This window comes from Saccoglossus kowalevskii, chromosome 14, assembly GCF_978046115.1.
Source record: "Saccoglossus kowalevskii chromosome 14, keSacKowa6.1, whole genome shotgun sequence".
Classification (NCBI taxonomy): domain Eukaryota; kingdom Metazoa; phylum Hemichordata; class Enteropneusta; family Harrimaniidae; genus Saccoglossus; species Saccoglossus kowalevskii.
Window position 1 is genome coordinate 14607709 of NC_140654.1, and position 60948 is coordinate 14668656.

A 60948-nucleotide genomic window follows, 5' to 3' on the forward strand; every position below is an offset into this window, starting at 1 on the left:
ATAGTGTTCAGACCAAAATTTGCAATATATTTTGTTAAAAAACTGATATATATATATATATCATCATGCCGACACAGATCAAAAGCCTTATTATGTAACACTTAAACCTGTATGTTTAGTATATGTATGCTCGTTGGTGCAGTGAATTAAACATAAAGCTCTTGATGAGTGAGGTATGTGTACCTTACGAAACAGTGCTTTCGAGTTTCAATATTCATGTAGTTGTGTATTAATTACTCTATTACCGTATTTATTCGCTCTACATATACTTTGTATTGAGCACTTTTGTTTTGGAATAATCGACTCCCACATCTAGACTATATATATATATATATAAATACACATACATATACATGGACATATACACATACACATACATATATATCTATCTGTTCTATTTTTATAGAAGAACCTTCCCAAATAAAAAAAAATTCTAAAATTTAAAAATATAAGAGGTAGTCACTAAACCATGTACTTTCACACTCAAGCAAGAAAAATACACATAATATTTCTATTTAATTTATTTTATTTAAAAAAAAAAATTTAGAAGCATAACAATAAATCGACTAGATTTGGTGTCACAGTTTGCTCCCAATTCATACTGGAATATTGCCAGCAATAATTAATAAAGCTTGTTCAGAAAACCATTCATACCCGACATCATACTCAATGGCTAGTTATCAGGATCTACAACAGTAAATAATTAAACAGAAATCATTTGATGCGTAGTTTTTAGACGACACTGCCATATCGCACAGATATTCAACACCACCATATCGAATTTGGATTTGGCCATACCATTCCAAGCTGCAAAGTGTCTAAACAATGACTCAACAAACAATAAACACATCTTCCACCCACCACACAAATTTTAGCCACAATTGAACAACCAAGAAAGCAACAAATATCAGGCTGCATCATGAAAACAACGGGATACCGCATTACAACCAGTCATTACAAACATGAAATCCTCCACCCTCCCAGTACACCCTACAGCATTAATGGTTCCTATAGTCATTTGCATCTATGTACAACAAGCTTAGCCATTAGATGCACCTGATTCATCAAACGTTTGACCAACCACTCATTCTAAATATTGTTGAGTGAGGGCGCTATTTACTAATGAGAGGAATCTTTTAAACGAATTAAACAGATCTAATATTACAAGCAACGAGTATCTAGTTATGCTATAATTAAAGAAGGTATACAATTCACTCACCTGTAAACATACTATGGCATGACTTTTAACTTGTTCCTATAAATTTGGTAGCCTAGGCGCAGTGAATACATCTACGATATACGTCTCAGGTATTGAATTTGCTTTAGTTCTGAAATTAAAATAAAATATTAAAATTAATTCATTACAATTACAAGCAGTGACTATCTAGTTATGCTTTAATTAGAGAAGGTATACAATACACTCACCTGTAAACATACTATGGCATGACATATAACTTTTAGCCCTAGGGGGGGGTCAGTCTAGCCACAGTTGAAATCTTTTAAAATAGTATTTCTCAGGTATTCAATTTTGCTATAGTTCTGAAATTAAAATACAATATTAAAATTAATTCATTACATCTGTTCTATTTTTATAGAAGAACCTCCCAAAATAAAAAAATTCTAAAATTTAAAAATATAAAAGGTAGTCACTAAACCATGTACTTTCACCCTCAAGCAAGAGAATAGACATGTTAGTGAACTAGCCTTGCACTGTGAGTGTTTTATTGTTTACACTCTGTAAAATACCATTTTTTTTCACAAATAAAAAAAAAATTAAAAAAAAAGCTGCAGACCACACTTCTTTATATTTTTTAGTGGGCAAGCCATGTTTCCACATACAAAAATACACATAATATTTCTATTTAATTTATTTTATTTAAAAAAAAAAAACTTTTAGAAGCATAACAATAAATCGACTAGATTTGGTGTCACAGTTTGCTCCCAATTCATACTGGAATATTGCCAGCAATAATTAATAAAGCTTGTTCAGAAAACCATTCCTACACAACATCATATTCAATGGCTAGTTCTCAGGATCTACAACAGTAAATAATTAAACAGAAATCATTTTGATGCGTAGTTTTTAGACGACACTGCCATATCGCACAGATATTCAACACCATCATATCGAATTTGGATTTGGACCATACCATTCCAAGCTGCAGGGTGTCTAAACAATGACTCAACAAACAATAAACACATCTTCCACCCACCACACAAATTTTAGCCACAATTGAACAACCAAGAAAGCAACAAATATCAGGCTGCATCATGAAAACGACGGGAAACCACATTACAACCAGTCATTACAAACATGAAATCCTCCACCCTCCCAGTACACCCTACAGCATTAATGGTTCCTATACTCATTTGCATCTATGTACAACAAGCTTAGCCATTAGATGCACCTGCTTCATCAAACGTTTGACCAACCACTCATTCTAAATATTGTTGAGTGAGGGCGCTATTTACTAATGAGAGGAATCTTTTAAACGAATTAAACAGATCTAATATTACAAGCAGCGAGTATCTAGTTATGCTATAATTAAAGAAGGTATACAATTCACTCACCTGTAAACATACTATGGCATGACTTTTAACTTGTTCCTATAGATTTTGTAGCCTAGGCGCAGTGAATACATCTACGATATACGTCTCAGGTATTGAATTTGCTTAGTTCTGAAATTAAAATAAAATATTAAAATTAATTCATTACAATATTACAAGCAGTGAGTATCTAGTTATGCTTTAATTAGAGAAGGTATACAATTCACTCACCTGTAAACATACTATGGCATGACATATAACTTTTAACCCTAGGGGGGGTCAGTCTAGCCACAGTTGATATAATTTTGCCACAGTACAGATTTATGTGTGAAAATCCAATTCGTGAACTGACATTATCAGTAATTGTTACAACTCCTGCAAACATTGCTTTTGTTTTTATTCCATGTGAACCTTTTGTGTATCCATTTTCCTGTTCGATGGTTTATCAACTCAGTCGTGCAACACAATGAAATAATATAACAAATTAATAAAAGTTATACGTAAGCACAATCCTGGATCTACAATATAGTATTATTGCTGACATTCCCTATTTATGCATAGTTATGAAAAGTTATAGAAAATCAGGAACAGCTTTAAATTCAAGCTACACCTATGTAAGGGTTTACAATATTTGTAAAATATTTATAATTAGTCATATTATTTTTTACGCTGACATCAGCAGAGTGATATCAAGCTTAAAAACAAATGCTAAACGTATCAAATGCAGACAGTGATGCACAGTCTTTCTCCGATCTGTATCAGGTGAATAATCTGCGAACACGATGGTCAATTGAATGCAACGAACATATGATTAACAAGCAATATTAACATTTTGTTTTGTATCATTTAATTGTCATGGTTATACGTCGTTCGGCTGAAAGAGGCAATATAGCTGTGATCATATACTACCAGTAATATCTTAGCAGAGAGAAATTACCACTCGACTAGTCACTAATGGCAGTTAATTCTCAAGTGTGCACGACGACAGTTAAAATAAGGGTCAAGTGGTTGTTTTGCTGGGAGATCGGTAGAACGCACCAGCACCGCCTGTAAATTCAAGCCTTCTAGGTAAATAGTAAACACAATTTCGGCCTTTACATTTTTAAACGATGTATGTGAACCATTAAAAATAGGAACTGGCAATCTCATTCACTCTGAAAAATGTACTACGTGTATATTGACATGTGGTGGGTATTATAAACCACAGGGTGTGTATGACCAAATGCGTGCACTCCAACTTTTTAAGTGTATACCAAACCTCATACCAAACATGCATGGCCCGGGCTGGTTGACGCCATCTTTCCCAGCCAAAGTTCACTTATTCTGCTGTCGATTTACCGCTTCAGTGAAACCATTGAAATCGGACGGTGGGCTCACGTAAGACGACATGTCTAAATTCAAAATGCAAAAATTTGCACTAATCAATGCTAATGCCATGCCCATTTCATCTTTATTTTGGCGCGCCCTGTTTAATTTTCAAACCGTGGAGAACTCTGTATTGTAAACACCAGGCAGTGCTTATAGGAAATAATAATAATACTCTTACTTTCACTCAAGGTAACCACCCTTGGTTACTACGCTGAGCATGTGTACTATATGGCGTAGCCCAGGTATTGACGGTGTCTGGTCGAGAAGAACATCTATACTCATATACTCAAATCAAACCTGTATAGTTTGTCTATACTTTTGACAAAACACTAGTAATTTTTACTAAAGAACTATGTTTTGATATTTAATGTACGGTGGTGAATTCGATACTGATATTTGTCAATCAGGTTCTTTCAAAGGAAATACAGATCAATTATATAATTGAATAGAAACATTAAAAAAATTAATATCTTACAGAGGATTCGCTTTAAATAATGATAAGACATGTATTTCGCAGTAACATATTTTGCTGATGACATTGTATGTCAGTAAACAAAGTATGCGGCGTTCAAGGTGACCTTGTGAATCACTACAGATGAATACCTCCGAACAATAACCAAATAGTTGCCAAGATTCATATGGAAATATAGTTTGTTTGATTGTGTTAAATGTTTGTGGTACATGATAGCAAATAGCACTGTGTCTTTCATTGCAAGTTTTTTTTTAAAATGTCTTCAATGACTATTCATCCATAGTTTTATGCAAACTTTTTTATGAAATGTCCGATAACATTTGTTTAACACGCGCTAAATTGGTATCACGACTGTTTTCATCACCAGTATTATATGACACACTTGTGATATAAATTATAAAACCTTTGAAGATGTGAGCATAGAGGTCACAATATAGGAACAATAGTGTTCATAGATAACTGTATATCTTACTGTTATTAAATGTTTAAACTATTGAGACTGTGCTCACCATACCACCCATAAAGAAGGAATAGATGTAGTCAAATTCCTAAGAACTGTAAACACAACATACACGGTATTGTGATAGTTAAATAATAACACATGTTTTGATGATAATATCACGATGATAATATCAGGGATGGTGGTCATGACCATAATATATATGTGATTATCATTTATATTTTTTTTCATGACTAACAGCCCGAGGACAGGCAACACAACTTGATATTGCTTGAATGACTATGTCTTATTTATTTTATCACATCGAACAGATATCCAGCATATGGAATTACACTACCATATATATCTTACACCCACTCCCCCACAAAATAACAATACTTATTTTAGAAGTATGCAATATTGTATTTTATGTATTATAAAAAGGGACATTACTCAATAGCATACATACATTGTTTGCTGGAAAAATATACAGTAACTGCTACTTTCAGCCACGGATACTCTTTTTAGTAACGGTAACACTTTTTAGTGTTTCAAGCAGTGTGAATCACTCAATATATCGAGTATAATATTATTGAATTGAATTGAGAAATTCTCAAATGCAAGTTATTTCACCACTCGCCAGACAAAAATGTCAGAGTGCTGTGGAAATTACTGCAATAATTTTCTAACGAACGTACCACATACTCACAGCGTAGAACGCGCCTCAGCAGTGAGATGTGATAATGCAGAATAACATGATAACCTAGTTGGAGAAAGAATCGGAAATAAAAGCTTGATTGGTACACGCCCTCATATTTCATTAAATGTTTTTTTTATCATTTACAATTTTACATGTTTGCTGATTAAGACAGACTCGGAACTGCAAGGTCATGCAACTAATTATTAGTTTATTTCACAGATGTTAGCTTGAAGTTTGCCTTCCTTGTTCTTATTTTCACCTGCGAATTACGTTTTGGTGCAATATCGTCACTGAGTATTGTAATTTATTACATTCGTATGATTGGGCCAAGTCTATTAAAATCATTCTATTACAATTAAGTTTGATGAAATATGTAAACAAAGATATATTTTGATTATTTTAAATCAATACAAATGTAGGTATAAGAAAACTGGCATAACATACAATTGAGGGGGAATGCTTTTGTGTGGGAATCATGACAACAAATGTAAATACTGTGTAAGTTAATACTATGGCCCACGTGCTTTTGCAGCATTTCAATAATACATGCCAAATTATACAAGTGCCTATATAAAAACACAGTGATGGTACTACATTTTTTATTAAAAAATCTATTGATTATCCCACTCGACGAAAAATAGCACGTCCAAAATACTACCAACTAAAACAATTAAATTATATGTATAGAAATGATTTATATGTCTGACCAATATAGTGATTACACTTTTATGAACAAGATAATACGTCATTTAGATAATTTCGATGTTCATATATTTTAAAGACAATGCGAATAAGATTTACATGTGACACAGCCATCGGTAAAGTGAAGACGGTATTGTTGAGAGTAACGTTTTGTACGCTAGTCATTTCCATTGGTCACACCATAACGTTTTGATCAGCGTTCTCTGAACGTTCCAATCGTCCAATTTCCGAGCGTTCTGGAACGAGGTAGACACATCCAGCGTTTGATTAACGAGTGCTTTAACGTATGACTAGCGTGTTCCTAACGCACGAGGAGCGTGTCATGAGCGACCAAGTAAGATACCCCTGAAAATCATTTACGTGTTCTAACGTGTAACTGGCGCACGACGAACGACTTTTAAACGTTAAATGAGCGTGTTGAGCGGGTATCTAACGTGTGAATAACGAACGAATAGTTTAGGTTGTTAATTTGACGTTAGTCGCACGCTTTAGTGCGCTAGGGGTACGTTCACCGGTCGTTGACAGGTCGTTAGTGAATTGTTCACTGCAAAGCGAGCGATTGATAACAACTAAGTAACGCTAGAGCAACGACTGACTAACGATTGTCGAACGCGTCGAACGTTAGCAAAACGATCGAAGAACGTTATTTAACGTTTAACAGCGTTTAAAAATAAACGTTGAAGAACACTGGTCTCAAATGAGAACTTTTGTGCATGTTCAAAACTTTTTTTTTTGGATCAGTGTTCTCAGCAGATTCCCGACGATCAGCAACGATTACCGACGTTCACTAGCGTTCTCACGGCGCTCTTCTGGCGCTGTCCCAGCGACTTTGGGCGACTGCCAACGTTTCCTCAAACGCCAGAGAACGCTAGCCAGAACGTCATAGTGTGACTGCCCCTTAAGTGCCAATGTATTTGATTAGCGTGGGTGTCACTGTAACTACATAGTCCGCAATATTGTCTACTCACCAACCACACGACTAAACACTGCGTTTCTATATATGTATTATTGACATATTCGAAAATTTCTCACTAAATATTAGTATGTGGTCTAAGCGTGAAAATTGCACATGGTAATCACAATATCTGATATTATATCGTCAGGTCACCATACGCCTAAATTGTTACAACAATAATAAAATTGATCGATGACATTGACATGACACAAAACTAGATAGTGGAGTGTCAATATATAAACAAGAGTTTAACTTAGTAATGTTTGGTACAGTATTACTAACTATTGAAAATGTATCAGATGTGTGTTAAAAAACAAATAATAACAAATGTTTATAACAACAGACGCTTTCCTGACAAACATTGTTTATTATAAACATATTGTAATGGAATTTATTTGGGGATCCACTACAAAAAGAACGTTACCTGGCCCAGTAATTTAGGTGCGATAAACGAAGACACTTTCTACTGTGTCGTACGGTGATTTAGCGGACACACAGCACGCAGTTTCTTCTCAGGGGGATCCTGATACAGTCTCGGTTAAACCACTTCACCACTAAATAAAACGATTCACACACGGATTTTAGATGAAAACAGAGTAGGTATATTCTCCATGAATCATCACATCAACGCCATGCTGCTCGACCAGAATTACAGTGTACATGCTAATCAAAAATGGTCATGTGATATTATACACTCAATCCGATAGGCTAATATCTGTAATAGGCGTACACCTTATACACATATGGAGTGGAATATTCCACCACTACCTGGCGACCCGAAAGGTCTACCTAGGTTAACAAATATCGTAGTTTAATAATGCAATAAAGCACAGGTTTCCGTTACAATATAATCATTTCTCGTTAATTGATTTATAACAATCTTCTGACCTATAGTAGCATAATATCACGTGACAACAACATAATATACTTATGTATTAGGAGCTTTTCAAGTCAGATGAATGTATCAGTCTAGTCAACTGAGAAGCATTTATCTATTGGCCACGAGGATTTAACTAAGAAAACAAGTAAGAGTTGTATGTATTATTTACATGTGAATTGTTCAAATATTTATATTTACAATCTATGTTGTAGCGGACCATGCCATAGACTCATTCATACGACTGACAAACGGTGCATATATACTGGAATAACAACATAAAATTAGCATAAACACAATAAATTTATTTCATTTCCAGAGTTCCCCTCTCAGTGTTATTTTGAGTTTTTCTGTATTTATATGTTCTGGCGTTCTTGTTCTTTTTATTTCTGCAAAGAAACAAAAACAAATCAATATTTTTTTATAAAGTAGAATAATAATTATGTCAGGTCAAACACTTAAAATATTACGGCTATTTAAAATTTTGAAAACTCTTTCTAAAATAAAAAAAAGTCAATCACCTGTAGTAGCCAACACAACATATTATTCCAACTATTACACACATGATAACCAGTATAACATTATTACATACGATCACTATCCATCTATCTGTCTGACTTGGAGCCTCTGTCAGGAGGAAATTGAAACTTTCAATCACTGATTGTGTGACAGAAGAGATTGTTATTTAAAGCATTGTTTCTATAGATCAATACTACAACACATTTATTGTCTGGACAATAAGTTTGCAAAAGTACCACAACTTAACTTCACTAGTGAGATATTACATAGTATCTACTTCTACTATGTATATATGCCCACCAGGTCTAGACTGGCACACAATAATAAGTATATATGTTTAATCGTTTAAACAAAATGTGTCTACTACTTGTGCATATAAACAAATATTATACATGATTACAAACCCGTTGTGAGTTGACGTATGACGCCATCAATATTTAAGTACATCATGTCAGATAATGATGACATTCCACACTCGCCCTTTACCTCACATTGATATTTACCGACATTGTCCACAGTTATATTAAGAATTCTCAGATGCGGACCCTACAGAATTTAAATTTTTAAATTAATGAGTAAATCCATGTAAGATACATTCCAAGTAATGTTTGTTTTTAATAACAAATAATACTCACATCAGACAATACTTCATTACCTTCAAAATACCAACCATATTTGTAGTTTTTATTGATATCGGTGGTTTGGCACAATAATTCAACATCAGCCCCAACACTTGGTGTTGCCCCATTATTCAAAACACTTGGCGGATGCAAATCTAAGGACAAAATAATATATAGAATTATTGGAGTTGTTTATTGAATACAATAAATGAAATGTTAAACAACCAGGATTGCATAATAACGAATGACAAATTAAACTCCTTAATATGAACATGACATGTTAGTCTCTAATATCTAGTTATGTGAAATAACACTGCGTGAAACAGCTATAATACTACATTTATCAGCCTGTATTTTTGCACGTATTTGCATTAAATTCAGGGATATACATATAAATACAGCTGTGTATTCATAACATTTACAAAGAAATACATCATGTATTCACATGTATATGCACTGTAATACAAGCTAAATACATCTGTTGTATTTACGAGTATTCGTTACAAATACAGTACTGGATAATCCTGTATTTACCAGTATTTGTTACAAATAAAGTAAAGCATAATCCTGTATTTACCAGTATTTGTTACAAATAAAGTACTGGATAATTCTGTATTTACCAGTGTTTGTTACAAATAAAGTAAAGCATAATCCTGTATTTACCAGTATTTGTTACAAATAAATTACTGGATAATTTTGTATTTTCCAGTATTCATTATAAATATATTACTGGGTAGCTGTGTATTTACCTGGTATTTTCCCTGAATACAACTATGGTATCCCATGTATTTACTAGTATTCATTACAATATATTACAAGAGAAATCAGTAATCAAACTATACTTTTTTCTCTTAATACAGGTTAAACCAGTATTTTTTTATGCATTTTATATAAATATGGTGTAAAACAGCTTTTACATTTCATTTTTTGTGAGCTTATTTAATTTCTCCCATTACATTATAATTTCAAAGTGGATTAAATTTAACTGATAATAATAAGTATTTGCAGTATGAACATTTCCATTTATGGGGGCGTGTGGTAGGTGCATATATATAAAGGATGACGACGGGAGTAAACTAATAGCCATTTAGACATGTTGCAATGATGATGGACAGGGTGTATGTATCATGACCCATTTCTACTAATATTGACCAAATGCAGCATTATATAAATACAATTATTACAATGAAAATATAATGTTTACTTTAATTAAAAAAATAACAATATAAATTACAAATGCACAAAAACAAGTTGAAACATTATTTCAAACAACTAAATCTTCAGAATATTTTGTGACTGGTTTGGCCCTCTCTGACAATTCTCCCCTCAATCGTTTTTTTATGAAACGTTTAAAAACTCCTTTGTCTTTCAATCTTTCATCAAGCTGGCAAATTAGACTGTTGAGTCTTTGACTTCTACATGCTGGTGCGCTCAGTACAATTGTGGTGTCATCGTCACCTTCTTCCTCATCTGACATGAGTTCCGGAGTTACATTTCTCCACACTTCTCTTTCTTCATCACTACTAAGCACACGACTACGGCGTTTCATTGTCTGTAAAATAGCATAATTGCAAATGTTATATTAAAGTGTTTTCAGCGTAAATGTCTGTGCTGAAGTAAGTCAGTATAGAACGGGATAACTGCTACTAAAAATGATAAAAGAATGTTTACACATTAGTTTTTTTGATGTCTTCCACAATAGGAAGTTTTGCACAGAATATTTGCTTTGTTTACAATAATGCAATATTCAGTTTATGTGCACTTAAGGTAGAAAAAAGCTTTTTAATTTAATTTTGTAATGCTTTTTCTTCTTCACAAATTATAAACAAAGGTGGTAAGTTAAAGATCTGAGTAGAATTTGTATAGCCAGAAAACGATAATCGTCCTTTCAACCTATACCACGCTCCAGTAAAATACTTTTTTGTTGTTGGACAGTATAACCCCGATTTTGATTACTGTATAACCATTATTTGAATCTCTTTAATTTTGTGGTCATTTAAAAAATCATAAAAACCTGAAAATGTTTTTTTTTTTTTTTTGCTTATTTTGACTTTAATGTGAAACAGCAAAATTTAATAAACAATAAACAAATATTAGCCTGACATTTGAGGTTTAAATAATGTGTTAGCGATAAAATGATAGATAACTATTACTATATTCTACATATGAAATATACTTATATGACAGCGTGATGAGTTAGACTTTCTCCTCTTTGAATTTTTGTTTTTTATTTGAATGTTACCATTTTCACGTTCCTTAATTCTTTGACTTTCATAATTTCTCCTTACTGCGACTGTGAATGATAGAATAAATAATTAAAGTGCTCCTTGCCATAAACTGGTAATTTCTTACATGGATTAGACTATAAATTTATTCCACAATGGGCATCTCAAACTGTAAATCTACGAACACAAAAGTAACATTGCCTATAGTTTGTGTCAGATTAATGCAACAACTATACATGGGGTTAAATAGACTATGATGAAGAAAAATAATACTTACATGCATAATCTGCCTTGGTATATTTGCTCTCAAATTTTAACTTTAATTGTTCAACCAATTTTTCTTGAATTTCTCTATTATGTAGCATATTCCATCTGAAAATCATTGAAATAATAATTACATATCAGCCCCAAATTGTTTGTTTCTATGCACATTAAAGTTGAGTGTCAGTTGAGTTTCTTTTGTCTTGCACAACAGGAAGTGATGCACATAATGAGGAGTGTCACACTGGAATAGATATGGGACAATACATTAATAATGGTTTTACACAATATTTCTTGCAAGGTTGTTAGTTATACTATAGTCTATTTATTTTTACTTTTATTTTGATGCTTTTAAATTTGACTTTGTCGTCTTTGTTATGTAAATATATCAGTTGGTAATCTCCAAATAAACTATGGTACATTTAATTGTTGATTTGTAAACTTCTACCAGGAGAACCTTCTACAATAACAATGTGAGACAATAGTGGATAACATGACTGACATTGTGTGGTGCATAATATTTCTTTGGAAATGTCAAAATCCAACATGAATTATTCATGTAAATCATGGCGGTATAATAGAAATTATACATCCATGTGTGGATAAACCTAAAACCAAACACATCAATTGAATATTAAAAATCTACTTACTACTTCCTTTGCATTGAATGCCAAACTTTCATCAGCTGCAACAAGGTGTCTTAATGTTCGCTACAATAAAAGCACATTAAACAAAAAATAAGCCACCTTACATCTAGACTAGACTGGATAGCAAATTTTAATATCAGTATCTAAAATTATGAAGTTTAAATGAAATGCAGAAAACTTACTGAAAGTTCAGGTGGTGTTTCCCTGACTTTTCTAACATAATCAGTCTGATGTTGTTGCTGCTGTTCTTGTTGTTGAGAATTTCTTTCAACAGCTTCCTTTAACTCGTTCATTTTTTGGAGAACCAAATCTTTAAAATCAGTCTGCTGCATTGCAGTATTCTTGCAAATATCTTCCAGTGCATTAAAATTCTCCAACATGTGTTGGCATTCTGAAAAACAATAAGAAATCTCATTCAAGTGTTATGGTGCTATAGCCCACTCCCTCCAAAGTTAATTGTTTCAGTAGTCAGTCTCTCTCATCGAAGTCAACATAATAACCTCATTTACATAAACTCGGCCTGTCTAGGATAAACAGTGGACAGGAAATGGACCACTCGACTCAAATAGTTTATCAACATTTGCATACAAAATCGAACCTGTATTAATGCAACTAAACTAGTACATTGTATTATCATGTCTGTTAAAAAAAGAATAACAATACCTAATGATACGTCAATGGTATGTTGTTGTGAAACATTTGTATTGGTCTCAGTGTTCAGCTGGTGCAGTGGTGCTCTCGCTGGTGTAGAAAATCTCTGAGTCTGATGGTGATTTCTGTCACTGGTGTTAACGAAACCAGGCGGATAAAATGAGAAACTATTCTCCCCACCACTGGAACTAGCGTTACTGCCACTATGTGCGTTAAAATGTGAATTACTGATTGGAGAATGGCTACTGTATGGTGCTGAGTAATCACCAAAAATATCGTTGGATGCTTCTGTAGCAGACATCCCAAGACGGCGTCGACTGGTGAGACATGGTTACCAAATGTAAATAGTTTAAATAGTTCACGCGACGTCGATGTTTACAGCACGGTCACCAGTGGCATAATGAATGACAGGTCAACTATTGGTGGCGCCCAATAAAGAACCCCCTAGCTAACTGTACAATAGATTGCTGAAATGAATTTATTGTTTGAAGTAGCAAGAGAATATCTTCAAAATTGAAAATAACTGTTTATTATAGGTGTTAACATGTATATGAATATATATATTTAGAGAAAGAAGATTCAATTAAACATTTGTGAAAAAAAAAAATTACACTGTAGTAAAACGCGATGGCCTAGGTGGTCTGATCTGAAACAGCTTTTCCATTTCCTGGAATGTCCTCCACAAGGGAAGATCTGTGTCATATCAATACATGGTGACTGGTAAGAACAATAATAATAATAATAAACTTTATTGATATCGTATCCTTTATAGAATCTTGAATTAAATTACAATAAAGTGTGGATGAAATAAAAAAAAAACAATAAAATAAAATAATAACATAAAAATTATGATAATAACAGAAAAAACCTTGCAGATATGCCTTGATATTAATATTGTTGTTTATTTGGATGAGAATGAAGGCTTTTTCATGTTATGTTCACCTTTTTGAAACATTCATATATGTATTTAGCTAGTTTTATAATTGATTTATTTTCATTGTTGCTCACCATAGCTATCATTTTTTCTTAATCTGTTGTGTTTGGGAGTGAAATTTTTCGACTCAGCGTTTAGTTTTTTTTTTTTTTCATTTTCATAAAATTCGCAGTTAAGCAGAAAATGTTTTTCATCTTCAATTTCGTCTATATCACACACATTTCCTTTTGCATGCATCTATTTTATTGTAGCGACCCATTTCTATTTGTAGAACATGAGCACTAATTCTTAGTTTTGTTAGTGCTGATCTATGTTTAGTGTCTTTTATTACTGAAAGACACTCCTCATATGAGCAGTCGTTTTTTAACATTCTGTATGTGCGCAATTTTTTTTTGTTTTTTATTGTCATCTTGCATTTTTTCTTGACAGTTAATTTTGAATATTTTTTTAGATTGTCCTTTTTCGTTACAGAGGCAGCATTATGCAGACGTTGGTTCTCCCACACATTGTTTTCATTTACATATTTTAATATGCTTTTCACACCAGTTACCCAGTTATGTGTATTGTTTTTGTCAAGCTCCATTCCAAGTCGTTATGCTTCATGGACTAGAGTATTTTTATTTTTTTATTTTTAGCCACTAATTTATCAAGTGTTTTATGCTAGTTAGAAGTAGGGGATACCTACCAAGTTCTAACAGACATGTTAAATTATTAAATTATTAGCTTTAGAGTTAACTTGTAACACATATTTACAGAATTTGGTGTGTAGATTCTCCATATTATTATGAAAATCTTTGGATTGTAATATTTACTCAGTAACTGTTTAAGTACAAATATATGATCAGTTGTTCTGAATTTTGGCATGAAGCCAATCTGTTCTTTCATTATAATGTTATTTTTATTGATATGTTTAGTAAGTCTCTCTTTCAGTACAGAGGTGAAGAGTTTACTAAGACTATTTAGAAGAGTAATTCTTCGAAAAATTGTCTGGGTCAGCTCACTCCTCTTTTTTAAAGATTGGCGTGATAATTCCCATATTCCAGGCACTGGGAAAGTGCAGTTTTTGTAGATGCTTTATCATGACATTTCTACCAGTTTTAATCATTTCATTTGTTATGCTATCTTCACCGGGAGATTTTCTTTTCTTTAAAGTACTGATTGCAGTTTGAATTTCTAATTGAGAGATATTTTGGTAAACCAAATATCATAAATGTTAATTACATGTATGACGCAGCATATAAAAATTATTCCAACATGTGTTTACTTTCAATTGCAGATTTAATATCAGATACGCCGAATGAAATAAACACTTGTGTTTCTCAAGATGAATATAATCAAACAGCACATGAATCAGAAAGGTAAGCAAATATCCTGCACTTTTAAGCAGATGTACCCTAATGATGTATTAGTTACTTTATTGACGGTGTGCTGAAGAAGCATTGTTTGCAATAGAAGTGCACATAGTCCAAACAAAAATGTGTATACACTGCTGTATGCCAAATTGAATAAATAATGTGGAAAATTCTAAGAAAAAAAATATATGCAAATCAGCCCTAAATTGTTTGTTTCTATGCACATTAAAGTTGAGTGTCAGAGTTTCTTGTCTTGCACAACAGGAAGTGATGCACATAATGAGGAGTGTCACACTGGAATAGATATAGAACAATACATTAATACATGTAGTGGTTTTACACAATATTTCTTGCAAGGTTGTTAGTTATAGTCTATTTATTTTTACTTTTATTTTGCTGCTTTTAAATTTGACTTTGCAGTTTGTTCTGCATAAATTATATACTAGTAGATAGATTTGGAGTGGGTGTAATTAAGTATGTACATATCTCTGATAAATGCATAATTAAAAAAAGTCTGGATAACCATAATATTCATAATTTTCTTCATTTTCAACCAATGAACCCTGGATACATATAAAAATATGATGATCAGAATGATCTTGTACTTCATGTTGGCCCATCTGTACAGAATGCTCCGCCAAATAATCATTTTCAGAATGCAGAATATTTATTTTTTTAGTTGTTTACAATCATCAGTGTATTTTTGCACATTGTGACTTTTTAGTTTACTTATTGTATTTTTTTATCGATGTCTGGAAATCAAAGGGTTAATCCAAACTGTGACAATTAACATTTGCATGTCGTTCCAAAGCAGTCAGTTTTTGTTTGTATTATGTTAACTCTTTGCAAAAATTGTGTACATGTTTAGTTTCTTTCAAACTATTAAATTGAAATCTCTTTCTTGCCTAGCTGTCAGCAGTATTATGGTGAACTGTGCAGTGATACAAATGAAAGTGACTTGGAACAAGATCATGGACTAAATAGTGGAGAAGATGTAACTTGTATGTCAAATGATAGAGTAAGTTTTATTTTGTTAGTAGATGTATATATAAACAAGAGGATTTGCAGTGTTAGCTGCAAGATACTGTAAAGGAATACATATCTACTGGAAATTTCTTTCTCTATTTTACTGTGTTTGAAATAATGAGTTGCAGGCATCTGCCCACGCTGGTCAGCACTCAGAATTTCCGACCAGGACAAAAAGTTGGTGACCGGCACTATTCTATTTGTTTATGATACACACAGGATGTCGATAACTGGACCATCATTCACAATGCAAACAATTAACACACAACAAAACTTTAATGCAAGAAGACACCGCTGTTCAAAATCAATGTACACATATGTGACATTGGTCTAATGTGTTTTTGTTTGAACCTCCGATTGACATTCTGTTAGTTTTAACAAATGAACCAGATCGGAATAAGTCGTACATCAAGATAATGGAAGGGAAGTCAACGATAAATAAACAGAAGGAAGTATTACCATTTTAAGTTTAGTTGTGTGTAGGATTTGTCGAGTTGAACAATAACTTGCTCACTTCACCGGCAGCGATGCGTCAAGCTGTCGTTCGTTTAATCTGCACTTCATCAATGTTTTTGGCTTCATGACTCGTTCATAAAATTAAATTCATAAGCTATATTCAGTCAGCGATACAAGGAATACTTATTTCTCACTATTAATGTGATTTACCATCATTCCATTGAAAAAGAAATATTAAATTCTTCTTTCCACTTTGGCCATAACAAACAGACGACATACTTTGAAAAAAAAAATGGCTGCCAGGTCAGAGGTCAATGTCTCAAAATACGTATTTTAGACGTGATTAAGAAAATAAAGTGTATATATTTTTTCACTTTTATCAAAGCAGATAAGTTTTACATTGACATATTTAAAATGTTTAAAGTTAAAATAATTAAAGTAGTTAAATTGTAGCTAGTAAAATGGAAAAATGAATATTAATTATCTCATGAATATCAAATACTGTAAAGTGCAGAGGTTCGATCTGGAGTAATAACTAGAATTGTTAGAAGTGAGGTTATGCTTTGTGGTTTAGACAACAAGCGACAAAGGAAATCACATGTCTTTGCACATGTATCATGGTATAAGAAGCATCCTATGGTTGCAGAAGATGCTTCTTTTATTCCAATACAACGAATTATGGGTTATTGCATCTCTGTAACAGACAAAATCAAGTTTCCATACTGTAGATCAGTCGGTGAAACTGTTATTGTGATTGTTCCTTCTGCTCCGGTGTACCAGTGAGATGTAAATGTTTGTTTAGATATTGATCTCAAAAATGAGTTGACAAATGTTACCAACAAGTATTAATATTAAGGATGGACATATATATCCAACTTTATATTTTTATCAATAACTGTATATATAATTTATATTGTTTTATTTTTTAAATCTGTCTGTTCCACACCTGAACAGAAAAAAATTAATGAAAAGATATTATTGTGTGCAATTTGCTGAAGATTTCATTTTGTTTGTTAATAAATAAATAAATAAAAACATTGGTTCTGTATTGAATGGCAATTTATTATATTCTCCCTTAGTGTTTTCTGGTGTGCATGTGTGTATAATGCAACCAAATCTTATTAAAATAAGGCCTTTATGGGTTTTTATTCCATTTTAACTACATGAACACTGTTATTTCATTGTGATTTTAATTTAATATTTAATGAAGAATTAAATCACAGAAAATAAACTATTGAATCTATTCAAACTATTGAGAAATATTTAAATTGCATTGTTTGTTGTTCGGAATGAATTTACAGAAAAATAGAATAGTTTTGATAGTCACAGATGTCAATTTATTCCCGCAAAGATGCACATTTCAGTGACATGAAGCAAGTAGATCACACAGCAGGTTGTGTGGCTCAAACTTAAATAATAGTACAATATGTTCAGCAAAGGCATAAATTTTATGGATACAACAGCAGAAAATTGATATAAATTTTACAGATAGCATAGTATAGAATGTCATGCTAAAGGCACAACTGCAATGACACAAAAATAGGAAATGTATAAAGGACATTTCCTAAACAGAGATTTAAGGTTTGGCCATTTACCAGAAATTTTAGTTTCATTATCCAGGCATTTTCGCTCCAACTGTTATTATATGCCAGGAATCAACGTTCTGTGTACGGTTTCATTTAAATTCAAAATGGAGGACTATTTAAATAATGATTCTTGTATTTCTGTTTTTATTGCAATTTATGTTGATGTCTGGTGAAAATATGTCACAAATATTTATATTGAAACAGTACAGATATCAATTGTTAATAAATGTCTGACAATTACTGTAGTATTCATCATATTTCCTATAACAGAGGATGCTGGGTAATTTACAACTTTCAACCATATCGCGCGCATGTGTGTCGTGTTTCAGTCATGGTGACAAATGAATATCGCTGACATAAGTTACAATCGGGCTGCACTTTTACAGTATTTGTTAGGTACAATACATGAATATATGGGTTTTTTATTTTAAAAAGGCATAGACATAAATTTATGGTATAGAAATCATATTTCACATTTGTTTAACCTTCATGAGATTTAAATTAATCAGACAGTGAAGAACGGTTTTAACATAATCAAAACCCAATGTTTAAGGTTGGATACCTGAAAATTAAGGGAGAGGCCCTCTACGACAGCAATCTGTATAGGATTTATCAAATGAAAATGTATTTACATGTATTATGCAAATACATACTAATACATAAATACATGAGAAATACAGACGTTTATACACAGTGAATTCATGCACTCTAATTATCTACATTTACCTGTATTTGTGGAAAATACACAATAGTGCATATACAGCTAAATACAAGCATAAATACAGGAAATGTATTTGTACTTCCTGTATTCATGTGTATTGTTTTGTATTTGTCTGTATTAACGTTTCATGTGGGCATGCATGGCTGTATTTATGTGAATTATAGCCTTTTCGCGCAGTGTAAGAAAATAAGTTTATAGGTACCTGCATTATTTACATTACCTGCATTATTTGTGCACTCTTTACATGATGCTATGTTAACCACCGTGACCCAAACAATGTCTGAAATAGAGTATAATATTAATAACACACAATGAAAATTCAGTGTGTCAAAATAGTGCTTTATATTTTTTACTTACATGCATATAACATAATGTACATCTCCTACCAAAATGGCAGCTTGACTAATGCTGGGTTCTTTTTGTAAATATATTGCTGATTCCAGTAAAGGATATATGATTTCGTAGAATAAGTATGTCAGACGGTATATGTGTCACTTAGATACGCTACTATTTAGTTCCTTATTTACTGTTGGTCTGTTGTGATAAAGCGCGTACTCGGGGTCACTGCATAAACAACTGCCACATGTAATTATGCAGGATGCAACTATATGGTTCTTTCTAACTGTGATGATATATGAGTTGGAAATTATCTCATGCGGTAAGCATGTCATCATTAGTTTATATCACTGCACACATAATAAAATTATTCAGCAATAACACAACGTTAGCCTCTGTAAATCAAAAGTCATTTCAAGCAGCAAAATATACGAAGGCCTTTGCTATTTCGTATAGAGTGCATGATGTACTGTTGAGTGGTGAACTCGATGTACATGTTCCGCCAATGTGGCATCAAAATGATTTCTGTTTATTTATTACTGTTGTAGATCCCGAGAACTAGCAACTGAATATGATGTCGGGAATAAATAGTATTTTGAACAAGCTTTATTAATTATTATTGGCAATATTCCAATATAAATTGGGAGCAAACTGTGAAACCAAATCTAGTCGTTGTATTGTTATGCTTCTAAAAATAATTCAAATATAAGGATATGGATTGTAAAATATTTATATGAAATGGTGTCCAAAAAATTAATTTGTATATGATGAATTTATTTTAAAGAATTCAGTGAAAATATAAAATAAATGAAATAGAAATATTGTGTGTATTTTTGTATGTGTAATCTTGGCTGGCCCACTCAAAAATATAAAGATGTGAGGTCTGAAGTTCTTTGTTTTTTTGTGTTTTTTTTTATTTGTGATTTTTTTTTTACAGACTGCAAACAATAAAACACTCACAGTGCAAGACTAGTTCACCAACGTGTCTATTCTATTGCTTGAGTGTGGAAGTACATAGTTTAGTGACTACCTCTCATGTTTTTAAATATTAGAATTTCCTTTATTTGGGAAGGTTTTTCTATAAAAATAGAACAGATATAATGAAGTTATTTTAATATTTTATTTTAACACTAGACTTAATTCACCGCCTGAGAAATCATTTATCACAGACATTCAACTGCAGCTAGACTACAAGCGCTGTGGGTACAACTTATACGTCCTATCCCAATATGTTTTCAGGTAAGTGAATTGTATCCTTCATTAATTAAAGCATCACTTGATGTTCACGGCTTGTAATATATTATGTATTAGTAATACATTAATTTTAATATTTTAATTTATTTTCAACACTATATGTGTTTCACTGCCCGAGAAATCATATATTACGGAAATTCAACTGCATTTAGTCTAGCAGCTGTGTCATGCAGGCAACTCGGTAGATCATTAACATCCTCTGTTATTCAAATAGCAGCACACATGATACCAATTCTCCTTTCAAAGTTGTAAACAACCTTTGTTATGTAAATTACAAGCACACCTGGCAGATTCAACCGTCCTTCCGAAGTTGAAAACAAGTATGATCAGTCAATTACCTTTATAACAGTTATCACAAGGCAATGCACACAATTACTCACCATGATTCCATGCACACTTCTATTTGCAGGGTTTGAGGTAATATGGAAAAAAAAACATAAAATAAAGGATACTGACATTGCCCCCTTATTAGGACTGAACATGGCACATTTTCAGTCAAATAATCAGCATCAACTTCTAATAAATTTACATGTCTCTTCAAGCCGATTTCGCAAATTCAGGACATACTGGTATGAAGTTTTAACCTCTGGTGTAGTGGCCTCCTTTGTCAACAACTCTCTTAATATCACCTTTGGGCCCCTCACTGTTCTACCATAAATAAGATCAAAGGGTGAAAACCCTAAACTCTCCTGAGGAGCTTCTCCATAGGCAAACAGTACTGGGATACCTATCCCAATCCTTGGGCCGTTCTTGACACATATGTTTCAACATACTTTTCAAAGTAGCATTAAACCGCTCAACCAAACCATTACATGCCAGGTGATATGGAGTAGTTACTAATTGTTTAATAGACAACACTCAACTCACTTCCTTCATAATGTCAGATACAAATTGTGTCCCTACATCAGTTAAAACTTCTTTGGGTACACCAACCCTACTATATATACTGACTAATGCATCAGTAACCACTTCAGAAGAAATTTCCATTAATGCCACAGCCTCACTGTATTGTGAAGCATAGTCTACAACAGTTGAAATGTACATATGACCACTCTCAGTCACTGGACTGATCGGACCAATCAGATCCATAGCTATCATTTGGAATGGACCTTCAATCAAGGGCATATCACCTAATGGTACTTTGCTAACACGACCCCTAGGAGTGGTCTTCTGACATATATCACATGACCTGTAATCCTGCATACCAGGCCAATAAAACTGAGTTGCCATTCTACCTGTAGTCTTCTTAGCACCCAGGTGACCTGCCATAACTGACTCATAAGCAAATGATAGTATTTGATCATGGTAACACAATGGTACAACTAATTGGGAACACACAAGTCCTCTATGAACATGGGGTGACTGAAACTCTCTATACATCAGCCCCTTGTTCATCACAAACCTTGCCCGATTGTTACGACCTGTGATCAACTCCTCACGTGTACTCACTAACTTTGTACAAACTAACCACACCATGCCCTACCTCACGAGCTAAAGCTTGCTTCCAACCAATATCAAGATCCTTGAGTTCCTAGCTTCACTAATATTACCAACAATAACATCATACACTGGGTTCCTCATACACAGTGCCTCGACCTTACCAACATAGTAGGATGTATCTATATATAGTCTAGCTACTGGGGCTTTCTGACATGTACCATCTATAATCAAACAGGTATGTCTCTCCCCACTCAATTGACTATCCTCTACCAACTCCCTACGTACTACAACCGAATTACACCCACTATCACGCATGACCTCTACCTCAGTACTGCCAATAAAGCCTTGAACAACAGGCATACAACTCACCATCCTATTAGCTGGTGTGACATTTCAACTCAAACCTCTAATTTTTTTCTAAATAATAGAATTTCTTTTATTTGGGAAGGTTCTTCTATAAAAATAGAACAGATGTAATGAATTAATTTTAATATTTTATTGTAATTTCAGAACTAAAGCTCGACACTACCTAAGAAATCATATATCGCACAACTATTCACTGCGCCTAGGCTACACAATCTATAGCAACATGTTAACAGTCATGCCATAGAATGTTTTCAGGTGAGTGGATTGTATACCTTCATTAATTAAAGCATAACTAGATATTCACTGCTTGTATTACTATGTAATGAATTAATTTTAATATTTTATTTTAATTTCAGAACTCAAGCTCAATCACTACCTGAGACATATATCGTACATGTATTCACTGCGCCTAGGCTACAAAATATATAGGAACAAGTAAAAAGTCATCCCATAGTATGTTTTCAGATGAATGAATTGTATAACTTCATTAATTAAAGCATAACTAGATACTCACTGCTTGTAATATTAATGAATTAATTTTAATAATTTAATTTAATTTCAGAATTGGAGCTGAATCACTACCTGAGAAATCATATTTTAAAAGATTTCAACTGTGGCTAGAGTGACCCCCCCCCCCCATATGGCTACAAGTTATAAGTCATGCCATAGTATGTTTATAGGTGAGTGAATTGTGTACCTTCATTAATTAAAGCATAACTAGATAATCACTGCTTGTAATATTAATGAAATAATATTAATAATTTAATAAAATTTCAGAAATAAAGCTCAATCACTACCTGAGAAATCATATTTTAAAAGATTTCATCTGTGGCTAGACTGACCCCTCTATGGCTACAAGTTATAAGTCATGCCATAGTATGTTTATAGGTGAGTGAATTGTGTACATTCATTAATTAAAGCATAACTAGATATTCACTGTTTGTAATATTATGTAATGAATTATGTAATAAATTATTTTTAATAATTAAATTTAATTTCAGAATTAGAGCTCAATCACTACCTGAGAAATCATATTTTAAAAGATTTCAACTGTGGCTAGACTGACCCCCCCCTTTGACTACGAATTATAAGTCATGTCATAGTATGTTTACAGGTGAGTGAATTGTATACCTTCATTAATTAAAGCATAACTAGATACTCACTGCTTGTAATATTAATGAATTAATTTTAATAATTTAATTTAATTTCAGAATTAGAGCTGAACACTACATGAGAAATCATATTTTAAAAGATTGCAACTGTGGCTAGAGTGACCCCCCATATGGCTACAATTTATAAGTCATGCCATAGTATGTTTATAGGTGAGTGAATTGTGAACCTTCATTAATTAAAGCATAACTAGATACACACTGCTTGTAATATTATGAAATCATTTTAATAATTTAATTACATTTCAAAACTAAAGCTCAATCACTACCTGAGAAATCATATTTTCAAAAATTCTATCTGTGGCTAGACTGACCCCCTCTATGGCTACAAGTTATAAGTCATGCCATGGTATGTTTATAGGTGAGTGAATTGTGTACCTTCATTAATTAAAGCATAGCTAGATACTCACTGCTTGTAATATTAATGAAATAATTTTAATAATTTAATTAAATTTCAGAACTAAAGCTCAATCACTGTCTGAGAAATCATATTTTCAAAGATTTCAACTGTGGCTAGACTGACCCCCCCCCCCTGGCTACATGTTATAAGTCATGCAATAGTATGTTTACAGGTGAGTGAATTGTATAGCTTCATTAATCAAATCATAACTAGATATTCACTGCTTGTAATATTATGCAATGAATTCATTTGAATATTTTATTTTAATTTCAGAACTAAAGCAAATTCACTACCTGAGACATATATTGCACAACTATTCACTGCGCCTAGGCTACAAAATCTATAGGAACAAGTTAAAAGTCATCCCATAGTATGTTTACAGGTGGGTGAATTGTATACCTTCTCTAATTAAAGCATAACTAGATACTCACTGCTTGTAATATTGTAATGAATTAATTTTAATATTTGATTTTAATTTCCGAACTAAATCTCAATCACTACTTAAGAAATCATATATCGCACAACTATTCACTGCTTGTAATATTAGAATTGTAATGAATTAATTTTAATATTTAATTTTAATTTCAGAACTAAATCTCAATAACTACTTAAGAAATCATATATCGCACAACTATTCACTGCGCCTAGGCTACAAAATCTATAGGAACAAGTTAAAAGTCATCCCATAGTATGTTTACAGGTGAGTGAATTGTATACCTTCTCTAATTAATGCATAACTAGATACTCACTGCTGGTAATATTAGATCTGATTCCTCTCATTAATAAATAGCGCCCTCACTCAACAATATTTAGAATGAGTGGTTGGTCAACAATTTGATGAGTCAGGTGCATCTATTGGCTAAGCTTGTTGTACATAGATGCAAATGAGTATAGGAAACATTAATGCTGTAGGGTGTACTGGGAGGGTGGAGGATTTCATGTTTGTAATGACTGGTTGTAATGTGGTATCTCGTTGTTTTCAAAATGCAGTCTGATATTTGTTGCTTTCTTGGTTGTGGCTAAAATTGTGGCTAAAATTTGTGTGGTGGGGGGAAGATGTGTTTATTGTTTGTTGAGTCATTGTTTAGACACTTTGCAGCTTGAAATGGTATGGTCCAAATCCAAATTCGATATGGTGGTGTTGAATATCTGTGCGATATGGCAGTGTCGTCTAAAAACCACGCATCCAAATGATTTCAGTTTATTTATTTACTGTTGTAGATCCTGAGAACTAGCCATTGAATATGATGTCGGGAATAAATGGTTTTCTGAACAAGCTTTATTAATTATTGCTGGCAATATTCCAGTATGAATTGGGAGCAAACTGTGACACCAAATCTAGTCGTTGTATTGCTATGCTTCTAAAATATATTTTTTAAATAAAATAAATTAAATAGAAATATGATGTGCTTTTTTGTATGTGGAAACATGGCTGGCCCACTCAAAAATATAAGGAAGTGTAGTCTGCAGTTTTTTTTTTTTTTTTTTTTTTTTTATTTGTGAAAAAAACTGGTATTTTACAGAGTGTAAACAATAAAACACTCACAGTGCAAGGCTAGTTCACCAACATGTCTTTTCTCTTGCTTGAGTGCGAAAGTACATGGTTTAGTGACTACATCTTTATTTCTTTATATTTTTAAATATTAGGGTTTTTTTTTATTTTGGAAGGTTCTTCTATAAGTTATTTTGTGAGAAGTTATTTCGGAAAACCAAATCGAAGTCAACGTTTCATCAATACCATCTACAGGAAAAACTGTGAAAGACATCAGACTTTTTGCATTGAAAGTTGGTGATGAATTACCAAATGGTAATCGCCAACGTAATTACTAAACATAGCAATGCATAAACATTCCCAACAAATGCAAGTTTAACCTAACTCACATTATAACAAATTCTAAGATGTTGAGAATTATATTGTTGTCGTATAATCGATATATTGATTGGATAATATTTAACTGCTTTACAGGTGAACTGAAGCGACTGAAGACGGTGGTGTGTCTTTGACATCTTCCAGAACAAGTGCAATCAGAAATAAATGCGGGTGAAGACATTATTATAAAACACTATGAACGCGTGCAAATTAATCCTAAACATGATAAGTGTTGGTTCCTCACCATTAGTCTGATTGAGATAGGTAGAACCGACTTAGCCAATGAGATGAATTGTTTTATAGTTGAAGAACTGTATATTAGTGTTTACTAAAAATAAAGTCAATTTGTCAGTGGTGTTTTAAACTAATCTATCCCTCATTCCTTATATTTCTTTCTGTTTCCTTTTGTGAACCAGATGAGCACGCATTTAATTAACAAAGTCTTATTGATTGAAATTATATGGGCCAGAATAATGTTGTAAAGATTTGTTTACCTCTGTCCTCATTTCGATTTGCCTGCAGCACTATGTGGCCGGAGGTGATTGACCTCCGAGTCACGTGGTCAGGGAAATCCCCTCTTCGTGCACGTTCGGCGGCGTGCAGATCAGGTTGTTGTTGTTATACTATGGCCTATCAGCAACTGCTTTATATCTGTAATTGTGTATTTCAGTATTTGTATATTATGTTTTCATGAATGAATTGAATTGTAATTATCTCCTTTCAGTTTCCATTATTTAATTTTTATTCGTAAGTCATGTCGCCATCGCAGCTACATTATCATTTGAAATACCGAAATCATACTTTTATCGAGATTGATTGAATAGTACCAATTACTCGAAACAAGTTCACTTATCACAAACTCGTGATATAATTTTTGCCACAGTGCTGATTTCTGTGTGAAAATCCAATTCGTGAACTGACGTTTTCAGTAATTGTTATAAAAGCAAACATTGCTTTTGTTTTTATTTCATGTGAACCTCTTGTGTATCCATTTTCCTGTTCGATGGTTTATCAACTCAGTCGTGCAACACAATGAAATAATATAACAAATTAATAAAAGTTATACGAAAGCACAATCCTGGATCTACAATATAGTATTATTGGTGACATTCTCTATATATGCATATTTATGAATAGTTATAGAAAATTCAAGCTACACCTATGTAAGAGTATACAATACTTGTAAAATATTTATAATTAGTCATATTATTTTTTACGCTGACATCAGTAGAGTGATATCAATCATAAAAACAAATGCTAAACGTATCAAATGTAGACAGTGATGCACAGTCTTTCTCCGATCTGTATCAGGTGAATAATCTGCGAACACGATGGTCAATTGGATGCAATGAACATATGATTAATAAGCAATATTACAATTTTGTTTTGTATCATTTAATTGTCATGGTTATAAGTCGTTCGGTTGAAAGAGGCAATATAGCTGTGATCATATACTACCAGTAATATCTTAGCAGAGAGAAATTATTACTCGACTAGTCACTAATAGCAGTTAATTCTCAAGTTTGTACGACGACAGTGAAAATTAGGGTCAAGTGGTTGTTTTGCTGGGAGATCGGTAGAACGCACCAGCACCGCCTGTAAATTCAAGCCTTCTAGGTAGATAGTAAACACAATTTCGGCCTTTACATTTTAAAACGGTGTATGTGAAGCATTAAAAATAGGAACTGGCAATCTCATTCACTCTGAAAAATGTACTACGTGTATATTGACATGTGGTGGGTACTATAAACCACATGGTGTGTATAACCAAATGCGTGCACTCCAACTTTTTAAGTGTATACCAAACCTCATACCAAACATTCATGGCCCGGGCTGGTTGACGCCATCTTTCCCACCCAAAGTTCATTTATTCCGCTATCGATTTACCGCTTCAGTGAAACCATGGAAATCGGACGGTGGACTCACGTGGGACGACATGTCTAAATTCAATATGCAAACATTTGCACTAATCAATGCTAATGCCATGCCCATTTCATATTTATTTTGGCGCGCCCTGTTTAATTTTCAAACCGTGGAGAACCCTGTATTGTAAACATCAGGCAGTGCTTATTGAAAATAATAATAATACTCTTACTTTCACTCAAGGTAACTACCCTTGGTTACTACGCTGAGCAAGTGTACTATATGGAGTAGCACAGGTATTGGCGATGTTCTGGTCGAGAAGAACATCTATACTCATATACTCAAATCAAACCTGTATAGTTTTTCTATACTTTTGACAAAACACTAGTGATTTTTACTAAAGAACAATGTTTTGATATGTAATGTACGGTGGTGAATTCGATACTGATATTTGTCAATAAGGTTCTTTCAAATTAATATCTTACAGAGGATTTGCTTTAAATAATAATAAGACATGTATTTCTTAGTAACATATTTTGCTGATGACATTGTATGTCAGTAAACAAAGTATGCGGCGTTCAAGGTGACCTTGTGAATCACTACAGATGAATACCTCCGAACAATAACCAAATAGTTGCCAAGATTCATATGGAAATATATTTTGTTTGATTGTGTTAAATGTTTGTGGTACATGATAGCAAATAGCACTAGTACTGTATCTTTCATTGCAAGTTTTTTTTTTTTAAATGTCTTCAATGACTATTCATACATAGTTTTATGCAAACTTTTGTAAGAAATGTTTGATAACATTTGTTTAACACGCGCTAAAGTGGTATCACGACTGTTAATTCTTTGTTTCTGTTAAGATAATTTCGATGTTCGTATATTTTTAAGACAATGTGAATAAGATTTAACAGGTGGCATAGGCGTAGGTAAAGTGAAGATAGTATTGTTGACAGTAACGTTTTGTACGCTATCTAGTCATTTCCATTAGTAAGTGTCAATGTATTTGGTTAGCGTGGGTGCCACTGTAACTACATAGTCCCCCATATTGTCTACTTAACAGCCACACGACTAAACACTGTGTTTCTATATATGTATTATTGAAATACTCGAAAATTCTCACAAAATATTAGTATGTGGTATAAGCGTGAAAATTGCACATGGTAATCACAATATCTGATCAGTTCAGCATACGACTAAATTGTTAGAAAAATAATAAAATTGTGTTTTCTCCTGGATCGATGACTTTGACACGACACATTGTGTATCAACACACATCGTTGCGTGGTCATGCAATTTCTAATACAATACTACTTGATTAATGTGGTTAATTATTTGTTGACCAAATTGACCAGGGTAATCACACTTTAGGAGTATATATAGACTTTAACAAACCGTTCGATACCATCAATCATGACATTATGCTAAAAAACATTAAAAACATTATTGGTTTAGGGGGCTTTCCTTACAATTTGTTGAAACTCATAATTTTTCTTCTAAATGAGCTCAAATTTTCTGTACTCTGTTGCAACCTTTTCTTAATATATATTAACGATCTCCCCAATTCCACAAAGTTCTTCAATTTTTCTCTTCGCGGACGATTCTAATCTATTCCACACGTACTCTGGTGAGAGCACCAGTAACAATATTAATCTTTCAGAAGTGACCTCCCATCTAAGTGAAATTGTTCTATGGTGTGATACGAACAAACTAACCATAAATAGAAATAAGACACATTTTATAATTTTTAGGGGAAAACGTACGAACATAAGGAAGACTGGGCGTGTCTCAATAAGGGGTGACTGTATTGATGAGGTAGATGACTTCCCTTTTGTCGGAGTTGTGTTAGATAAACACTTCACATGGACCAGGCATATTGAAACAAATAATACATCTATTAGAAAAAAGTGTGGCATTTTATACAAACGTAGACATATTGTACCTCTAGACACCTTAATTTTGCTTCATAATTCATTAATTCTCCCCCACATTACGTATGGCCTCGAGGTATGGGGCAATACCTACCTTTCTCATCTAAATTGTATTTTAAAGGCCCAGACAATGATTGTCCGCATTATACTCTTAAGCCATTCACCACACACTCATCCCCTTTATTCTATCAACTTAATATTCTTCATATTTAGAAATTACACCGTCTCTCAATTACTACGTTCATACATGGTTTAATTCATCAGCATTCAGCTCATAGCATGTCAGATTATTTTACATCATTCTGTAGACCATGAGTATAATACAAGGCATCGTCTTCAAAAAAAGTTATATTCGATTCATGCAAACACAACATAAAGAGAATTTGCTCTAACGTATACAGGCCCCAATGTTTGGAATAACATCCCAATCGAATCAGTAAATCAGGTAAAAAATCACATTTTCGTCAAACATTTAAAAAAAACACTTAAGGGATGAATACGTATAAATGTATTTTTAGTTTTAATAAAAATGTCTCTGGTATTGTCTTCTCGCATTTTGGTTTTATATTCAGCATATTGCTTTAGTTGTTCTCTATGTACTCAAAAATTATAATTGACAGTTAATATGTGGAGTGTACATATTTATAGTATATATATAAATAGGTATATTGCGTATATATATATATTTCTATTATATATATTTATTCATTACAAATTAATAGGATGATGTACAGTTACTTTTCACCCTATAATTTATTTACTCAAATATTTTTTTGAACGGGGAACAGATTGGATTAGCTGGAGATATTTTCTTTCCCCTGTATCTATTTCAAATTATTCTATTTTGTACAATACTCTTAGGTTTATATGTGTAACATATGAAAAGGAAATGACCACATGTACAAATTTAAATATCAAATCAAAGTTTGATCATTGGCTAATACAAAAGCGTTCAAAATCTAGATAGTGGAGTGTCAATATATAAACAAGAGTTTAACTTAGTAATGTTTGTTACAGTATTATTAACTATTGAACATTTATCAGATATGTGTTAAAAGACACATAATAACAACAGACGCTGTCCTGACAAACAATGTAGATTATAAACATAAAATCATTTCTTGTTAATTGATTTATAGCAATTTTCTGACCTATAGTAGCATGAATATCACGTGACCATCAACATAATATACCTATGTATTAAGAGGTTTTCAGGTCAGATTACAAAATATTTGACTATCAGTCTAGTCAACTGAGAACCATTTATTCAAGTAAGAGCTGTATGTTTTATTTACAGGTGAATTGTTCAAATATTTATATTTACAATCTATGTTGTAACGGACCATGCTATAGACCCACTCATACGACTGACAAGCCATGCATATATACTGGAATAACAACATAAAATCAGCATAAACGCAATTAATTTATTTCATTTCTATAGTTCCCCTCTCAGTGTTATGTTGAGTTTTGCTGTATTGATATGTTCTGGCGTTCTTGTTCTGTTTATTTCTGAAATGGAACAAAAACAAATCAATATTTCTTTATAAAACAGAATAATAATTATGTCAGGTCAAACAATTAAAATATTACCGTACAGTAACGGCTATTTAGAATTTTAAAACTCTTTCTAAAATAAAAAAAGACAATCACCTGTAGTAGCCAACACAACATATTATTCCAACTATTACACACATGATAACCAGTATAACATTGTTACATACGATCACTATCCATCTATCTGTCTGACTTGGAGCCTCTGTCAGGAAGAAATTGAAACTTGCAATTGTTATTCAAAGCATTGTTTCTATAGATCAATACTGCAACACATTTAATGACTGGACAATAAGTTATAAAAAGTACCACAACTTAACTTCACTAGTGATGCATTACATAGTATCTAATTCCACTAAGTATATATGCCCACCTGGTCTATACTGGCACCCAATAGTAAGTATATTATGTTTAATAGTTTAAACAAAATGTGTCTAGAAAATACATCTACTACTTTGTCAGAAGGTGTATATAAAAAAATATTATACAGGATTACAAACCCGTTGTGTGTTGACTTATGACGCCATCAATATCCAAGTACAGTATGTCAGATAATGATGACATTCCACACTCGCACTTTACTTCACATTGATAATTACCGACATTGTTCATGGTTATTTTAAGAATTCGCAGTTGCGGACCCTACAGAATTTAAATATCAAAATGAATGACTAAATCCATGTAAGATACATTCGAAGTAATGTTTGTTTTTTATAACAAATAATACTCACATCAGACAATACGTCATTACCTTCGAAATACCAACCATATTTGTAGTTTTCATTGATAACGGTGGTTTGGCACAATAATTCAAAACATCAGTACCTATACAGGGTGTTGCCCCATTATTCAAAACACTTGTCGGATGCAAATCTAAAGATAAAGTGATATATAGGGTTATTGGAGTTGTTTATTGAACACAAAAAATGAAATGTCTAACAACCATGATTGCAAAATAACGAATGACAAATTAAACTCATTAATATGGATATGAAATGTAAGCCCCTAATATATAGTTATGTGAAATAAGTAAATACGCTCTCTGTTTCGAGCGAAACTTAACTTCTGAACATTGAGGGCGCCCTTGAGCGCCAAAGGAATCAAAACATAGATTCAAAATGGCAGCTCGCACTGATGTAGCGAACGGTGTCGCTTTGAAAGTCATAGAAATCACCAGTTTATAGAAACCTTTGCCATCTATACGATGCTTTATTGGGTGAGTTTTTTGGCATATACATTGTAGATGATTGTTGTTGTTTTTCTGATGTGGACATGCCATTTCCAATATTAGCGTGAAAATTTGAACGTTGAAAGACATGTGTTTATGATTTGCCGGACGGTTACTGAGACTGTATAATGAGTAATGATGATGTTATATTTGTTGATCAGTTGCGTTGTACATGTAATTTTCAGAGTTTTAAAGGATGATGTTTACTACAGAATACGCTTAGAAACGTTCGGTGTGATTTATTGTTGAAGCAACAAACTTTTGCATAGTTAATCCAGCAAGTTTACTAGTTTGTGATGCATAATTAGAAATGTTTATGTTGAAGTGTTGTAGTTGAGTTTCTGGTATTTAGAAAATAGTATTATATTATAGGATCAATAACCTGTCTATGCCGCTAACCTGTGACGATAGTCAACACTGCTAACCTGTGACAATAGTCAACACTGCTAACCTTTGATGACAGTCAACGCTGCTAACCTGTGACGATAGTCAACGCTGCTAACCTGTGATACTACTCAAATGCTAACCAGAGACGTCTAACCTGTAATTATATCCGGCCACAGTAGTGAGTTAAAATTTATTAGTAATTTTAATGTCATTAGTCATTTTGTTGAGACAAATTTAGACATGTGAATTGAGTTAATACAAATAATACTGAGTAAGGGAATGAGTTTGTTGTGATGTATTTTTTACTGAAAATAGTTTTTTGTTTATTGTTATTTACAGAATTGAATGGTTGATCAATAAAAGATCTCTCATACATTAAAACCGGGTGTAATTATATGCGTTCTTGTCCAGTCGGTCTCACCAAAATTCAATTTACTTGGGACATATGAGAAGCGATGGAGGACAAGAAATTAAAGAGACGAACCAGTAAGTCAAGATTCACCAGGCAGAAAAATGCTGTGGAGTACCTGCTAGCACAAAGTGAGTCATTAATCAGATTACAAGTGAATGAGATAACTGATGGCTTCCAGAAATTAGATATAGCCTATAATGAACTGCAGGACCGCCATGATGAATACTGTGAGACAATTGAGGATCCGGATGAGTACAACCAGGAAGAGGAATACCTCAAAAACTGCCTGGATGAATATTTAGCCACCAAAGCCAAATTTAAATCAGTCATCAATCAAGGCCAACCAACTGAACATGGTCCTGACACACAAAACCAAACACCGCCATCGAGTGGTTTGCCTTCGCCACAGTTATCGGATCAATACAACCAACCAGTAGTACCAGTTATACAACATAAGGCTAGATTAGAGCCCAAGATTCAAAAACCTAACCTGCCAGTGTTTGCTGGGGATGTACGTGAATACTGGACATTTCGTGAAGATTTCAGGCACATGGTTGACCCACTGTATGATGATAGGAATGCCATCTCAATACTGAGAACCAGTCTAACTGGTAAACCATTGGAAATGCTAAAAGGTATTGGTACAGACTATGATGCTTGCTGGGAATACCTTGACTTGTATTATGGGGACCCAAGAATAATTTCTGATGCAGTCACCCAGGATATAATGAAGTTTCGATCATTGAAGGAGGGTGAAGATAGCAGATTCTGTGATTTAGCTCATCTCGTCCGAAGATGTTACAATATATTAAAGCAAGTGGGGAAAGAGTCTGACCTCAATAATAATCATATGCTGGCTATTATTGAAATGAAACTCACAGCTGATGACCGAAAAGTGTGGGCGAGAAAACTGCAACATAATGGGGAAGAAGCCTCTCTTGAAAAACTACTTAGCTTCTTAACTGATGAAATGAAGACTAGAATGAGAGCCACTGCACCAGTCAGAAGTAGTCAGTCTCAAGGTAAAGTCAATCTGAGTCAACAACAAAGCAGTGACTCAAATGATAATTCAACACGCCAGAAGTCAGTTTCATGGAAGAAGTGTTGGGGTTGTGAATCAAACGACCATTGGCCAGATCAGTGTACCAAAATCCGAGCAATAACAGTGGATGAACGCCTGAAAATGGCTAGGGAAAATCATGTTTGCTTTAGCTGTTTGAAGAGAGCAGGGAAAAATCACACCATGAGAACTTGCAATCGAAGAAAACGGTGCTCTATAGAAAATTGTCAGTTCTTCCATCATTCACTTCTTAATCCAGTAACAGGTGGAAGTGTTGTATCAGTAGCGTCAAAAAAGAATGATGTGGCATTGCCAATTATAACAGCAAGAATAGGTACACGTGAACATGATGTTATAGGTAATATTATGCTGGACTCTGGTGCAAATGTAACATTGGTCAGAGGAGCTGTAGCAGAGAAACTTGGCCTTGAAGGAAAGCCTATCAGTATTGACATTGGCACATTGGGAGGAAATGTACAAGCTCACCAAACCAAAATCTACAAACTGAAGATATTTCCCAATCAGAAAGAGCACACAATATCAGCTGTTGGTGTACCCGAAATTACCACTGTTGCTAAGCCAAAGTGGCAAGTTATGAGAAAAATAGAAAGTGAATTGGGACATCCGCTAAGCAGGGGAGATGGTAGTGTTGACTTATTGATTGGAGTGGACTACCCAGGCATGCATGGAGGAGAGACAAAAGAAATTGATGGGTATATCCTGAGAAAGTCACCATTGGGTTGGTTAACATTCGGTACATCAAGCAGTTTACAACCAGAAACAACTGTGCTTCACATAAAAATGACTGAGATGACAGATCTGACCAAATTCTGGTCTACTGAAGAAATGGGAGTGAAGATACAAAGCTGTAAGTGTAAGTCATCAGATGAATTAAAGTTATCACCAATAGAAAAAGAACAATATAAAGAGATGTGGCAGTCCTGTGAAAAGATAGAAAATAGATGGATGGTACCTTATCCTTGGAAAAGAGACCCACAAGAGCTTCCTGACAATAAGAAACAGTGTATGGCGAAGTTGATATCCATTGAACAGAGACTAATGAAGAATGAGAAAAATGCAATGTTATATGACCATCAAATGAAAGAAATGGAAGAGAAAGGGTTTTCCAGAAAATTAAGCAAAGAAGAAATGGAGAAGTATAAAGGGCCAGTACATTACCTTTCCCATCACCCAGTTATACGTCCTGAAAAGAAAAGTACACCAGTCAGAATTGTGTTCAACTCATCAGCTGCATTCAATGGTCATCGCCTGAATGAGTATTGGGAGAAGGGTCCAGACCTTCTCAATGATTTGTTTGGTGTACTTCTCCGCTTTCGCCAGAATGCAGTTGCAGTATCAGGTGACATCGCAAAAATGTATCACCAAATCCTGATCCCTGAAAAGGATAAGCATGTTCACAGATTTCTTTGGAGAAATTATGATGTCACCAGACAACCTGATGTCTATGTTAAGGAAGTAGTGACATTTGGAGATAAACCAGCGCCAGCCATGGCCTTAACTGCTTTACGGAAAACTGCAAAAGAAGGTGAGAAAGAGCATCCCGAGGCAGCCAGGGTGTTAAACAAGGATACATATATGGATGATATATGTACATCAGTCCATACAGCAGATGAAGCCAGAAAGATTATGAAAGATATAGATGCAGTTTTAGAAACAGGAGGTTTTAGAGTAAAGGAGTGGGTGTCCAATGTTAAACTGAAAAGGGAAGACCCACATCCCAGTGACAGAACCGTATTAGGAGATCCAACAGAACAAAAGGTTTTAGGTGTAGTCTGGGATCCAGAATCAGATCTGATGAAATATCAAGTAAAGGCAATTTCAGTCAAGGGAAATGATATACTGACAAAAAGAATGGTGTTAAGTGAACTGGCTAAAGTTTTTGACCCAATTGGATTCACCGGTGCAATTCTGATAAAAGGAAAAATTCTTATGCAGAAACTTTGGCTGAGTGGCACTGGGTGGGATGATGACCTGTGTGAAGAAGAAAAAACTGAATGGAGAAGATTCTTCACTGAAATTGAGAGCCTTGATGGTGTGTCTTTTGCCAGATGTCTAATGCCCAAGTTACATAATAAGTTAGCTGAACTTGTGATATTCTGTGATGCATCAGAAGATGCATTTGGTGCAGTTGCCTACACTAGGTGGGAGACAAATAATGGAACTGTTGGAGTAAGGTTTATTGCTGCAAAGTCTCGTGTAGCGCCACTAAAGAATTTGTCAATACCTCGTCTAGAACTGCAAGCAGCCGTCATTGCATCTAGACTATGTGCTACTGTTAAGGAAGAAATGACAGTGAAGTTTGATCGAGTTGTATTCCTGTCTGATAGTGTTATCGCCTTGTGCTGGATTCGAGGTCAGTCAAGGCAATACAAGTCATTTGTGGCCAACAGAGTTTCTGAGATTCAAAGTCAAACCGATCCATCAGATTGGCACCACATACCAGGAGAATTCAATATAGCAGACAAAATATCCAGAGGCATTAATGTCAACAGTCTGGCAGGTGACTGGAAGAATGGACCAGCTTTCTTACTGTTGCCAGAAGCAGAGTGGCCAAAATCTGTTCCTAAAGCAGAAGTCAGTGAAATTGACAGAGAAAAGAAAAGAATGAAAACTGTGCTAATGGTTAAAGAATCAGAGGGTATTGATTACAAGAAATTCTCTAAATGGAGAAAGTTGATCCGAGTGACAGCATATATATTAAGATTCATTACAAACTTGAAAGCCAAGAATGTAATCAAAGGTGGCCCGCTATCTGCAGAAGAGTTGGCGGTGGCAGAAAGTTACTGGATCTTTGAAGCACAAAAATCACTTCATGAGAGAATAAAAGAAGGAGAGTTCAAGTCACTAAGCATCTTTGAGAAGGATAAGATTATTCATGTCGGAGGAAGAGCTTGTAACGGAAAGCTATCATATGAACGTAGGCATCCAGTTCTGTTGCCCAATGACCACTACATATCGTATTTGATAACCCAGCATGTACATGAGCAAGGGCATTATGGGGTAGCAACAACTGCTGCCAAAGTCAGAAGTGAATATTGGGTTGTAGGCGTGACAAGATTGGCAAAGACTATCAAATACAGATGCGTGACTTGCAGAATCCTCAAGCGCCAGACTGAAACTCAATTCATGGCTGATCTCCCAGTTGAAAGAATGGCTCCATTTACGCCACCTTTCTATTTCACTGCATGTGATTACTTCGGCCCATATGTTGTTAAAATTGGAAGAAACAAAACGACAAAACACTATGGCGTCATCTTTACTTGTATGAACACCAGAGCAGTACACTTAGAAGTAGCAGTTGACTGCTCTACAATGGAGTTTTTACAAGTCCTACGTAGATTCTTTGCAATTAGAGGAAGGCCCAAGTCTATTCAGAGTGACAACGGTACTCAGTTTGTAGGAGCCGAAAGACAACTTCGAGAGATGGTGAAAGGCTGGAGTGAAACAAAACTTAAAGAATTCTGTGCAGAGCAACAGGTGACATGGAGGTTCACCACACCACTAGCTCCTCATCAGAATGGATGTGCTGAAGCTCTGGTTAAAAGTTGCAAAGTGGCCTTGAGGAAAGCTATTGGTGAGCAAAGACTCACTCCGTTTGAGTTGCACACCTGCCTTCAAGAAGTTGCTAACTTAGTAAATGAGCGACCAATCGGAAGAGTACCAAATGATCCTGATGATGGCAACTATCTCTGTCCAAATGATGTTTTGCTTGGAAGGGCTTCCAGCAGAGTGCCACAAGGTCCATTTCGTGAGACAAAGAATCCAAGAGAGAGACATGAATTTGTTCAATACATAGTCAATGCATTTTGGAAATGCTGGATGAGAGATGTGTTTCCTTTGTTGGTTCCTCGACAGAAGTGGAATGTAGACAAAAGGAATGTGCAGGTGAATGATATTGTTGTAGTAGCTGATCCAAATGCAGTACGTGGAAAATGGAATCTCGGAAGAATTACAGAAATCTATCCTGGAAGAGATGGACGGGTGCGAAATGTTAAAGTAAAAACTGCAAATGGACATTATAGTAGACCAGTAACGAAAATTGTTGTTATTTGCCCTGTTGAGGGATATAATTAGTAATGTATTTGGTTTGAGATGCGATTGTATCGCATCGTGGTGGGAGAGTGTTTCGAGCGAAACTTAACTTCTGAACATTGAGGGCGCCCTTGAGCGCCAAAGGAATCAAAACATAGATTCAAAATGGCAGCTCGCACTGATGTAGCGAACGGTGTCGCTTTGAAAGTCATAGAAATCACCAGTTTATAGAAACCTTTGCCATCTATACGATGCTGTATTGGGTGAGTTTTTTGGCTTATACATTGTAGATGATTGTTGTTGTTTTTCTGATGTGGACATGCCATTTCCAATATTAGCGTGAAAATTTGAACGTTGAAAGACATGTGTTTATGATTTGCCGGACGGTTACTGAGACTGTATAATGAGTAATGATGATGTTATATTTGTTGATCAGTTGCGTTGTGCATGTAATTTTCAGAGTTTTAAAGGATGATGTTTACTACAGAATACGCTTAGAAACGTTCGGTGTGATTTATTGTTGAAGCAACAAACTTTTGCATAGTTAATCCAGCAAGTTTACTAGTTTGTGATGCATAATTAGAAATGTTTATGTTGAGGTGTTGTAGTTGAGTTTCTGGTATTTAGAAAATAGTATTATGTTATAGGATCAATAACCTGTCTATGCCGCTGACCTGTGACGATAGTCAACACTGCTAACCTGTGACAATAGTCAACACTGCTAACCTTTGATGACAGTCAACGCTGCTAACCTGTGACGATAGTCAACGCTGCTAACCTGTGATACTACTCAAATGCTAACCAGAGACGTCTAACCTGTAATTATATCCGGCCACAGTAGTGAGTTAAAATTTATTAGTAATTTTAATGTCATTAGTCATTTTGTTGAGACAAATTTAGACATGTGAATTGAGTTAATACAAATAATACTGAGTAAGGGAATGAGTTTGTTGTGATGTATTTTTTACTGAAAATAGTTTTTTGTTTATTGTTATTTACAGAATTGAATGGTTGATCAATAAAAGATCTCTCATACATTAAAACCGGGTGTAATTATATGCGTTCTTGTCCAGTCGGTCTCACCACTCTCCCATTATATAACTACATGTAAATTATGATTTTATTTGGATCTTTGAAAAACAGTAGAAGATCCATTGAATAGTCACACATCTTCACTGATATATACACATATGACGACAGGTATAAAATAAATGACACATAACATTACCTGCATTATGTGTACACTCTTTACATGTTGATATGTTAACCACCGTGAACCAAACAAAGTCTGAAATAGAGAAAACTATACTATAACATACAATAAACAGCCAGTGTGTCAAAATATTGCTTCTTTTTATATTTACTTACATGCATATACAATAATGTACATCTCCTACCAAAATGTCCTCTCGACTGCTGTTGGGTTTCTTTTTGTAAATATATCTCTAGTTCCAGTAAAGGATATATTATTTCGTAGAATATGTATGTCACACGGTCTATGTGTCACTTATATACGCTACTATTTAGTTCCTTATTTACTGTTGGTCATTTGTGATATAGCGCGTACTCGGGGTCACTGCATGTAAATATGCAGGATGCAACTGTATGGTTCTTTCCAAATGTGATGATATATAAAGTGGAAATTATCACATGCGGTAAGCATGACGTCGTTAGTTTATATCAGTGCAAACATAATTAAATTATTCATCGATAACACAACGTTAGCCTCTGTAAATCAAAGGTCATTTCAAGCTGCCCAATATAGTGAATTATTTGTTGAAAATAGCGGACAAAAACTGATACACACGTATAGAGTGCATTTGTACTGTTGAGTGGGGAACTCGATGTACACGTTCCGCCAACGTCCATAAACATCAAAATAACTAATGGATCCGACAAATACCATACAAAAAGTGTTAAATACCGCTATTGCTATTTAGCTATTTTAGTTTTATTATTCCGTTTTCGTGTTTTTTCTATAAAATGAGTAAGCATTATTTGTACCTATATATATTACATAACGCATTGACTTTTGTCATTCGAATACATTAGAGCAACCACACGCATTCCCTTCAAAAGGTAGCACGCAAAGGCTCATGGGAGATTATACTAGTCTAGATCACGCTCAGTTATAGTATTCATTATCATCTGAATTGGGAAGTCGCCAATGTATCCATGAGCACCTTGGTAAACTAACATGAAGTACGTTATCAAGATCAACAATTTTAAATAACATACACAGCTTTTTTTTCATTACTAAAATTGTTTCAACCTCTATAAAGTACCTGATTGGAAAGAATGATTACATTTGTTCTTTGGCAGTGAATGGCTTATTTGTATTTGACTGTGCCCCACCCACCTATCGATTGTAATTTGGCCAGTTGCTATTAGACATCACTAGCATGACTAGTTGGAAGACAACCATGTAAAAATAGTGTGAATAAAATAATTTCCTGTAATGAACAAGGAAATAATAAAGTTTTTATTTAAACCAACAATAAACAACAAGTTTAAAAAAAAAACATTCGAGTAAGAATAAAGTAAAAATAATTGTCAAGTTTAACCAGCAGGAGGTACAGGTGCCGGTTGAATTATCTTGCCTCGAAGAAAATAAAAAAACAAGTAAGTGGTAAGGATTATATAAAGGTAATGAATGGTTTGAGTAAGGTGTTGAGTAGAGGAATGTTCAATAGGATGAACATTGTTGAAATAGATAATGCTTTGGAAATGATTGGACTTTAATCTTGAGGCACATTGTAAATAACTGGCGAGAGGATGTTGAAAGCACTGCCGTGCATTCAAGCATCTTCTCATTGAAAATAGACACAGGTTATGCACATTAACATTGTAATGAGGTAAATTAGTGTTGTCAACAGAGTGTCATGATTAAATCTGGTATGATGTGCATGAAACGACTCATGGTGAAAAAGCACACAAGTGTTGACGGAAGACCAAAATGATAGGTATCACCACCAACAACCAATTTGGTAGTGGTCAGATTGCCGAAAATATTATATATTGTTGTTTGTATATATGCAGCAAAAATAAACTGTACAAAACCAGTAGTTAACTGTTTTCAACATTGTAAAAGACAGTATTATAGACCCACATCATGCAAAATTACAGGGTGTCGTACAAATATATCCCCTTACTTTTAGGGTATTGTATGTTCATGCAACTGTACATTTAGAATGAATCGAAAACAAAGTAGGTGCAAAGAGACTATATCAAATGTAATTGTACTTCATAGGAATATCATTGATGATATCAATCCCATCAGACTGATATAACTCGTAAAAGTAATGAATTTAACGCATGGCAATGGCAATGTGCCATCTGACATATAACCCAAGTGAATTGACCATGTGCAAAGACAGCATTGTTGGTTTGCATAAGACAGTCCACACACATGCTATAAGGAGTAAAATCCTGGTATCACTAATGACAGAGCTGTAAATGAGTTAACATCAAACCAGAAAAATAGAATGTAAATGCATAGACCTGTTTGTACAGAATACCAGTTTACCCCTCATTATTTATGTGGACCATGTTGAAAAGATCTCAAACCATTATAAGGACAATGAAAAACAAATTTGGTGTTTCCAGTATTAGGGTAAAAAATATTGGGTAGTTAGGCAGGGATTTTATTATTTTAGATTTAGTTTTTCCCCAACATGTTCAGTCTACATCAAATACAATCATTTTAAACAATTGTTTGATGATGATATTAATATCAACTTTTGTTTATTTTAGAAAAAGGTAACTCATTTCCATAAAAATAAAACTTGGCCTTATTAACAAATGACAACACATGTTTAAGGTTGAGGTGAGTGGCATGAACTGTTGATCGATGGCACCATTTCAAGAATGGAAGCTGGTGACATCAAAACTTTCACTGATGTACATGTGTATGTAGACATCAGCACAAGGAATTGGCTCCTATCAGTTACTGCCTGATAAATGACAGTTATGTACATTCCTGCTGTGGCCATTTATCTACAATAGCAACATCACAATCATGATAAGAGCATTTTTGATGTACACATTGCAGCTCTTGCTGTTTCTTGCATGTGACAAAAATCCGTCTAAATCACAAGAAAATTGTAGTGGGCCAAACAATGGTCATGAAACAGTAAGAATGAGTACAGCCAGCCATGCCAATGTGGTGAATGAAATGCAGTCTTTTGCATGGCTTTCTGCTCAATATTATACAGTGTGTGGTAGCCTGTATAATCAATGGCGTGGTCACAAATGATTAATCATGATCACATACTTCATAGACACTATAACATTACATCAGTGGGCGACGACTATAAATCATATCCATGCCCTAGACATGGTTACATCCGAGGTCATCATTTTGCCAATGCCATTCTTGCAATTTCATTATTGCTGGCTGCATAGACCAGACTAATGTACAAGTATTTACACATATCGGCCTTATTTTGGTTTTAGATGCTATTTTATTGAGATGCATCGTGACAACTGTGGCGTGAATGACCCCTAGGTTAGGTAATTGTTGCTAGTCGCACCGTGCATGTGCACATCACACAAATCATACGAGTTCACAGGCCATAGGCCTAGTAAATGGCTGTCACCATTTATGTACGATGCAATATTTGGCGATTTATTTTTGACCATTAGATTCCCTGATTCATGACTTATGTGCCAATAAATCCTGAAAATCGGCTTTGCTAAGCGATGAGTCATTTAGTTCAAAACACTGAATGAACATAGCATGGTGTGCAGAGTTTTATAGGTAAAGCAATTGTTAAGAATATATTAAAATTTGTGAAAAAGGGCAAGAGCTCTTACCTTCTATTAGTACAATGTTTGTACGGCGTCCTGGGCTGGCTAGAAAAATAACCTATGTCATCGAAAGATGCGTGTACGTGTGCTGTAGACAATTTCCATGACGCTGCATTGCATGCGTAGAGTCGACGTCACGATTTGTGTGTATCAGTTTTTGTCCGCTATTTTCAACAAATAATTCACTTTTTTCTCCTGGGAAAACGTCGTCAATCTTATTTTATTAACCTGAACTTTGTCTTGACAGCGCAAATTATACCCAAATAAGCGTCTTTGGTTGATTTCTGGCACCCAAAATTGATTCTCGTCTCAGTCTTAATTACGCGTTTAGGAATGACCTGGTGATCCAAAATTGACCTCGCATGAAAATACTGCCACCTACGACGGGTCCCGGGATCATTGCGTCAAGTACTAAAATAGCGCTCAGAATTTGCGTTAGTGAAGGGCACAAGTGATGTGGTAGATTATGAAAACTCCACTTACATTATCTGGTGGCAGACTATCTCTGAAAGTGAGCAAATGTACAATATTTATGTTTATTAACAAAATACCGTTATTTATGTCCTCGTACATCGTTCACATTAGGATATATCAAAATGTCATTGTAATGTTCAGCACTATGGACGCCAGAGATATAATATTGAATGATATAATAGTGTATAATATAATAAGGAATCTTATAAAAGTGTAGGGCAAAGCAATATATTTAATTTGTATGGTTATCATTTATTGAATTCTCCGCGCCGTGTATTCTACACAAAAGTTACCAGACTCAATGGAATAGCAACATTACTTTGCCCTGTATGGGAAGTCCCTGAGAAGTACAGTCTTGAAGTCGTACAATGGAGCAGAGAAGGAGCGCTCGATTTCGTTGGTGGGAGACATTTCTTTAAAAATGGTGAAAAGTATGACAAAGATATAAAGTTTTTCATCAATTCAACGCACTTAGTTATTAAAGATGTAAGCAATTCGGTTTCTACATTTGTACAGCTTTCGTGCTAATAACAGCGTGAACATTGGACAAGTATCAAAAAAAAGGAAAGTGGATTTCGGGCATGAATATATTAGTTTTTGTCATCTTTTTTATTTCATATGATAATCACACATAATGATGACATTTTTTTTCTCTGGTGATGGTGATAATGTTTACTGTCAATCATTAAATTCTGTCTATATTGCTATAGGACGTATGTATATATATATGTAATGCCTTTGTGGGTTCAATGGAAATAGGATTGTCGTTGTTAAACTGACCCACCCAAAAATATGTGTATCAATCAGTGCCATTTTTTTTCATGTACATTGTATCATTTCAGAAACAGAACTATTCGACGACAAAGGTAAAGGTATGTAAGTTGTACTACTCACTTGCCAAAATGTAACATACGTTCTGTAAGGTGGGTGAAAAGTAAAACCAAAGAGTCTTCAGTAAAAAATAACAATGGGTAAACACAAAGTAGTGGATGAAACAAAATATAACGTAAATGGCACTTCCCTATTTATCAAAAACATTGATAAATCTGATGCTGGAGAATACTTGTATTTATTAACTTTCAAAGACAAAACCGAAGCAGACAGAGAGAGTAAAGTTATTGAGTGAATGTAATATATAGTGACTAAATTGGCTAATCAAACAATTTCACCAATAAAAACTGTTTGTGTTTAACGTAATGTTCCTTGTATCATTAATGTACACAATTTAATCATTTGTCAATAGGACCAGCATCTATCTCATGTACTAATATGACACCGAATTCTACCGAATATTATGATTCATTAACTGGCATACCGCTTATACTAGGCAGTATATTCGGGATTGTTGCAGTGGTCGTTTTGTTGGTTGTCATTCTACTATTATTCTTCTTTTGAAAAAGGGTAATTAGTTCTTTTCTAAAAAATATGACTTAATCAAATACGAATAAAATTTATTATTTTATATATCTTTCGTCATTAATTTGGATGTAGATTTTCCTAATAAGAATTTTTTGTTTCATTTACAGATCCAGCCTGATTCATTAGAAGGAAATTTCAGTAATGTGGATGCACGTCTGGTATTTATTGGTGTATATGTCATATACTGTCAAACTTACGTTTTAAATCCTTGTATAACGATGAAATAAACTATTGAAATACAGCTGACGTACATATGAACAAAACCTGAATAGTTATATGTGTAATGGCATAGTACTTTGTCAAACTATTTGTACATTCATGTCCTTGAGAATGAAACTCGTGTCATGTGAATATATATATATAAGTAATTTTAATGAAAAAAGTACATTTTTCTTAGTAATAGTGACACCTGTTGTTTAGTGTGATGGACTCCCACGGTTGGGTACAGGAACATAGAAGTTTATAATTAAAATTGTTTTCCATAAGAAACATGAAACATACATGGCCTTATAAACAGCCTTTTACTTCATAGTGGGGTGGGTGGAGTAAAGCTGTGATTATTTGTATTACTTTCTGACCATCTAGTTTGCCATTTACCATGTCCATATGAACTAAAGCTCCATCCAATATCAGATTTGACTACTTGTTTCAAGCTATGGCACTTGGAAATGAGTGTTGTGACATGTGGCAAATGTCCAACTGTCTTGGTTAATAAGAGTGGCTAAATTTCAACTAGAAACAGGTAAACCAGTATACCTGTATGTACGAAGCCAGTGAATGTTATTCAAGCCATAAAAACTGCATCTATTTATATAAATACACATGGACAGAGAATATTTTCTTGGAGCACTAAATGTGACAATTGCCCTACTGCCTGTGATAAATATACCACACCAGCTACAGAGTGCCTGACGAGGAGTTGGGTAGGTAGTGAAGACAAACATTGACTGAAGCCTGGCAGAGGACTGAATTGTTGTCAACAGCAACAAACACACTGGGAAAGTCAAAGATAGTGAAAAAACAAACAAAAAAAACACACAGGCATATAAATACTAACTTCCTAGGATCTTTATTGACTCCAAGTAATCCAGAGTAGAACGAGATGAATCAACGCTATACTCCGCCATCTTTATTTTAATATTAGATGCAACCATTATTCTGTAGGGGACAACGGGTCATAACTTGAGGGGAGTTAACACCCATGATTTTTAAAATGCCTTGATCAATAAGAGTCTAAGTTACAGGGAACATTATTTTGATTTTTCAGTGGACCAATAAATGCATTTGACAGGAAAATAGAAAAACTCTACCACAACAGCAATTAGAACAGCTTGCTGCATTATAAGTATCACTTCCCTGTCAAATTAGTGGTTCATGCTTATTTGAATCTGAACATAACAGGCCAATTCTATCACACCTTGCTAGGCTTGAACGTCCATCCAATCAGAGCATTCCAAATGAACATGATTCTCCACAAATGCTAGAGGGCGCTCTGACCAAAAAACTGCCATTATCTAAATAAAAAGAACTAAATGTCCACAGTTATGTCTGTAGGTGTACCATACCTGCATGCAAAATGAAAGTCCAAGATTGGTCGGATATGTACATACTTATCCAAAGTGAATTCAGACCCATTTTAACACGTAGCCAGGGTAGTGAAATTAAACGGTACCCACCAAAAAATACACAGGGTCATAACCCTGACCAACATATTGAAATAAAGTCCAAGATTGGTCGGTTATGTACATACTTATACAAAGTGAATTCAGACCCATTTTAACACGTAGCCAGGGTAGTGAAATTAAACGGTACCCACCAAAAAATACACAGGGTCAGAACCCTGACCAACATATTGAAATAATATCCAAGATTGGTTGGTTATGTACGTACTTATCCAAAGTGAATTCAGACCCATTTTAACACATAGCCAGGGTAGTGAAATTAAACGGTACCCACCAAAAAATACACAGGGTCAGAACCCTGACCAACATATTGAAATAAAGTCCAAGATTGGTCGGTTTTCAGGTAAGTTAGGTGTATACCTTCATTATTTAAAGCATCACTTGATGTTCACAACTTGTAATATTATATCTGTTTATTTCTTTTAAAAGATTCCTCTCATTAGTAAATAGCGCCTTCAATCAACAATATTTAAAATGAGTGGTTGGTCAAAAGTTTGATGAGTCAGTTGCATCTAGGCTAAGCTTGTTGTACATAGATGCAAATGAGTATAGGAACCATTAATGCTGTAGGGTGTACTGGGAGGGGTAGAGGATTTCATGTTCGTAATGACTGGTTGTAATGTGCTATCTCGTTGTTTTAAGGATGCAGTCTGATATTTGCTGCTTTCTTGGTTGTTTAATTATGGCTAAAATTTGTGTGGTGGGTGGAAGATGTGCTTATTGTTTGTTTAGGTATGTTTACACCCTGCAGCTTTAAATGGTTTTGTCCAAATCAAAATTCGATATGGCGGTGTCTTCTAAAGACATGGCATCAAAATGATTTTGTGTTCATTTATTTACTGCTGTAGATCCTGTGAACTAGCCACCGAATAAATGGTATTCTGAACAAGCTTTACTTATTATTTCTGGCAATATTCCAATATGAATTGGGAGCAAACTATGACACCAAATCTAGTCGTTGTATTGTTATGCTTCTAAAATAATTGTTTTCAAATGTCTTGAAACAGATATGGATTGTAAAATATTATGATTATATAGTGTCGAACACATTAATTTTAAATGGTAAATTTATTTTAAAGACTTCATACTATGTGTATTTTTGTATGTGGAAAGTTGTCTGGCCCACTCAAAAATTTTAATATTTTATTTAATTTTAACACTAGAGCTGAATCACTGCTTGAGAAATCATATTTTAAAGGATTTCAACTGTGGATAGATTGACCCCCTATGTTTCCTAGATATAAGTCCTCCCACATTATATTTTCAGGTAAGTGATCTGTATACCTTCATTAATTAAAGCACCACTTGATATTCACTGCTTGTAATATTGTAATGAATTAATTTTAATATTTATTTCAATTTCAGCACCAGATCTAAATCACTGTCTGAGAAATCATATATCGCACAAGTATTTCACTGTGCCTAGGCTACAAGAACTAACATATTGTATGTGCTGTGAAAAACCCTAAATATCGAGTATAAAACGAGCTGTGTTGTAGGCGACAAACGTCTTCTTTGCAGGGTGTCATTTCATCGCTAGGGAACGTTATTTAATGACGTCAGTAATGAACATGGTGTCTCAGCCATATCACTATAGTTTACACGTCCCTATTTCATTCTGCTGTATATTAAATATTCAAATATGTTTTGTTTTTAACTATCTATGATTATATGAACGCAATCTGACCTCTTGACCTAGGACTGTGATGGAGTATTTTATTTTAAACAATATTCGGACTAGACGTACTGCCGCAAAAATGTATCAACACAAGTACGATTTGCATAGTACATCGGTGTAATTTCAGGGTTTCTCTTTCTCATTGTTGACTCTTGTTGTTTTCACCAAGGAGAAAATATCAAGTCAAGTCAAGGAATTAAACAAAGAACCCATGCCTGGACAGTGTAAATATTTCTAAGCCAAACATTACACCTCGTGCATTTGTTAATTTTGTGTATGTTTGGAATTATAGTATATCTCGTCTTTCGATAATGATTTATTTTTTTCAAATGGCTATCGACCGTGTTCCGTTAATTATTTGTTTGAACTGTTGATCGTCGTTTCTTTCTCCATGCTGAGTTTTGGAAGGCGTCGGTGCCGACGTCTGTCATTCAACACAATCAGCCAAGACTGGACAAACATAGACCGTAATCGATGGGGGTCGTATTCAGATTGAATATTATGAATTTCAAACTGTTCATCGACCGATCACAAAATACATCTAAATATAACACATGTTCAGCGTACGAGGCCCGTTTTTAATATCACAGAAGGACTGGTTTGTGAGAAAACTTACAGGGCATATAGATCGAGTTCAGCCACTGACCGTGACTCATAGTGACTTGCTGAATATGATGTACCAGGAATATCAACAGCAGTGTGGGGGGATTTTAAAATTTAAGAAACTTATATTATTTGCATACAAGTAGGAATTCAGTTGTCATTAACTCTCATTCGGACACGCTGTAATTTTATATCACCAAATTTGAATTCAAAACAGTTTCACCTGTATATAGTCCAACTGTACTTGAACTACCAGAGTTGACTGTGCTTAAGTCACCACTAGAGTAGACAAAACCACTCTCTGGAAATGGGCCATTCCATGCATCATTCAAATTTGGTTTTATATACAACTGGTTATCAGTGCCAATGCCATACTAAAATAGTATGCAACATTACAAAATAGTATGTAACAACGCTACAACCAAACTATTTGATGATGTATGTTGCAATATGGCTGGTTACACATGTGAGGCAGGATGTACTTGCAGTTGCTGAACACAAGTACCTGATCATCTTATCCAAAGTACATTCCCACAAAGACCAGTGTGTTAGTGAATAAATCCCAATAAAGTCTTTTTGTTTGTGTAACCCTTGATGAAAATGTAAGTAATGTTGTGTGCATGTAATATTTAGACAGTAATGTGTTAATGTCGTGTTGTATTTTATAATTGCATGCAATAAATCGCTTTAAGTTGAAGGCTAGCCAATCACACGATGCCAACTATTTGTATCTGACTATTTGTATTCAAGGGCTTGTTCAGCGACTTTTAGTTTCTGGGTTCGGGTTTGCTGTACTGCTGTGGTAGCAATTTAATTTAACGCAAACTTGTCCTTATTTCTGAACTCCAGTCTGCTTTTGTTAAAGGTAGATATATAGGTGACTGTGCACGTCTGATAGATGACCTTATGAACTACACAAAAGACAGGAATATACCTGGAATTTTATTTTGCATTGATTTTGAAAAGGCATTTGACTCTTTGGAATGGCAATACATGTTTGCTGTTCTAAAGAAATATAATTTTGGGGAGTCATTTATTAACTGGATTCATTGTTTCTACTCTGATATCTCAAGTTGTGTAATGAACAAAGGCTTTTCAACTGGGTATTTTAACATGAATCGAGGTGTAAGACAAGGTGACCCTTTATCTCCTGCTTTGTTTATTTTAAGTTTGGAACCTTTACTAAATGCTATATCTGAAAATAATAAAATAAATGGTATTCAGATTGGTCCAAATCAAGTGAAATACACTGCTTATGCAGATGATCTCACCACTTTTGTTAGAGACTTGGCTTCTGCTACGGAACTATTTAGCAAATTGGACTGTTTTAGTACTGTATCTGGGCTGAGGGTAAATGCGGATAAAACGGAAGCAATGTGGATAGGTAGCTGGAGACACCGAAAAGACGAACCTTTAAAATTAAAATGGTGTTCAGATTGTGTTAAAATTGTCGGTATATATTTTTCATATAACGATGATCTTGCGACTTCAATGAATTGTGAAAAATATCTTGTGTCAGTTGGAAAGCTTTTAAAATTTTGGGCTTGTCGTAATTTATCTTTACTCGGTAAAATACAAGTTATTAGATCCTTAGCTATTTCCAAATTACTGTATACGTTTAACCTTATTTCCGTTCCTAAATCAGTATTAGTTAAACTCAACTCGATGTTTTATAATTTCCTCTGGAACGGTCCTGATAAGATCGCCAGAAACACTGTGATTGGTAATATGTTAAAGGGGGGTTTGGCTATGCCGGATTTATTGAGCATGTGTGTTGGAGCAAAAGCAAATTGGGTTAAAAAGTTTTTTGATAAAAATTACCATCCATGGAAACAAGTTTTTTATTGGTATCTTAATTCGGTAGGTGGAGCAAATTTGTTGTTCCAGTGTAATTTTAATAGGGAAATGTTACCGATAAACTTGCCACCCTTTTATGAGTCTGTTCTTCATGCATGGTCGTCAGTAAATTTACATAAACCCCCGGAAAATCTTCAAGAAATCGCAAGTGAGATTATTTGGAACAATCAAAATATTATTATTCAAGGAAAATCTATCTTTTATAGGGAATTGTATAACATAGGTATAGTTTATATTACGGATTTATATGATAAGAATGGTAAAATTCTGTCTTGGGATCTATTGGTTAATCGTTTGGAAGGCACGACAATTTTTTTAAAATGGTTTGGTCTTGTGGATGCAATTCCGAAAACTTGGCATATTAAACGTTCTTATGTTGTTAGACCCACTCTCCCGGTAAGTGTTCCTAGTGATGGTAAAATTATAGTTATTAGCAAAATGTCTACGAGAATATTTTCCCAAATACTAGTTAAAAGGAAATTTTCCCCCCCGAAAAGCGAAATATACTACCAAAATTTGTTTCCTACTATAACTTTAGACTGGAAAAAATTGTATGCACTTCCGTACAAGGTTACAATAGAATCTAAGTCACGTGCATTTTATTGTAAAATTTTGAGAAATATTCTATATATTAATTTTATTTTATTTAAAATGTCCCCAGCTTATGCATCATCTCCCCTGTGTACTTTTTGTAAAAAAACAGATGAAACTTTACTACATTTATTTGTAGACTGCCAATATTCAAAGGAGCTTTGGGGTAAAGTATTTCATAACTGGGGCAAATTTTTAAATCTAAACAGTCTGCCAGATAAACATCAATTACTACTTGGGGATGGAAATTTTAGTACTATTACAAATCAGGTTATATTACTTGCTAAACGGGCTATATACACTGCTAGGTGTCAAGATACCTTACCCAGTTTCATAGTATTAAAACATTTAGTATTGAATATTTATAAAATTGAAAAATATATTGCAACTCGTAAAAATATTATGGAGCATCATGTTAATAAATGGAGTGATTTTCCAGTCGAATAGGTCAAATTTTATGTACCTTACTCTGATAATTTGTTGTATTTGTGATTGTGTTGTACTTTTTGTTCTGTTTCCTTTTCATGTATTGTTAATTGTATAAGAATAAAAAAAAAAAAAAACCATAAATTAAAAAAAAAAAAAAAAAAAAAAAAAAAAAAAGTTGTGATAAGACTACAAGAGATTCCAGAAAAAAACAGAACACATTTGCTACCATGCTCAAATTCCAATGTGTATCTGTATATATTGATCAGACAGCTAAGTAATAATATCTGGGCATGTATTTTGATGACCATTTCAATTCAATACTAAATCTGAATATGTTTTAAAATTGATGGGTTGTATTACTTTGAAACGCAAATTGTACAAGATGTCATATCAAATGTACATATACATATACTAAACAAGCCTGACGGCTGAGATAGCTCAGCTGTTAGCAATGCACATTACAATTAAAGAACTGAAGATATCATTAGAAAATGAACAATATATATATAAAAAGCAACAAGACAAATCTGAGAGAAGTCCACATCTAGTACCTATATATGTAATTTAAAAGCGATTGGACTTGCGGTTTTCAACAAGAAGTCAAAAATATCACTTTTTACCAAAAATGACAAAAATATTCACCAAAATTAGGGAATTGAAGATATCATCATGAAATGAACAAATGTAAGAGAGGTCTACCCAAGGTACATATACACCAAGTATCAAAGCATTCAGGCTTGTAGTTTTCAAGAAGAAGTCGGAAAACTAAAACATTGACACGGACGACGACGGATGCTGACGACAGAGGACAACACTCATATGATAAGCTCCGCTCGACAGTGGAACTAAAAATATACATGTATATGAGGAAATGATCAAAAGCATTGGAAGTTTTGTAAACAAGTGCTTCACAACATGAAATGAAATTGCATAATTTTCTTTTGATATTACTTTTACATGTATTATATTTTAGTTTTTATTACCCATATATTTATTGCTAACAACTGATAGAAATGTTCTTTTTCTAAAAGATACAATAAAATATTACTATACTAAAAAAAAAAAAAAAAACTTGTCCTTCTCTAAGCGCCACTGCCTCCATAAGACTTCATTGATATCACAATAATTCTCTTCGTGTAATAATTTGAGTGTTGAGACACCATAGCGGACTATGTGAGCGGTGAGTGTCACGTGCATTTTTCAGTTTGATAGGGGAGTCGTCAGAATTAATACCTGTTTCATTAATAGCGGAAACGATTTTTGTGGCAAGGTTCTTTGAAATGTAAATACGATCAATACGAGCACCCTTGTTATTGTTTTCACACGTGTATTTTTTGTGGGTTGTATCGTCGGCAAGTCACCTCCCAGAGTGAATGTATCTGAAGATTTCAGAAAGTGTTTCAACACTTTGAAGTTTTCTATTCATTCATTAGGAATAAAAGATGTAATGCTTTGAGATGTAATGCGCGACCGGGTATAATAAGACTGACCTATAGGATGTTAACACGGCTTTTTTTTAAATAATATAGCAACTCCGCCAGTTCTGTTCCAAATGCGAGAACACTATTTCACACTACTAAGTAATTCGCAACTTGTGCTCATCTATGTTGGGTGTATGTGTTCCCTGCAGAAAATTAATGTACTAAAATAAAATCGAAAATTTCATACCGTCTATATTTCTACCATTAATAGTATTAGTAATGGCTGCCATCACACCAATGAGTAGCACAAAAACAGGTTGTTATCCATTACTTATCAGAATTAAATACTAAGTGTTTAAACAGTTTCGTTGTCAGTTTTGATACACGGTTTTCTCTTTAGCGGAAAGGTCCTCCGATTTGCGTAGATGCCATAACGCCTTTATGAGTGACAGACAGAAATGTGCACATTTTTCGATTATTAATTAGAATATTTCAACTTCTCATGCAAAAAGAAACGGACTTTTTTGGACAGTTGTTCACTGAGCTGCGACATTTTAGAGACACAAGACCTCATCGACTGAGTATCATTATCGTCGTAATCGCCAACATCATTCTCATCAGCTAGACTATTATCCAGAACTTCAAAGCTGTTACTTTTGGGTAGACCATCGAGTAGCGTAGTAGAAGATCATCTTGTGCTCGGTTGATTTTGTGCTGATGACTGCCCGGTATCCAACTCGAAGGAAGCTTGTGTTAAAGGTTGTTGGTGAAGAAATGGGTCTTACCCTGCCTTCAACAATTGAAGCAGTATTCATTGATAGGTTAGACGGTGTTTTTGTGCTCTGTGGGTCTTGTGTGGATTGTAAAGAGACTACAACTGTGTTTGGAGTGCTATCAATTAAATTATTTATTAGACCAGTACTCGGAACTATTGCCGATTGGTTGGTTTCAATGGAATTCGGTGATATATGTTGCTACATACGTATTACCTTTGTTTATATGATCATTACAATAGTGCCAATGGCATCCGGGGTTTCAGACGCAGTTACCGCTGTGTTGTTTTGGGGTTGACCATTAATCTGTAGAGCAGAATAATTTCACCCAACGTGGACTGTACTTTTGCAATTAAAGCATTAAATGTCGTTAGCTGAAATATAAATCGGGTAGACATGGCTCTCGTAAGACATATGAATCACGCCATTAAAGCATTTCTGAGACAAAACCCTGATTTAACATGCTTTAAACTTTCTTTCTTGCAGCCAAAATGTATGAAGCGGAATGTAGAAGCAAGAACTTTTCCATATGCATGCAAGTATGAGTGTGGTATGAAAGTTGGTATATTGGATAAGACAACTTTTGAAGCAGGTTTGATCAACATCCCGGGTTAAATGAAGGCAGTGTTTATATTAACACCTGTAACACATAGCTTATTCACAGGATTCGGATTTGTCAACCACCGACCTGTTCATTCTTAATGCTGCTTCAATGTTTTCCAAGCCAACTGATTCAGTAATACGTTCAACGTAATCATTCACTGTAGCGCCTTCAATACCTGTAAACCTAAAGACATTTTTCATTGACATCTTGGAAATGGCACCATCAACGTCTGCCGCCACATTGGATTGCAGTAGCGAACGCCAGGGACCAAACCACAGTCACCACCAAGCTTTTCAAATCCTACAGTGGATACAGTACAAGTTCGTTATCTGTGATAGGGTTTCTTCATAAGTATCAATGTACAACAAGAATAAATGAACCCCAATCATATACTGTAGTATTGCTATTTTGCGGGAGCCAAAAAATAGACGTCCTCTCCTTTCAAGAAAAAGTAGAAGATTTGATTTTTAACATAAACTGTAATGCATCTTGTAGACAGTTTACATGTGAAATATTACATTACACAATTTAATACTAACAAGTATAGACCAGCTCTTTATATTAAATACTGTAACTGACTAGTGTCATTTACTTTCCATGAAACTTCGTTATGACATCAAAATTTCTGAAATAGATTCAATTTATTTAAAAACTTGGAATACTGAAATTCAATTAAAATACGTTTTTTGATCCTACTATGGAATATGTCAAATAGTTCGGCACGAGTAAGGCTATTAAAACTGTCAAAATGTGTTGTGTGGATAACAATTTTAGCAGTTGTCGAAATATAATTAATTAACTGCTGAAATACTTTATAACCCATTTTAGGGGGTGGTCCAAAATTAAACCACAATAAAGGAATACTGTCACCCTCAGACAAGCGTTGGAAAGATCAATCACAATCTTTAAAACCGAGTCAAGACGCGAACATTAAAGAAATAAGTGCATAAGTTCGTCTGGAATGTGTCGACATAAAGGACATTCATTACTGTCGTTACTGGTGTACCCTGCTGCATGCATGAACTGAACTGTCGAAATCTTCCCTTTATGTAGGCGCCATTGAATGTCACCTTCTTTTTTGTAAATGGGAGGATCGTAAATACAATTAAAATCCGGCTTGATGTCAGCGGGTATATCTAAATAGTCTCTCCACACTGTGTCAAACCTCGCATTATTCAAAGCTATTGTCTTAATCAATAACTTATATATAGCGCCATTCTCAAATTTGTAAAGACAAATATATTCGTCATTCTCTACCTCTATTTTACAGAGCAAAATGAAATTATATATTATATCTCGGCCTGCACCCGTGTTTTAAAAAAGTTTCTTTTTTTCCTTGATGCGAGTTTCTACATTTGTGTCAGTGGATCGGCTGTTCTCGAGATTACACAGTTCGTTTTCTAGAATATTTTTAGTTTCTTCAATAGTCTAGTAGCCAAGGCCAGTATTTTTTGAGTTCGTGGTCCTCTCCTCTCCTCTCTCTATTACCTTCATCATTTTTGGTGGATGCCAAACAAATTGTCGCATATTTAATTAGTTATAACACTTTGAGCCCCCCCCCCCCCTTTACATCCAAAGGCCACTTTTTAGTCTATGCCTGTGACTGTGTATATCTACCGTCATTATTTTTTATGATGCATCTGGACAAGTTTTTAGCAAAATCCTTTAAAACTTAAAAGGTATAGAGGGAAATTAATTTATAAGTACTTAACTCCTAAACTCAAGTCAAATTCAAATTGAAATGGCTTTGGCAAGGTTGGAACATACACATTAAATACACATAGCCCTACATACCGTGGGTTGTATTTCCAGCTGCTAACCAAGGTAACAAAGAAAATTCCATATTGGATGAACATACTTCCCTGAAGCTGTGTGTTCAGATTGTTAACTTCATATTGCATATACAATATGATATACATAATTATGGTATTCTTTGATAGCATTCAATGTGGTGATATATAACAGAAAATATGGCAAAAACATACGTTCATGTTTAATGGTTTACTAAACACAAATTAACACATTATTCAAACAAAACAAAACAGTATTCAAATAGTAAATAGCATACCAATTATTCTATAGTTTATTCAAGAAGAGAATGTTCATCTTCGTCATTGTCCTCAATGTTGGTACACTCAGAGAAACAGCATCATGCTGGCGTACATGCCATTTTAACTTTACGACAGCCACAACGTCCTGTACAATCTTTTTTGCATTTACATGTTGTCAATTCCTGTAAAACAGTTGGAGCTGCCGATTGCTTCATCAACACTGGTTCACAATTTTCATTCCATCCATGACCACATGGTGAAGGTAATTCAGAGTTTCCATCCAGACAGCGAATCCATATTGCTGCTTGATAGTTTGCCCTACAAACATGCTGTTGAAGGGTATCCTGACATGGTGGTAAATATGTATTTCGCTTTTGAGTTTTACAGAACAAACTGTATCGTAATGAATTAATTAGAATGTCGTCACAGCGAATCTTCTTATACAAAAACACAATAAAACTTTCAGCGAATTGCAACGTCTCTTCTGAACAATCAAATGATTTTCCAAGATTCTGTAGAAGATCGGCGCATGAAGTAGCTATGGTTAGAGCAGTTTTCTTTCCAATTCTAGCAAATCCAGATGTTGTGTCCGCTCCTGTTAATGCATGTAAAGCTGGAAGGATTCTAGCTAATCCTCCAAGTGCTCTGCTTATTTCTGAAATGTTAATATACATAAAGTTGGCTTTCTCGCCTGTTGCAAAATACACTGTTCCTGCCAATCTTGAGGCACTGGCAATGCATAAAACAGCCACATCTGTGTCTGGACTATGCATAATCACAGTTTCATAACCTGTATCGAAAGCATGGTTAGCATGAAAGACAAGTCTTGTGTCTGCCTCTTCATGTGAACAAGACAGACTAGGAATAATAGTTGCAACAGAGTTACTTCTCAGGGCAGTGCAAGTCCATTAGCTTTCTTCATTCCAGCCAAAAAGACTATTTGGTCAATTTCTAGTAAATGAGCAGAATGCTCTAGCCAATATTTATGAAGAAAATCAACTAAATTGATCTTATACACAGTGAGTGAAATAAATTTGCTCCATTGTTTCGGGATCAATGTCTGGTTCATAAATGTAAATTGTAATTCCACCAGATTTAGTTCGGCGAGACCTCTCGCCCATTTTAATTGATTTCTCAAAATACTGATCACTCACAATATCAATTCTTGCCACGGACTTTGATGTTACCAGAATATAATCAAATAATTTATCCCCATATTCTCCGAATGATTGGCAAGAATGTGCAAGTTGTCCTGTGCCTTGAATGACGGCCATAAGGTCGAAGGAAACACACCACTTACATTCGTCAGAGATAGAAATTGTGTTGCTAGCATGTACATTTGCTAATTGTTCAATCTCATGTAAAAGATTTGCTTTCTGGGTCTTACGTAGTGTCCCGTCAGATGTAGCAATTGACAGAGGTATATTGGCTAGTTCATACTTGAAAAGTTCTTTCAGACTGAATTTCCGACTTTGAGCAATGACTACAAGTCTGGAAAATAGATTTTTTGGACAATGAACCTTTCTTCAGGCTTGCAAAGGTATGTATTTTATTGCGTTTAATCTTGTCAAAGAACATCTGTCCTTGCGCAAGACGACTCTGTACAAAGTTATAAAGAGCTTCTTCACCTAGGATGCAAGATCCTAGGAGGCATTCTGAATCTTTTTCAGACAACTGACAACCTGAGGCAATGTTTGAAAGTGGGGATGGGTCATCAATGGAAAATGGATTTACCCACTCTTCAAACTGGTTATATATCTTGCAGACAATATCATTATCTCGAGCTATTGTATTTTTGTGTAGATCTTTATTGTTTTAATTTGCGTCATCATTCATTTCAAGAACTGTTCTAAGATGGCAAAGAAGATCAGCTCTGTTGTGTGCAGTAAGTATCCAGCGATGAACACTTTCTGCCTTGTTTGAAAATCCAACAATACCACCACTTGTTTTGCTATCTATGTTCAATGTCTGTTCCAGTGTCTGGTCAACTGGTATTTGTGCAAACTTTTGGCTGGATCTTGCAACTACAAAGTCGCCATTCATAAAATGTTCATGGACACCAAGTGCTCTATCTTCAAGCTCCAACATTTGTACATAATAAAGAGTAGCATATCGTGAATAATTATGTCTATAAAATGCAAAAAAAAGTATAGTAAGATTGATCTCAGAGATGAGAGATGCATGTTCCAATTTCCTTCTCGCTCAGCTATAATGAATGCTAAAAGAATGTCAACCATTTGAACATACTCGAACCAGAATAAAAACATTTGTGACTGGGATGATTTATCATTAACAGTAGCATCTCTCAACTGCAAAAGAGGACCCAGAAGTTTAGTTAAGTCTTTAACTGCATTGGGTATATCAGGCCTGATATCATCTTGAAACAAGTCACGAACAACAGTAACTGCAGATCTTATAGACTGCCTGTAATTTTCATTAAGATCTTTATACGGTAAATTGTTATGCAATAATCTTTCAAGGGCCTCTAACACCAACTTATGAGCCTGTACAGCTCTATTATAAGATCTTCCAGTCATGATACCTGGGACTGATCCTTCTGCAAATGCTCCACTTTCCACCAGCAGATCTTCAAAGCCACTACATTCCATTCGTTTACCAAGTACAGCGTGGAATGCAAGCAATACATGAAATGAGCCCATTCTCAATACAACATTTTGAAATTCATTTTTCCATGGCTTTACAGTAAATTGCTTGGTCTAAAACTAATATAGTGTGTGTCTGTCCAACATGTCTAGTAATTTTGTCAGCTATGTCCAACACTGTGTACACAACATCATACTGTGTTGGCGATGCATTGATCACAGGGCAATAACCTATGACAGATAACACTGGCGAGTGTGAGAAGCTTTCACGTTAAAGCCAGTCCATCCAGGAATATATTGCTGTTCTCTCATATTTACATCACCGTCTGTTTCAAGTGTTATTAGTTTAGTAGGTAGTGCTCTACACAGGATCCATGCTTCATCCAGGGATAATTTCTCAGGATGCATGGTTCTGGACAACCAGGTTACATTTTTAGACTGTAGCACTGGACATGGCCGTCTTCGGGCAGTAAATACATTTTCACATTAGGTTCTTTGACTGTATCTAAAGACATTTTACGCACATAAATGTTATCAATGAAACTACCAGATAATAATGGATTATTGCTCTTTCGCTGTATTACTATCATATTGGTACAGTGTGTGGTATTTTTACCGTCTACAGTCTCCTCAGTGAAGTCATTGTTGTCTGCAGCGATTTGTGTGAACACATCAGCCTGTACATTGGAAGGAACAATTACTTCTTCTTCAGTTACCTGTTGTTTTTCTGCCATAGAAGTTTCGATTCGAAGCAATTGGTCATATAATACACAATGTCCAAGCCTATTCAGCAATGTAATAAGTTCTCGGCTTCGGGTTATGTGGTGGATGGCATTAGCAACTGCAATATGTTTCGAGGTATGTTTGCGACCATTAGATGTCACATAGACTAGGTCTTGACCAATGGCAGGAACACGCTTAGAGCGATCGTCAGCTGCAGAAATCAGAGGGTCCATCAAGTTGGAATTACTAGTTCCTGCGACCAGCCACTGAAGAAAAAGCAAAAGGCAAGATCCTACTTGGTTCTCCATTTCAAAAATATTAATATCTTCTGGATCTTGTGGTATGTTCTGAAAGCCTTTTACCTCTTTTATTTCTGCATTCAGAATAAGTGCTGCTCTAATTAGAACAGCAGTCTTGTCATCAATGTCAAGCACTGGTGCATCAACATTTAACACTGCATCTGCAGTAACCTCTGTTGAGGACTTCCGGTGATATTGTCACTGGCAAAAACAAGCTCACTTTTGTTTCTTGATTCAGGTCTGTGGAAGGAAATTAGTGTACCATAATGCTGTAGAAGACGCTTTTTATTCTACCAGACCTGTAGTTGTGTGCTTTCACATTAAATGTGCATAGGATTTGTCGATACCTATCTTGTATATTTGTCAGTTCATATATATGGTTCAGCTGAAAAAGTCCAACAACAATTTCGAATAGCAGCATACTAAATGCTTTGCTGTACTCATTTCTTGTTTCACCATCAGAACGTTTGATGCGAGCAAGGTGATCTGTAGATGTAAAAGTTTGATAACATTTCTTACGGTACTTTTCCTCATATGCTATAAGATCA

At 34.4% G+C, this 60948-nt stretch overlaps 3 protein-coding genes and 4 long non-coding RNA genes across 8 annotated transcripts; 4 read left to right on the forward strand and 3 right to left on the reverse strand.

Moving 5' to 3' along the window:
* Positions 1-8344: 8344 nt before the first annotated feature.
* LOC100376393 (uncharacterized) lies at positions 8345-19505 on the reverse strand. Of its 2 annotated transcripts, none has more exons than XM_006825336.3 (6): positions 19416-19505; positions 19279-19338; positions 9215-9354; positions 8984-9125; positions 8582-8687; positions 8345-8449 (listed from the first exon to the last, which is right to left on the reverse strand). In XM_006825336.3, exons 1-6 carry the CDS (start codon positions 19435-19437, stop codon positions 8365-8367), a joined length of 555 nt encoding a protein of 184 aa, XP_006825399.3. In that variant the 5' UTR covers positions 19438-19505; the 3' UTR covers positions 8345-8364. The 2 variants fall into 2 exon arrangements, with proteins under 2 accessions (XP_006825399.3, XP_085364079.1); XM_085507953.1 differs by having other exon boundaries at positions 19261-19338.
* LOC144343516 (uncharacterized) lies at positions 10377-13396 on the reverse strand. Its single transcript, XM_085508201.1, has 6 exons — positions 12996-13396; positions 12515-12723; positions 12338-12395; positions 11702-11797; positions 11363-11492; positions 10377-10782 (listed from the first exon to the last, which is right to left on the reverse strand). Exons 1-6 carry the CDS (start codon positions 13282-13284, stop codon positions 10464-10466), a joined length of 1101 nt encoding a protein of 366 aa, XP_085364327.1. The 5' UTR covers positions 13285-13396; the 3' UTR covers positions 10377-10463.
* LOC146734487 (uncharacterized) lies at positions 15203-23342 on the forward strand. Its single transcript, XR_014931611.1, has 7 exons — positions 15203-15275; positions 16179-16287; positions 20529-20633; positions 22599-22709; positions 22811-22907; positions 23017-23134; positions 23232-23342. It is a non-coding gene; the product is annotated as an uncharacterized LOC146734487 (long non-coding RNA).
* Positions 23343-24625: 1283 nt separating this feature from the next.
* Positions 24626-26969, forward strand: LOC146734488 (uncharacterized). Its single transcript, XR_014931612.1, has 2 exons — positions 24626-24723; positions 25990-26969. It is a non-coding gene; the product is annotated as an uncharacterized LOC146734488 (long non-coding RNA).
* A 4128-nt stretch (positions 26970-31097) lies between these two features.
* On the reverse strand, positions 31098-39807 carry LOC144343517 (uncharacterized). Its single transcript, XM_078006034.2, has 6 exons — positions 39753-39807; positions 39613-39672; positions 31996-32117; positions 31745-31886; positions 31344-31449; positions 31098-31202 (listed from the first exon to the last, which is right to left on the reverse strand). Exons 1-6 carry the CDS (start codon positions 39772-39774, stop codon positions 31118-31120), a joined length of 537 nt encoding a protein of 178 aa, XP_077862160.2. The 5' UTR covers positions 39775-39807; the 3' UTR covers positions 31098-31117.
* On the forward strand, positions 32805-33240 carry LOC144349529 (uncharacterized). Its single transcript, XR_013419994.2, has 2 exons — positions 32805-33037; positions 33199-33240. It is a non-coding gene; the product is annotated as an uncharacterized LOC144349529 (long non-coding RNA).
* Positions 38886-39427, forward strand: LOC144343524 (uncharacterized). Its single transcript, XR_013418975.2, has 2 exons — positions 38886-39224; positions 39386-39427. It is a non-coding gene; the product is annotated as an uncharacterized LOC144343524 (long non-coding RNA).
* Positions 39808-60948: the final 21141 nt, after the last annotated feature.

Excerpts from the sequence above, each read along its gene's own strand:
- LOC144343517 (XM_078006034.2), bottom strand. The coding sequence starts at position 39,774 with ATGTACATTATTGTATATGCAT. Across the intron at positions 32,118-39,612 it reads AGAGTGTACACATAATGCAG|ATTTGCATCCGACAAGTGTT; the intron begins GTAATGTTATGT and ends CTTTATCTTTAG. Across the intron at positions 31,887-31,995 it reads ATATGGTTGGTATTTCGAAG|GGTCCGCAACTGCGAATTCT; the intron begins GTAATGACGTAT and ends TAAATTCTGTAG.
- LOC144343516 (XM_085508201.1), bottom strand. The coding sequence starts at position 13,284 with ATGTCTGCTACAGAAGCATCCAACGATATTTTTGGTGATTACTCAGCA. Across the intron at positions 12,724-12,995 it reads TACCATTGACGTATCATTAG|AATGCCAACACATGTTGGAG; the intron begins GTATTGTTATTC and ends ATTGTTTTTCAG. Across the intron at positions 11,798-12,337 it reads GGCATTCAATGCAAAGGAAG|GATGGAATATGCTACATAAT; the intron begins TAGTAAGTAGAT and ends CAATGATTTTCA.
- LOC100376393 (XM_085507953.1), bottom strand. The coding sequence starts at position 19,437 with ATGTACATTATGTTATATGCAT. Across the intron at positions 19,339-19,415 it reads GTACATTATGTTATATGCAT|ACATTGTTTGGGTCACGGTG; the intron begins GTAAGTAAAAAA and ends ACTCTATTTCAG. Across the intron at positions 8,450-8,581 it reads TGTTGTGTTGGCTACTACAG|AAATAAAAAGAACAAGAACG; the intron begins GTGATTGACTTT and ends GTTTCTTTGCAG.